The following is a 72,089-nucleotide window of genomic DNA, read 5'->3' as shown; positions in this document are numbered from 1 at the left end:
TTGAAGTGCGCATTTCAAGGGCTATGACGTCACTGGTCACAGATCTACAAGCTCACAATGCGTTGCAACGCAACGCATTGTGAGCTTGTAGATACGCTATTTGGCGCGGCCCAGTGACGTCATAGCCCTTGAAATGCGCACTTTAAAGTGTGAATCCCTCGGATTGGAAAGCGGCTTATGTTCTACACCCTGTCTGTCTGTCTGTCCGTCCGTCCCTTACCAGCTAATCTCTGGCGCCGTTGGCCCGGTCGCGGCCAAACTGTGCACACACACTTCCTGGATGCCATTTCAGAACCTCTGCCCCACAGTTTTCACATGGGGCTGTTCTAGCACCACCATGAGGCCGATTTTTGCTAAACTTATTTTTTGACAGTACTCCTACAGATTTTGTCCAAAAATCACGCAAATTCGGTAGACAGTATCTCTACAGTCGCCATGTGCACAACAGGGATCTGTCTGATTTACCATATTCCATCCTGATTGGCCAAGATTGCTTCCAAAGTTTGCAGGATTGGTCCATTTTGAACAAAATGCCTCAAATCATGAGCAATTTTGGTGACATTGTGCACCCACAGTCCCACTAGGCCAAGGAAGTAATTCCACTTAAAAGTTTACAAATCAGCCTCATGGTGTCGCTATAACAGGCTGATTTGTGTTTTTACCTCCTGTATAACTCCACTGATCAGTGTAAAACTTTGTATGCGCACTCCCTAGAGGCCAATTAAAAACATCTGCCCTGCATTTTACAGCACCATCAGGAGGCCGAATTATGTAAAACACATTTTTGGATATTACTCCTTCAGATTGTATCCAAAAATCACACAAATCAGTACACATTATCTCTATAGTCATGTGACCAATACGGACCTGTTCGATATTTCATTTCCTGAATGGCTAACTAGCATTGGCTTTCAAATTTGGCAGGATTTGTCAGTTTTGAACAAAATGCCTCAAATCATGAACGCAGCTTGCTATTTCCGTGAAACTTTGCACACACATTCCCACTAGGTCAAAGAACAAATGACCAGGCACGCAGAATCAAGAAAATCATAGGGGGGGGACCTGCGCGCGCGCCCGATTTCGTTTCTTTTTTTTGCGTGCCGAGATCGGTTTTCCCCCCTCATTTTCCTTCAGATACGGGCATCTATTCTATGGCTAAAAAGGCAATCAATCCAGGAGCCTACATAAGAAATACCATACTGGTAGCACTTTATAATGAAGTACCTCAATAAAAGCTAATAAGGCACTTATTAACAATTAATTAACTCTTATTCAAATGTTAACTAGTTAATTATAACGAATTAACAACTAATTAAACACTCATAAGATACTTATTAACCTTAATATGTGCTTATACATCTTAATAAAGCAATAATAAGGGGGGTAGTGTATTTATGAGATACTTAATTAACAATCGTTATGTGCTTAAAAGTTTCTTGTTCTATCTTAATTAGTAGTTATAAATTTATTATAATACTATTTAGATTCATAAATGGTTAATAAGACTTAATTAATAATTATTAGTCCCCTTATGGGGAAACTTAAAGGGCCACTTCACCTCTGGGACAACCCGATCTTATTTTATTGTTGTTTGGGACACGATCAACACAATCCTGAGTTATTTTTTGTGTTCAATCTGTTTTTTGAGATATTTTAGTATTTCAGCTTGTATAGTGATGCATTTTGCATCATATGATGCAAAACGCATCACTGATGATGCAAAATGCATCACTAGTAGCTAGTGATGCATTTTGTAGCTTAATGGAAGCTATACATTTCAATCACTAGTTATGCACTATATATTAGTTTCCTTGTTGGTTTGATCATTTTAAATATACATAGAAGGACATGTTTATTCACGGAATAGCTGGGGGAGAGCTGCAGTTCCAGCTTTGGCCACCAGGGGGTGCGGCGCACTAGCGCACCTATTGAGGAGCTGCCGCTGCTATGCACTTATTATGAGATCAATTAACACTAACAAATCCTTAATAAAATCTTTATTATAACAGTATAAACAACAACAAGTCATTAATTAAGACTTTATTAACACTTTATTGGGCAATTTAAAGCCACCTATTCTAAAGTGGTAACACATTAACAGTTTGTTTGCTAAATTTGAACAAATCAAGCATATGGTTCACGAAGGTAAGGTCCATTTTCTAACCTTCTCAGAGACCAAACTTGATGACTCTATCACTGACTCTCAGATCGAAATTGACAACTACTCGGTCATCCGAAATGATAGAAACAGATTTGGTGGTGGTGTATGCATGTATGTTCATAACTGTATTAAGTATATCCCCCGCCCTGACCTACAACACAGCTCTTTAGAAACTGTATGGGTGGAAGTGATTCTTAAGAAAGCTAAAAACATACTAATCGGTGCCATCTATAGACCGCCCGACCAAAATGATTTCTATGAGTTACTGGAGGAGAGCCTTGCACCGGTGGACAATGTTGAAAAATACATTATTGGCGATTGGAACACAGACATGCTTCGTAAAGAAGCTCCTCTATTCAAAAAGTTCAATAAGCTATGTAATCAACAGGGTTTCACTCAGCTCATCACCAAGCCAACTAGGGTTACAGATAACTCTCAAACCACCATAGATCTCATTGTAACCACAGACAAATCTAAAGTCTCCGCGAGTGGGACTATTGAATGTGGTGGTCTAAGCGACCATGATATCATTTACTGCACCCGCAAAATACATAAGTCCAAAGCTGACGGCCACAAAACAGTTGAAGCTAGAAACCTCAAAACCTACTCTAGCGAAGCCTTTAACCACAAACTGGAGAAATCGGACTGGTCCCCAGTACTAGCTAGCACTCAGGTCGATGAAGCCTGGCTAGGCTTTAAATCCATTTTCAACACTACCCTAGACGAAGTGGCTCCTTTGCGTAGGGTCAGGGTTAAAGCCCGCTCACAGCCATGGTGGAATTCGGAAATCTGTGAATCAATGAAACTCAGAGACAAAAAATACTCTGAGAAACGCAAATATAATCACAAACTCAAAAAAGGCCCCAATAAACACCTTAAAGCCAAATTAGAAATAGTCAGTTTAGAGGCTAATAAACTGAGAAATCGGACAACCTCCTTAATCCTTTCTGCCAAAAAAAACTACTTGGATGAGAAAGTTGAGGAAAACATCCACAAACCACGAGACCTATGGAAGCTATTTAAAACCCAGCTAGGCTGTGGTGCTAAACTCAGATCCATAGCCAGCAACATATCCATCCAAACTCCCATAACCCTCCTCACGGATAGTCTTGATGTAGCCAAAAATCTCAACATCTACTTCACCTCCATGGCCAAAAATCTGGTCAATAAACTGCCCGCTCCATCTGGGCTGTTTGGTGTTAGGCACATCTTGAAATTCTACAGGAACCTTGGGGTATGCAAAGACAACTTTAAACTTGCCACGGTGTCAACTGATGAAGTGTTTAAAAAACTGCGCACCCTACCTCAATTCAAGGCCGCTGGCCATGATAAAATTGCCCCCAAATTTCTCATAGACTCAGCTGCCACCATTGCCCCAATCATTACCCATATTATTAATCTATCTATCAAGCAGGGTTATGTCCCCCAGGACTTCAAATTAGCCAAGGTAACCCCCCTGCACAAAAAAGGCAGTAAACTTGACCCTGGCAACTACAGGCCAATCTCAATCCTTAGTTCCATCTCTAAGGTAATGGAAAAAATTGTCTATGAACAGGTGGCTAAATATCTTGAAGAGAATAAACTGATCTACGAGTTCCAGTCTGGCTTCAGAGAGTCCCATTCCACAGATACATGCCTCATCTATTTGAATGATTACATCAAACGTGAAATTCACGATGGCAAATATTGTGGCATGGTCATGCTGGACCTCCAGAAGGCATTTGACACCGTCGATCATTCTATTCTGATCGAAAAACTCAAAGCTATTGGTCTTGATAGCACAGCAGTGAGATGGATGCACTCTTACTTGGTGGGGAGGGAACAGATGGTGGAAGTCAACGGAACCCTGTCCCCCCCCCTCCCAGTAAACTGTGGAGTACCTCAAGGGAGTATACTAGGACCACTGTTGTTCTTAATATACGTAAACGACATGTCATCTGCTTGTGACTGCAATCTGTTTCTGTTCGCGGATGACTCGGCTCTCCTAGTCTCAGGCAGAGACATTTTGCAGGTTGAAAAGGCCCTTAACTGTGAACTTAACAAGATCTGCACCTGGCTCAATGACAACAGACTCTCAATTCACCTAGGCAAAACTGAATGTATCCTCTTTGGATCTAGTCAGAAACTTAGCCTAGTTGAGAACTTCACAATTAAAGTAGGTGACACTGTGATAGAAAGAAAAAACCACATCTGCTACCTGGGTTGCATCCTGGAGGCTAACCTATCCAGTGAAAAAATGACCACCAAGGTAATCAATAAAGTCAATCAACGAATTCGCTTCTTGCAAAGAGTTGCCCCACTGATCAATATTAAATCCCGAAAGACACTAGGAGGTGCTCTTATTGGGCCCCTCATTGATTACGGAGTCCTTGTCTGGTATCGCGACGCCCCAGCTGCCTTAAAGCTAAAGCTCCAAACAGCCCAAAACAAACTAATTAGGGTTGTGCTTGGTCTCCCTCCTCTGACCCACCTTACCGAGCATCACCACGAAAGCGTGGGGTGGCTCAAAGTAGCTGACAGAGTACAGCATCTTGCAATGGGCCTGGTGTACAAGATACACTACACCTCCAAGATTCCCATGTACCTGACAAACTACTTCTTAAAGGTCAAGGATGTTCACGATCATAACACCAGAGGCAGCTCCACTAATCATCATCAGCGTAGATTTAACACTAAACAAGGCGCTAACTCGTTCTCCTGCTATACCATCAACATGTGGAACGCCCTTCCACAAGCCCTAAAGGAGAGCAAATCCCTAGCCTCCTTCAAAATTGGTATAAAAAGTCACCTTCAGACAGCAGCTACCCGTGACTTGTAAATAGACTAAGCCCCCATGCTCCCCCCCCCCCCTTTTTCTTTGTATTCTGCTTTTTGTATTTGATGTTATGCTTTTGAAACTGATATTATCCTAGATAAAGTACTATGTTCTATCCGTCTGTCTTTCAATGTTATATGAGATACTTAAAGTGTGGTTCCTGTGGAAATAAGCCTCGGCTTTCTAGGATCTCCTTTTAGTTGACCTTGTACCAGTGATTTGTACTGTCATGAAACTGTACTTTTTTCTATTGCAAACTTCTAATAAATTCTTCAATCAATCAATCAATCACATCTATCACTTCAAATATAATCTGCCTAACGATTATGTCACTGGTGGATGAGATTCTGAACTGCCTGCAGCTCTCCTAAGAGACACAGACCTAGTTGTAAAACGTATATGGATGCATGTTGATGGATGCATAATAAACGTTTGTTGATATTAATAAGACACAGCTCTATTGTTTAAAAGACTTTATTAAGCATTTATTAACATTTATACGACACGTTCCCACTTTAGAATATGCAATTTGCGACTCCCTATTTTAAAGTGTTAACAAATGCTTTATTAAGGTTTTATTGGTGTTAATAACACACATTGCCATTGTTTATTAGGACCTTATTAAGCATGTGTTAACTGTCCTGGGTGTTCCCAAAAGCTTGATTAGACGATAAAATTACTAAAGGTTTTTTGAAAGTGAAATATCCCTTGAAGTAATAGTTTAAAATTGACAATTCGGCAGCTATTTTGTTATGCAAATTAGAAGGTCAAAAACTAAGAATTTTGCTTGGGAACCATTTTTTTCAGATTCAGCACCCTTGAATTGTGTAAAATAGACTGGTTCCCAACTTTTACCCCAAAATGCCTCTAACAATCACATTTTTCAGAAATTCCACTAGACTACTACGGCATTGTGTCAAAGTCAAGCCAGACAACATATTTCGAGCTTAACAAGGTATATGCTCCTCAATGTAAGGTCCTGCCGAGACTTGAACTCGGATCTCTGGATTCAAAGTCCAAAGTGCTCACCATTGCACCACAGGGCCCCGTTTTGATTACAATATGGGTGTGTTCCCATTTTTGGAAGAAACGTGATGTAATCATGAAGAATAACATTAATTATCAGCAATAAATATGAATAAACCTATTGTATGTCAGTTTAGGTTATAAACTGTGATCACACTCGAAGGGGAAAGCATGTCGCTTATTACAATGTTGTTAATCTACAGCAGTCTTCACTGAACTACTATCTATATATGTGAGAAATAGTAGCTTCTAGGTAGTATTCAAACGTAGGTTCCACCGAGATTTGAACTCGGATCGCAGGATTCAGAGTCCTGAGTGCTAACCGTTACACCATGGAACCCTGTTTTCATCCAGAAGTGTATGTTTTTATATTCTCCACATCATTTTTAAAGTTGACAAAAGTGATAGGAAAAAAAGTAACATGAATAGAATGGACCAAAAGTTGCAAATATTTGTCATGCATTATAAGCACAAAAAAAGAAGAAAAAACCACCAACATGCCAGGCATGTTGGTGTTTTTTTTTGTTTTGTTTTTTGCCAAACAATTGCTCGTAATGGATTCAGCATCATGACAAACCCCTAGTTAGACCCCTCACATCCTACTTAAATACCAAAAAAAGTATTTTTTAGACTGATTAGCGCGAAAAAACCTTAAGGCCTCCGACTACAGGTGAATGGCCTTTAAGTGATTAAATGCCATTCACCTGAAAATCTATATCACTGAGACCATTTACTGAGACCCTGGGACAGCTTTAGCCCCACTGGTGAAGTACTAGCCGTCTAGCCCGTAAGCCCCGTAAGCCCCCCTCCCCATGAAGACAATCGTGATTTTTTTGGAATAAATAAATTAATTATGTGAAAGACAACTGACTGACCATATGGACAGTTTGTTTGCATGTCACTATGCTGGAAAGCGTCTTCAGCCTCACAAAAACCGTATCCGATCACCTACAGTACACAGATTTGGAGCTGGTATCTGCCAATGATCTGGTCTGTTCAGTTATCAATACCCTAAGCGACAGAATCGCTTTTGTCGTATTAGTATTATTCATTATTGTTTGTTGTCAAAATTCATTAGCCCCCGAAAAAAGTCCCCCCTGTCACAATTCTCTGGAGCCGTCACTGAGCAGAACTGCTTATACAAGCGAGGCATTGACCCATGTGTTATTGCACTGTTATTGTACGTATACAGTATGTTTCAACCTTGTGGTTCTTAAATGGCCTCTAAGGCCTGCGGGTAGATGTTAAATAACAACATTGTTTATGTGCATGTGTGCGTGTGTGCGGAGCTGCCTGGCAGATGACATCACTCAGCTTAGGGACAGTCATTTGGGACACAACTGGTGAGTAGAAGATGTGTTAGGCTTCACTCTGGTTTTCTCTCCTGAGTGGTCACTTGAGAATTCTGTGTGTGTGTATATATATATATATATATATATATCCACGAGTTTCCAACGCCCCATAGTGCATTGCACAGACGTCTGCACCGAGCTTCCGCCGCCGATTTACAAGCTCACAACGGGTTGCATCTGCGACGCGACGTGAGCTTGTATGTCTGCTGTTAAACCCGGAAGTTTGGTCCTGATAGTCTCCAGTAAACTCCCGGGGAAACTTGTGGATATATATATATATATATATATATATATATATATATATATATATATATATATTAGGGCTGGGATGCGATTATATTTTTTTAATCTAATTAATTACAGGCTCTGTGATTAATTAATCGCAATTAATCGCATTTTAATCGCACATCGATATTTGACCTGAGAAGCATTTTTTTCAAGTAAAACACATTTTGTTGTACGAGGTAATCAACAAGTGAGTTTTTTAACCCTTCCAGTGCCAGCCCCTAGAGGGCGCCAAAGAATGCCAGGGTATCTCCCATAGGCGAGCGTATTAGCATCCGGGGACTCACGGTGCAGTGACGCGCGTGCTCACGTTCGTGCACGTCATGAAAAGGTCCCGGATGAAAATGGCTACAAAATAGCTATTAGCTTTTTCTCATTTAAAAGATCATTTTTCGGCGATTTCGCCGTAAATAAACCTTGCGCCGCCTCCCTAAGAACACAATCCAGAGAAAATGACCTTCAAAGATGTGGGTTTGCATTGGATTCGGCGGCGATTCGCGGCGGCGTTACTCGTTCCGGGCGGCCGGAACTCGGTCACTGGATGGAAAATTTAGGCCGGGGCTTCAGTAGGCCTCGGATCATTAAAAAAGCCGCATTAATTCGGGATCGGCACACTGGACGTCGTGCCGCCGGCGGCGCCGAACATTTGGTGAACATTGGGGGGCTCAAAAATGTATTTTAAACCATTTTTAATGGAATATATCGTCGGACCATGTAAAATGGCTTGCTGGAAAGCGTAGGACGAGCCAGGACCACCCACGGCTCTACAAGCAGCTCAGGGTAAGTAAAATAATAAAAAAAAAATTGTATTGGATTGAAATAAAGCCGAACTTGTTCGGGATCGGCACAATAAGAGTTAAATCTAAATTTCGCAAGAAAAGCGCTCTGATCGGCTACTTCTCCCTTTGTGTTTGTTGTCTCTTCTTGGTTGGTGCATCACTATGATCAGTATGCCCGAAACTGAAGGTTCTGTGGTGCAAAAACTAAGTGCGATTAAAATGTGTTATTTGTTTTAATTGCGTTAATTTTCTGTAATTAATGAATCGCAATTAATCCGTTAAAATCCCAGTCCTAATATATATATATATAGTCTGTACTTGTCAGTACTCTAACAAGTTTTAAGACTCAACCACTCACCAAGCCAAAAACCTGTACTGTAATTGGATTGAAAGCACAATTAACTGAATAACCAACCATAGTGGGAAGCAAGGGTATGGGAGGGGTGAGCAACAAGGACACTTATAGAGTTGAGCCAGCAGTTGAACACTTGTTAGAGAATATTGAGAATATTGTTTTATAAGTATTTTGACCATTAAAATATCACACAAAGCTTTAACCCATTGAAACCAGAGGCCTCAAAAAGGATGTTGAAATACAGCTAAAGGGGTACATTTGAGCGCTTTGACCCACAAAGAATGAAGTTAAAATTGTTCTTCTTTATACAGATCTAAAATTACTTTTCTTTAAAGGAGTACAGACAACTTTTAACCAACTGGGCTTAGTTTCCAATTACAAACATATTGTAAAAATATAAAATACATTTCTGATTCTATGTCCTGGTGGCACCTCGACCCATGATGGACTTTTTAGTGTTTCTTTCAGGTTTCAAAAGCATTATATAACACTTTGGTCCAAACAGTACCAACAAAAGGCCAAAACTAGATGCTAAAATAGCAAAGACCTCCACCACATCTGCATATTTGCCTGGAGAGCTGATATATGCTGGGATGAAGGCGATCCACACGGCACAGAAGATCAACATGCTGAAAGTGATTAACTTGGCTTCATTGAAGTTGTCTGGAAGATTCCTTGCCATGAATGCTAGGAGGAAGCTAAGGAGTGCCAGTAAACCAATATAACCCAGTAACACTGCAAAACCAACTGTTGATCCCACATCACACTCATAGACTATCTTATCACTGATGTATTGTGTGTTTTTATGAGGAGTCGGTGAGGCAGAGATAAGCCAGACTAAGCAGATCAATGCCTGAATGGAGGTAAGAAGCAGAACTGTTCCTCTCTGCTGCACAGCACCAAACCACTTCATAATGTCTGCTCCTCCAGGCTTGGAGGCCCTGAACACGGCCAACACCACCATAGTCTTTACCAGAATGCAAGAAACAGACAACACAAAACTGATGCCAAACACTGCGTGTCTCAGCTGGCAGGTCCACTTTCTGGGACGTCCAATGAACAGAAGAGAGCAGAAGAAACACAGTTTGAGTGACAGCAAAAGTTGGAAGCTGAGTTCTGAGTTGTTGGCGCGCACCATGGGCGTGTCTCGATGATAGATGAAGATTCCCAGCACAACGGCACAGATAAGTGCGCCCAGCAATGAGATGGTTGTTAAGGCGATACCCAGGGCCTCATGGTAGGAGAGGAACTCCACGCCCTTAGGGACACAGTGGTCACGCTGGGGACTGGACCAGAAGTCCTCTGGACAACTGGTGCACTCTGTAGAGTCTAACAAAGAGTGTTAGATTAGGATATACAGGTATAGCAGCTGGGTTGGGCTGCGATATCTGAATTTCCCCCGCGGGATAATATAGGTAACTATTATTACCCTTATTATTATTATTATAGTATTATTCTAAAGATAAACTAGAAAAGAACATATTAGCTTTAGCATTTGTTAGCATTAGCATGTGTTAGCATTAGCATTACCATTACCATTTTTAACATTAGCTTTTTAGCATTCGCATTTGTTACCATTAGCATTTTTTTAGTATTAGCATTTTTACTATTAGCATTTTTAGCTTTAGCATTAACGGAAGTAGCGGTAAGCATTAGCCGTGGGACCACCCACCAAGTTTGAGACCAGTAACGTGTTGGGAAGTGGAGTTATGGACAAATAAAGCTTTGACCAATCAGAAGAGGGGGCGGGGCTAAGTTAAATCAATTAAGGTGAAGGACTCTGAAACAAGTCAAATGACGCCACCCAAAAGTCTGTACGACAAACGGTTGACAAGATATAGCCAAATAAAGTTTCGGCCAATCAGAAGAGGGGGCGGGGCTAAGTTAAACCAATTAAGCTGAAGGACTATGAAACAAGTCAAATGACACCAGCCACAAGTCTGTACGACAAACAGTTGACGAGATAAAGCCAAATTAAGTTTCGGCCAATCAGAATAGGGGGCGGGGCTAAGTTAAACCAATTAAGGTGAAGAACTTTGAAACAAGTCAAATGACACCACCCACAAGTTTTAACGACAAATGGTTGATAGAGCCAAATAGAGGAACAATCAAGTTTGACCAATCAGACGAGGGGGCGGGGCTACGTCAAACCAATTAAGGACAAGGACTCTGAAACAAGTCAGATGGGGCGAGGCTTAAGTAATAAGTCCCTATTGGCCGTTTAAGTTCAGACACCGAGTTTTGAGAGGTTACCATTCTGAAAACTGGAGTAAAGTCTGTTTAAAGCTCAGCCAATAGGAAGACAGAGGGGGCGGGGCTTCTTCAGCAATTACAGTTCGTCCCTATTGGCCAGAAAGATTCCAAAGTAGTGTGAGAGTCTTAAAGTTGAAATCACGTTGCTAGGCAAAAGTATGCCAGAGTTATGTGGTGCCAAAGTATCTGTTTTGTTCTGCCTACCCCCATTCAAAGTCAATGGTGTTTTTGCACGTAGTTAAGTGTGCCTGCCATGCAATGGCAAAACACTTATTGTAATTCGCCATACTTAAGTAAGTAAGTCAGTCAGTCAGTCATGTCGCCACAAATTTCGGCACGTAATAATTGCCGCACGATTTACGCTACCCCTGCAATATATATGTCACGTTTTTTTTTTTTTTTAGTGTCAGTGAAATCGAGAACCGGAGCGATCGTCGTGCGGCACGGAACGGAACAAGCGGTCGCTTTGATCCACAACAACGACAACGAGACAATGTAGCGTCGGCAGGATAGCGCCTCACCCCACTTAGAATGGGGGACTCCGAAAAAAATAATAATAATGAAACTTTGGCGCCACATAACTCAGGCATACTTTTGCCTAGCAATGTGATTTAAACTTTGAAACACTCACATGACTTTGGACTTTTTTCGGCCAATAGGGACGAGCTGAAATTGACTAAGCAACGCCCCTTCTGTATTCCTATTTGCAGGGTTTTAAACGGCTATAACTCCAGTTCACAGCATAGTACCGTCTTGAAATTTGGTGTCTGGACTGGACCGCCAATAGGGACGAGCTGTAATGATAAGCCCCGCCCCCTCTTTATTCCTATTGGCTGGGCTTTAAACAGCCATAACTCCAGTTCCCAACATGTTACTGTTCTCAAACTCGATGGGTGGTCCGACAGACCTAATGGCTAACCGCTAATGCTAACCGCTACTTCGCTAATGTTAATGCTAAAAATACTAACGCCAAAATGCTAATGCTAATGTTAAAAAATGTTAATGCTAATGCTACAAATGCTAATATCAAAAATGCTAATGCATACACTTAGCGAGCTGCAGGCACACTTAAAATTTCGTAGGAATTTTCTTTTCTAGTTATCATCATTTTTAAGTGTGCCTGCCATGCAATGGCAAAACACCTTTTGTAATCCGCCATACTTAGTTCACAATAATAATAATCATTTTCTTGCAAATTTCGACACGTAATAACTGCCGCACGATTTACACCAACCCCGCAATATATACATCAAAACGTGCGGCTGTGCCGGGAATGGTGTTCTAATGGTGTTTTCTTTCCAATCCCTGTTACCGTGGCGACGTAATTCGCAAAAAACGACGCCCAAAAACCCCATTGACTTTGAATAGGGGACTCTGGAAAAAAAATATTTGGAGCCACATTACTCTGGCATACTTTTGCCTAGAAATGTGATTTAAACTTTAAAACTATCACACGACTTTGGACTTTTTCTGGCCACTAGGGACGAGCTGTAATTGATTAAGCCCCGCCCCCTCTGTATTCCTATTGGCTGGGCTTTAAACATCCATAATTCCAGTTCACAGCATGGTACCGTCTTGAAACTTGGTGTCTGGACTTAAATGGCCAATAGGGACTTATTACTTAAGCCCCATCCCCTCTTAAGCCCCGCCCCTATCTTCCTATTGGCTGAGCTTGAAACAGGTATAACTCAAGTTTGCAGCATGGTAGGGTCTTGGCGTGAGTACTTAGATGGCCAATAGGGACGAGCTGTAATGATAAGCGCCACCCCATCTGTCCTCCTATTCGCTGAGATTTAAACAGCCATAACTCCACTTCCCAACACGTTACTGGTCTCAAACACGGTGGGTGGTCCCACAGTCCCAACGGCTAACTGCTAATGCTAACCGCTACTTCCGCTAATGCTATGCTAAAAATGCTAATGCTAATGCTAACAAATGATAATGCTAACACATGCAGATGCTAACAAATGCTAATGCTAACCAATGCTAACGCCAACATATGCTAATGTTAAAAATGCTAATGCAAAAAATGCTAATGCTAAAATGCTAATGTTAAAGCTAATGCTAGAAATGCAAATGCTAAAAATACTAATGTTAAACATTCTAATGCTAATGCTTATGCCTAGCAACGTGATTTAAACTTTAAAACGCTCACAGGACTTTAGGCTTTAATTGATTAAGCCCGCCCCCTCTGTATTCCTATTGGCTGCTAATGTTAGCTAATGCTAACGTTAATGTAAAAATGCTAATGATAATGCAAAAGAATGCTAAAGCTAATGCTAAATGTTAAAGCTAATGCTAAAAATGCTAATGCTAACAGCAACCACTACACAAGGTTGCACACACTTAGCGAGCTGCAGGCACACTTAAAATTTCGTAGAAATGTTCTTTTCTAGTTTTTTACGAATTACGTTGCCATGGTAACGTGGAAAGAAAAGTAATAGCACACCATTCCTGTCCGAGCCGCACATTTTGATGTATATATTGTGGGGGTGGCGTAAATCGTGCGGCAGTTATTACGTGCCGAAATTTTGCCCATTCAAAGTCTATGGGGTTTTGGGCGTCGTTTTTTGCGAATTACGTTGCCATGGTAAGGTGGATCAGAAAGAAAAGTAATAGCACACCATTCCCGGCCGAGCCGCACGTTTTGATGTACATATTGCGGGGGTGGTGTAAATTGTCCGGCAGTTATTACATGCCGGAATTTGCGGGAAGATGAAGACGAAGATTGTGAAGTATGGCGGATTACAATAAGTGTTTTGCCATTGCATGGCAGGCACACTTAACTACTGTAAAATGCTAAATCCTAATCGTATAGAGGGTGGGCGGGTGGACGTCACAAACGTAACTTGCAGATCTGCGAGGCACACTATTGCTCCGATCCACACCAAACTTGGCACAAACACTCTTCGGTGATCTGCCATCAGAATAGCTACACCAAAGCAGGGGCCCCTGGATGCCACAGGCGCACCATTGCTCCCCCCCCTCTGTGTTCCTATTGGCTCTGGTTTAAACAGCCATAACTCCACTTCCTACCATGCTGAACCATGCAAGACAGCAAACAGCACACCGTGAGAAACTAAGGGTTCAGAGATTTTTCTCAAGGACTCTTCAACACTAACTCTGGGGGAGCCCGGGATTGAAACTCTCCTTCTAAGCGGCAACTCTACCCCTGAGCCACTGCCGCCCCTGACTGTGAACATGGGTCTTATCAGTGCACCATAGGACTAGGTGTGAAGGCCACATCTAGTAATGTAAACCTACCAGTCTCATTGCTGATCTCTCCCTCAGAACAAGCAATGCAGTCAAAGCAGCAGACAGGTTCTCGTTTCCTTCTGGCCATACGGGTTCCAGGAGAACAGCTCTCACTGCACACTGACCGAAGAGGCTGCAGAGGAAAGTAACAACGATGATCAATTTCAATCTAAACTCAATTACATTATGATGGCATTAGCTTGGCACCAGTGTTGATTTCGTTGACTAAAACTATGACGACATTTTTTTGTCGACTGCACATTTTTCACTGACAAAAACTAAATAAAGACTAAATAAAAACTAATCTGTGATGACTAAAACTAAGACTAAATTGACAATTTCGTCAACGAAATAAAAGTTAGACTAAAACGTTAGGGAGGGACTGGTGGAGAAGACAGTCATTCTATGTTTGGTTGCTCTCAGGTGTTGTGTGCTGAAAGTTTTCAGCATACAACCAAGTGTAAAATTGGTCATTACAATGCCATCAAGGCCTGCCAAAATACATTTCAGTTGACTAAATCAACTTTAGATTTAGTCGCCTAAAACGTATGATATTTAGTCGACTAAAATTAGACTGAAACTAAAACTTTTCAGGTGACTAAATTATGTCTAAAACTAAATGACATTTTATTCAAAAGACTATGACTAAAACGTAATCAGAATTTGCTGTCAAAAACAACAGTGCTTGACATGAGCTATTTTAGAAAGCCAAAGTGACCTTATTTGCATATTCAAAGTTCCAGAAGATGATGTCTTCGTCAAGGATGAGGTCTTCATCAAGGATGAGTTCTTCACCTGCGGAGGCTGACTTCTTGACCACACCCACACCATGAACCTTTATGCTTCCATCAGGGAGCCACACATAGTTCATGATATCCCAGATTGGTAAAACATCCCCATTCTCATCAAATGAGACATCTTCACCAAATGACGTGGTGAAGTTGACCTTTTCCAGGTAATACAAAAGCTGTAACGAGTACAATTATGAAGCTGAAGAGACTTTAAAAGATCTACTCAATGCAATGTGCACAATAGTTATATTGAGATGGACTGTTGTTGTATAAACTACACCCTTGCGTTATTTACAACACAATCCCAGCCATCTAAGTCTGAGGGAGGGGGTGGATGTGTACTCAGTATAGATTGAGCTCAAGGATGGTCTTTGTCATGAATCATTCTCTTTTGTTTCCTCAAGATTCAGGAAAGGTCAATCTTTAATCATGTTTTGCTTCAAAAGATTACTTCACTGCAAACTGACTGGCAAAAATAACTGACAAAGGTCCTCTTCCAAGTCTATGAATTGGACATTAAATCATCTGGCCATTAGAAAATCATTATTATATATTTTTTTCCAGCATGAAAATGTAGTGTTCCAGCATGCATCTACTTCTATTTAACTATGTTACTCAGAGATTCCCAAAGTGTGAAAACAAATTCATCCAGAAAACAGCTTAAGGACCCCCAGAGGTCCCCGAACCTCACTTTGGCAACGAGCCATTGACCCCCTGTAAACCCCTCAAGGATCCTCCGGGGTTCCCGGAACCACACTTTGGGAACCAGCAACTGCCAAATGCAAGTGCAGTGGAGTATATTAAGTACGGTAACACAAATGTAAAGTAAATTTTGGTATATGGGACAGAATTGTCTTGCTGATCCAAATGCATATAGGCCTACTGTAGGCTAACAATCCCTGTCCTCTACTGTGACTATAATAGCCAAGGTGTTCTTCTATGTGGCCACTCCAGACTGAGGAGTGGTGCATGGCTTTTATAGTGTTTGGGGAGTGACTCACTGGCACCTGATCAATGGAGCAAAGGAGAGCAATGGCTCCCCCACATCTGCCGGTCGGGGGACTGACTGACTGACTGACTGACTGACTGATAGATAAATAATGAAGATAACATACGTAACTAGAAACATCAATAGACTAAACAGTAAATGCATATCACACCTGCCATGGCTGTATTGTCTGCAAACTGGCACAGCTGTGCCCAGTGAAATGCCCTCTTCCTGGCACACACTGCAACATGTCATGGAGGGCATGGGCCACAGCATACACAGCCTTGTATATATTATACTCTGAACGGAGGTCAGACACATCCAGAAGGATTGTATCTGCTGTTCCCAGCTCCTCTTGTCCACTACACACCTCTCCACCAGCATCCACCCACTCCGATGGAAGGGGTGCAAATTTACACTGAAACGTGTGCTCCCAAAACTGCCTCACCTGAAGAAGCACAATAAGACTTAACGTTAGGGTTATTTGTTTTAACGAATACTGTGGCTTTTTGTCTGTGCAGCCCGGACAGTTGCTTGATTCAATATTTTGTCTGTATGTTTTTCTTTTTCAAATAAATTCATTTTTCAGAAAACAGAAAAAAAAAAAATCCAACCCAAACTATATGATATTTCGTAATATTTTCCCCCAAAAAGTTTATAACATTCCATGACTATTGACACTAAAATAACACTGTCATTTATGTAACATAAGAGGTTTAAATACTAGTAAGACGCCTCAGGACGACATGCGACCTCACGCCAATTCTTGGCCATCTGGTCAGTGATGTATATGGGACCAATTATGTATGGAGACCCCTGCATGATATTCAACAATGTTATGTCAAAACATGCCCATATATGGGCATTACCAAATAGGGGCATTCCCAGATATGTCCTCAATATTGATAACATTGGGACAGGGATCTCCATATATGGGCATAACACGTATGTTAATTAGTAAAGCCAAGCAGGGCCGAGTTAGGGCCTGGGTTTGATGCCTTGGGATTCTCCATATTTGGGCATAAGTGTGTATGTACCCTAACAGGGCATCATCTGGGAATGCCCATACTGTATATGCCCCCTAAACATTTTTCCGTCTATTAGACGTCTAATATACGTCTAGTTTTTTAGACGTCTAAGCTTAGACTAGTCTAATAGGCCTCTATATATAGACAGTCTATATTTTAGACGTCTAATGGACGTATATAAATAGGCCGTGTCTATATAAAGCTGTTGAAATAACGTCAACGTCTAGTCTAAGCTTAGACATCTAAAAAACGTTCAAATCTATACCTCTATTAGACCAATTTTAGACCAACGTCTAATAGATGTCTATTGCTCAGTGGGTGGACATTTTATTTATTTTATCCTTTATTAATATATATCCATATACATATATGGACTTGATATTAACGTGTTTGGCCTGGGATTAAAACAATTGATGACTGATGACATCAGAAATCTCCATATATGGGCATAAAAGGGATTTTGTTTATGGGAATGACCATATGGACTTTTTATTTTGTTTTATCCTTTATTAATAATAATATGTATGCATATACATACAATATATTTTATGCCCATACATGGAGATCCCTATCTGAACCAGCCACACAGATATGGGCCATGCCTTTGCCATTTGGCCAGTGAGATATATCAATGACATCAGGGATCTTCATATATTTATGGCCATAAAAGGGATACCTATAGACCAATTATTTGTTTACAAACATTGAGACTGAATGTACAGCTGACTGTATCATGTAATCAATTCCCAAAAGATCCCCAAACCTGTTGTTTTGGGGAGCGCTGGTTATTCAGCGTCCTCTTGTGTGCTAGTGAGGTGCTCCCATGGGAGCGCCCTATCGAGACATATATACTTCATTGCACAACGGTATTCCGCGTCAAGAGTAGCTGATATACAAACTCACATCGCGTCACCAATGCAACCCTTCTGAGCTTGGAAGTCTGCACGCGACACCGTCGCAAGACGGAGCATAAATTAGGCTTCATGGACTGCAGCTGGGCGAGCAGTAGACACTCTGATGATCATGAGGAGCGCTCCCTCTGTTCTGATGACGGTGAATGGAGGTGGGGTTTGAAGGACAACTGTTTTGAATCGCTATTATTGTTTACAATCAACAGAAACTAAGGATTATATATTTCAAGAGTGAGAATTTACAGTAAAAATCCTAAGCATTCTTCCTCCACACTGGGAGAAAAACGGCATCTGAAAGTTTGATGGAATGCATTTTTAAACACGAGTGCCATCCATTGTATCCTATGAACGGTGGGGTTCATTTGGTGCCGACCCGCGTGCGCATACTGGTTTGGATCAATGTGACGTGGACCATTAAGGCATCTACAGTATATGTGGACTTTTACATAGGTGATAGGTCACCTGTGATATCACCTGTGATGTCACAGTGACAGCATGGATATTTTTTGCCCAAAAAAAAAAAAAAGAAAAAGAAAAAGCGAGAGAAAAAGAAAAAGAAGAATTGCTTATTTTGTCTCAGGGCACATTTGAAGTCAAGTCAAGTTTATTATGTCCCAAACTAGGCAATTCGTAATACAGCAAATGATAAAAAGCTCTAAAAACACTGTGAACAAACACAAACAAGGTCACAATATCCAGATAACAGTAAGTATAAGTGTAAGTGTAACAACAACCATGAGAATAAACAGCTTCCGTTATTGACAGCACGGATGGAGGTAGGAAGGGACAAATGAAAATTTGTACCAATATTTTTTTGTTACAGGGGCCTTTAATCATTGGCCGGAAGAATTTAATAATAAAGAATTAAGGGGATGAGAGCTGTCCGCTTTAATAGATGATGCTTTCTCCAGAACCTGTTCATCATATATAAGACTCAGACATCTGAATTAGCACACCTCACAACCCCATTAAGGGCACTTTTGAGATAGGCCATTATACTAACAGCATAATCCTTTCCAATTAGGATAGCCTATAGGCAGACAGAGGTGGCCAGTGCTGTTTGGCAAAAATATAATTTTCCTACAAAGTGACGTAGGCCATTATTTCAAGAAGGCGACAAAGTATTATCAATGAGTCAGTCTAATTAATCTGAGGTGTGTCACTCAAATGAATGGCAAATATCTAAACATTGAATCAAACTGCTTTAAAACTATTCGGTGTGCAGTGTGCACCAGTGTTGATTTTTAGTCGAATGTTTGTCGACTGCGTTTTTTTCACTGGCGAAAACGAAATAAAAACTAAATAAAGAGTGAGCTATGATGACTAAAACTAGGACTAAATATATTGACAATTTCGTCCAACAAAATAAAAACTAGACTAAAACTTTAGGGAGGGACTAGTGGAGAAGAGAGTCATTTTATGTTTGGTTGCTCTCAGGTGTTGCTTGCTGAAAATAGCAGATCTACAAGCTTACAACGCGTCGCAGCGCGACACGCTGTGAGCTTGTAGATCGGCTATTTTTACGATGTCATCAAGGCCTGCCAAAATACATTTCAGTTGACTAAATCAAATGTAGATTTAGTCGCCTAAAATCCTATGATATTTAGTCGACTAAAATTAGACTAAAACTAATACTTTTCAGGTAACTAAATTATGACTAAAACTAAATCTAAATTTACTGTCAAAAACAACACTGGTGTGCCCATCATCCACTGTAGAAGATAAAATCACCCCATAAATGTCTTTTATGCCATAAATATGAATAAACTGATTTAATTTACAAATTGCAGTTTAAAATACAACATTAAACAAATACTCACTATAGAGTTTTCTGGTATGTTGTCAGGATCATTGTGAGGATGTATTTTTAACAAGAACTCCTTGAATCCTGGTATCTCTCCGCGATGGATGGCGACCCCTAGAGTGCTCAACAGGTATGGCATGTAGCGAGGAGTGTGGAAATGATTATCTTTCATTTTCGTCCACCCTGCGGCCGCTAGCCATTGCAGACCTGTCACATTCTGTCTTACCACCTGTTGATTGTCTCAACGCACACGCACACGCACACGCGCACACGCACACGCACACACACACACACACACACACACACACACACACACACACACACACACACACACACACACACACGCATGAGATATGAAGGGATGCATTTCCTTCAATTTAACTTATTTCAGATTCCTTATAACCAGGGCAGGAATTTCATGAAGGCCATCACAGTCGTTGCCCCTCAGTTTGGCCTTGTGCCCCTCAAACCAATGGCATGCCCTGAGGCCACAGTGGCCTTAATGGCCCAGCTGACTGGACAACTTCCTGCTCTGTCTCTGTCTTCTTGCCAAAATGTTGACACCAGTGTATCTTACTTGTCATGTAGACCAGAGTCTTTTGTTGAGTCCCCATTTTTAAACCAATCCAGTGATTTTGATTGGTGCAGGGCTGATCATGGATCAGATTGTAAATACCAATTTATTTATTGCACAGCAGATAGTCTACATACAACACTTTAAATCTTAAATTCAATTAATCCTTTCAATGGACCAAAATGTTGTTTTATTTGTTGGCCTTCCTGCCCTGGCATTTGGCCTTTGTGCCCTCAAACAATGGACAACACCAAAGGCCAAGTGCCTTGCCCCTAAAATGACGAAATTCCAGGCCTGCTTATAACTATTTCATATACGATAATTATTTACAAAAGAGTTTTCATATCTCAACCTGACTCTCCTGGTTGAATAAAGGATACTGTACATTTCAAAGGCCTAACAATAAAACAAACCTCATCCATGATATTAATGATATACATTCTATATGCAAATGCAATGACCACACGAGCAGTGGATTCCTTCATGACAGTGACAATCCTGTGGAGTTTGTCCAGGTCATTGTCCCAGGGCAGAGCCTCTGAATAAGCCACACAACCCAGACCAGAGCGGGACAGGTCCCTGTGGAAGGTTCGGCCAGCGTTGCGGCCATAAGCATCATCACTAAACAGCAGTCCAACCCAGGTCCATCCAAAGCGCATCATAAGCTGCAGCATAGCTCGCACCTAAAGATCACAATCTGATCAGAACATAATCTTACTCTATCTCTATAATCTCCATCTCCCAAAAAAAGAAAGAAATCACTAATTTCTTTACATGTAAACCCCTGATGAGAAAATAAAAGTGCTTCCAATTCAGATTATTTTTTTCCTTTTTCCCCCTCCTCATACAGTGGCTGAAAGTAACTAAATACATATTTGCTCAAGCACTAAATACATATTAATCTACTCAAGTAAAGGTACTGTTGCCCTTTTTTCTGTTACTGTTCAGATTCATATTAGTATTACAAACCACACATTAACCCTGTTCTATACTTCAGATATTCTATAGAGCTGCTATTCTATGTTTGACACAAAAAAGTGAGACATTCATGATGATTGTGGAACATGTACTGTAGGCTACTACTGTTTGTTTACCTGAAAGTCATTGTTTGGGATTGTTCTAAAGAAGGAGGGGAACTGGTTCAGGTCACTGAGAGTAGAGGAAGCAGCATAGTGACTTATCTGAAAGAAAGATATAAAACATCTGTTCTGGGATTTATAATTATTATTTTATATAATTTCCCCTGCAAGCAGCACATGTGAGCAGAGGGGGGGGGGGGGAGCAAAAAAAGGAGAAAGAAAAGTAAAGAATAATGATAGAAAAAGCTGCATTGCCATTTTGAATCACATTTCAGAAACCAAGTGGATCACAATGTGCTTTTAACACAATCCCTACTCCATCATCACAATAGAATCCTATTCATCCAACGCATTGAGATCACTTCTAACACAGATGCATTGTGATCCGACCTTTTGAAAACCTGTTTCACACTGCATTCTAAATCTGCCCTCGCTGCACACATGCTTTGCCTGCAAGCAAGTATGTTCTGTGTCTTTCAAGCTGTAGAAAGAATACATTATTTATCACATTTTACATTTGTGAATACCCAAATAAACAAAATTAAACAATTACATAAAATAGGTCATGATGATAGGGGATTTCAATGTGTAAACTTACCATGGGTACTCTGTATAAACCTAACATTCTAGAGAGAGCAATAGAACTGGATGAGGTAGCAGGACCCACAATTCCCAGCACTGGAGGAGACCCAACGCAGCTCTCATCCAATAGAAAGTGCTCCTCTCTCCCACTGACCAGTGACATGGCTCCACGGAATACAGTCACATGACAGCCACATGACAGGTTATATCCCAGAGTCACATTGGGCAGTAAGCTGGGGTTTCTGTTGATTTCACTGATGGCATAAGCCATGGTCTGGGCCTGCTTGAACCCTTTAATGTACATACTAACACACAAATCACACTGTAGCCTCACATTTATCTTTGTAGAATTATACAACATTAACTAATCCTTTGTTATTATCTATCAATGCAAGCTATCCATTTAAAAAAATGCTAATATAATAACAATCATATTTTATACTTTTCGAAAATTGACCATATACAACTTGTAAATCGGCTAATTAAACAAATTGTGAAAGGCATGGCATGATTTTGAAAAACACCACATTTTCTCTTAAGGTGGACTTTTCAGATGGGATTCCACGGCCAAGCACAATTCAACACATTCTCATACCTGGTCCAGGACAAATGAAATGTTTGAGAATCCCTGTGACTTGTACAGTATGTGTGCTACTCACCTATGGCACATGAACTCATGTGGCTTGGAGGTGAAAGACAGCTCAGGCAAGACAGAGGATAAATAGATCTCAAACAAGCCTCCCAGAACGACGTCCCCAGGCTTGTACATTCTGTTCAGCTCAAACTGTTCCTGTATCTGACATGAAGAGGAGGCTGAGGAAGGCAAGGGAGAGAAAGAAGAGAACAACATCAAGTACAAGTACAGGTATGAAAGCAGTTGTGTGTCTACAAAAGCCAACATGACTGTCCTCCCCCGCCTAACCCCCCTCTCCCAACTCCTCTGCCCAGTTGTTACATTTTATACACAGTGCTAGGCTATCCCTTGTGCCACCCTATGCCATTACGTAATGTGCCACCAAAGGTAATGCCTCTCTTTGCCCCTTCTGTGCAGAGAGATGCACAAGTAGTCTAGGCTGGATTTCAGAAAAGGTGCTTATTTAAAGTGCTAATTCATGACATACATGTTTTCTAGGGGTATTAAGGGCTGCTGAATCCAAATCTGCTGTATGTCAAGCTCAAAAATGGCAGCTAAGCCCTCAAAACGGGCCATCACTATGATGAAACATAATAAAACACATATATGTTTGACTAAACAATGTAGAAAATTGACTGAAATGTCATTTTTTATATTTTCATACATGGGGAATACAATGAAATATTCTGATTTAAGATCAATTGTAAAGGACCCACTTCTAGGCTATATCATTTATATTGTGAAAAATAACCATAGTCCACGCCCTTAGGGATATTTCACGCCAATCAGTCTAAAAACACCAAATATTGCCCAGATGTAGTCCAGGGCATGATCTAATGATTTAGCTATGGTACCCAAGCCAGTGTCCTTTGGGGTCACATAGTTGCCAAGTCCAATATGGCCGCCACCTGAAAAATATTTTTTGTTATAAACTTTGAACCAGATGATCTACAAATGCAGACTTGGTGTCTATTTCAGGTTGTTTGACTATTAGCAATCTGAGTTCCCAGAGGTAATTTTTTCCGCCACTAGGTGGCGAAAACTGAAAATTAACCTCTGGGCCAAGATGGGAGGATCCCTGGGCTTCCGCGTCATCCCAGCACAGATTCTGTGTATGGTCGCGTCACATCCCGGCCGTACCGGATGTGTTACTTGTGAAATGTTCCGAGCCGAGTACAACAATGCGAGGCACACACACACACACACACTACACAGTGAACGAAACGTTTTGTTAAAAAAAAGAAAGGTAAAAGGGGCATTTGTTGACTTAGTGTACTGATGACTTTGTTTTAGCATCAACACGGTCGCTACTTATGTTGGAATGGACAAGAAAACGGACCTAAATCCCTGAGGGCTATACTGGAACATTTGTTTTTATTTCACCGGATTCACTAGCATCCAGCTACATCGAAGCTAAAGGCATGTTGTCGATTGGTAAGCTATATTATTTACTGTCTTACAGGGTATATGCATGTCTGGCAGTGTTGGAAAATGTACCTTTTTACTTAGGTAAAAGTATCAATACAGTACTGCAATGCATAACAGTACTGTCTAAAGTAAAAGTCCGGAATTAAATTGACTTTATTACAGCAACACGACGCTTGCAGATCTGCTATTTTCAAACAGCCTACACAGTTTTTGTTGGCGTGATATGGCCAAGTAACTACAGTACATTTAAAAGTATTGTACTTTAGTATTTCCAGTAGGCCTACACACCCTACATCTCGGATCCAAATATTGTATTTTTACTCCACTATCCTACACTTATTTGACAACTTGAGTTATTAGTTACTTAGCATATACATTATATTATAAAACATACATAGAACACTTTAGCCTTATTTTATACCTAGGCTATTTAAAAAATAGCCCATCTAAAGCTCGTTTTAAAAGGGGCCATCCACCAGCCATCACTTTGCAATACAATAGAATCGGCCAATATGATTGCTGATAATCACATTGAGCCTTAGATTATAAGGTGCTAAGTAGACTAGGTGTGTTCCTGGCATTCCGAGTACTTTAGACAATAGATGTTTTGTCCTTATGTAAAATTAACGGTATCATAGCCTACTAATGATCGCCATTGATATTTTGATAGCAATACAAAGATTGCTGTACAAAACAGTACGTCAGACACTCACACATTGTTGGCTACTTGACCATTTTATTATTTAAATAAAGAGACGTTTATAAATATTGGCTCATTTCTAATTGTAAATATGTAGAAGTCAAAACCAGCTCAATCATTATTGTTGTTTCAGTGTTGTGATGTGTTGTTTTTCTACTTCATTCACACAGCCTGCAGCAGCCAGAGACAGAAGTTCCTTTTGACATGGACTGGTTGAAGAGAAGAGCTGTGACTTCCATCGTGTTGGCATCTTAGGGAGTGTTGGACACACTTGACTTCTCAAATACAACCTCTGGGTGTACAAATAAAGCCTGTTATTATACTTGCCTGGACTTTTTTGTTGTTGTTGATATGCATTATGTAGAATGTTTTACTATTTTCAACCTGGCTTAATTACCTGTGCTGTGGGAAAGTGCTGTATTACTATAAATCTACAATATCTCTGCCATTGGATATTACATTTGATTTAGATTTGATTTTAATTCATTGATTTAGATTTCATGTTATTTATAGCATTACTTAACAATCTGCAAGTTATACATTGACATTGGTGTGCCACTTTAGACCTATTTAATGTTCCCAGGCATGGTGTTTTTGTTCAAATGCAATCCCATCTACATGGAATGGCGTCTATAGAATTATGTTTAATGATTGAGAGAATGTGTAAATGGGCTCTAGGCACACATTAAGCTGTTTGGGATTTTCATTTACATTTCTAAAACGACATAGAATTTGCAAGGATGCTGTTTGGAAGTAGTCTGGTATTTCTGTGAAAAATAGTGGAGGGCTTTATGTTAGAGATGTAAGCCTACTGATTTGGTTAATTTAGGTAATGGAATATTAGATAGATAGATAGATAGATACCTTTATTATCCCACTGGGGAAATTCAGTTGCCCAGTCCCAGAGGCAGCACAGCAGTTAAACGTCACAAGTTACAAAGAAGTAAGAAAAAAAGGGGGGGGGGTAAATAATAAATAAGTATTATTGTTGGTGCCATAGCCTACTATGGGATTTCATGGGTTTCGTGTTTAATATTACATGTTAGTAGGCTACTACCACAGAGCTGTAAAAACAACTCAAGCCACTTTGGTGGTGTTTTGATGTAGGCTAGCTATTTTCACGGTATCTTTCCATTGTTGCTTATTCTGGGAACTCAGATTCTGCTACTTGACAATCAGACTGGTGAGACGGCAGTGTATTATTATGCTAAATGTCGGGACTAATGCGTTAACGACTGTCGGTACTCGGCATTGCTTGCTGACAATAAGGTGAGCTTTAGCCTATTTATATGCCATTTTTGTAACATACATGCACGCTGCACTAGACTTAAAACAATACAATGATTAATGCAACATGATAGTGTAATCTATGGTGGTGATTTGCAGTCAAATGCACAAGATTCAGCTAGACCACGACACAAACAACATTATTTGAAATCGTTGAGCCCTTATTATAATATCCATATGTCTAAACATGTTAATGGATTGGGTTATTTGAATGGTCAACGTAGATTCGGTTTATTTATATTGCAGCGACCCTGTTAGGAGCCAGGAACGTTCCCACTTCCCGGTAGAGGTTTCCTACCGTAACATTTTACATGGTGCAACAACTACTCTGGACGCCCCCTACTGGGCAGCCCACGTTTCAATGCAAATAGCTCCAGACTAGACTATTAGAAACATTAGGAATACATATCTTTACGAATGGGCGTGTCTGGACACCTAATTTGCATATGTCTATGATGGCAGATATGTGAAAATGCCACAAGATCATGGCTTCGACCCAGGGCATCTCTAAATATATGATATATATATGATATAGTACTTTATTGTCAGTTCACACTGAAATTTGTCTTGCGACACAGCACGTCATGTATGCGACACATAACATATAAACAAACATTTTAACACATGTAACAAAGAAAAACAAGACAGGTTTACATACATAAGGACAATATAGACAAGAGCAGTGTCCACCGCCAAGCCTACCTATGGCCAAGCTCCTGATTAAGCCTTAAAGTCGACTGATGGACAAAGGACCTTTTTAGTCTGACCTTATTGTATTCTGGAACACCATATCTCCTTCCTGAAGGCAGCAACCTATATTCTCTACGCAACACATGGCTACTATTAGAGGTAATATTTCTTGCCAACCTTAGAATGCTGTTATCATACGTAGTCGTATATAGCCTCTGAAGTGGTTGTCCAACTATCTTTGAACAAATGTTCAGTTGTTGCAGCAGTTGTGACTTTAGGGCTGCAGACAAGCATCCATACCAGGTGGTACTACAGTATTGAAGAACACTCATAATGACAGACGTGAAAAACATAAGAAGAATCTGTCTACTAGCACCAAATGATCTTAAACGGCGAAGGAAGTAGATTTTTTGCTTTGTTTTCTTACACACAGATTCAATCTGATCTTTCCATGACAAAAGATGGTCTATTACTACTCCGAGGTACGTATACGAAAATACCTGGTTGATCTGTTCACCATGAATAGTAATGGAAGTTCTGTGTGTATCTGGTGGTGCACCAAAAACAATCTCTTCTGTCTTTTTTGTGTTAATGATGAGAGCGTTGTTATCACTCCATTCAACGACCTTATTCACTCTGAGTTGGTGCAGTCCAGGATCACTGGAACTATCTAAGAGTGAAATTAAAACTGTATCATCAGAGTACTTTAGAATGTGTTGGTCTGGATCCTTAGTACGACCTTCAGACAGACATTCCTCAGTACGACAGCTGTCAGTATAAAGGGTGAAAAGTATAGCTGAGCTTACACAACCTTGGGGGGCCCCAACATTAGTTGTTACTGCTGAGGAGAGGGTTCCGTTCACTTTCACCCTCTGTACCCTGTTGGTGAGAAAGGCAGCATACCAGTGTATTAAGTATGGATTCAGTTCCAACTGCACCATCTTTGACATATCAGACTGTATTGTGTTGAAAGCTGAAGAAAAGTCTAAGAACAGCACCCTTGCATGATTCATGTTAGACTTATCTAGCTTATCTAGGTGTTTTGTAATTAAGTGGACCAGTGTGACAACCGCATCCTCTGTACCGCAACCTTTCTTGTATGCAAACTGGCAGGGGTCGAATTTGTCTTTGGTCATACTAACAAGATGGTGCAAGAGTATTCTTTCAAGTGATTTCATAATCACTGAAGTGAGAGCTATGGGTCTATAATCCTTATGTTCTTTTGGACATTGGATTTTGGGCAGTGGTTTTATGTATGATGTTTTCCAAGGCAGAGGAATTGTGTGTGTGTCTACAGAGGTTTGAAATATTGGTTGCCACACTGGAGCCAATTCAGATGCAAAATTTTTGAGGAGAAAAGCACTGCACTCGTCCGGCCCATTAGCTTTCCTCGTGTTAGTACACTGAAACACTTTCCTTACATCCTCTTCCGTGATAGTAATTCGGTCAGAGGGGGCAGGTGTTACAGCCTTCAGTATCTCAGTGCACTTTGAGGAGTTGTCCAATGATTCGTATCTAGCAAAGAATGTGTTTAGGTCATTGGCAAAGCTAAGTTCATTATCTGCCACAATAGGTTTTGTGGGGGATGACATCCCTGTCATGGATTTCATGGTGTCCCACACCTTTTTGTGATTATTGGCATTAAAAGCATCCTCCAAACGCTGTCTATGTGCCAATTTTGCTTGCCTCATTTTGATCTTAATTTTTTTATCAGCTAATTTCAATGCCACAAAATCTTTGTTTGTGAAGGCTGTTTTCCTTTCATTTATCAATCCTTTAATGTCTTTGGTCACATAAGCTTTATCATTCGGGTAGATTTTTATCTCCCTTGTGGGGACAACCAACTGGACACAAAAATTAATATAATCATTTGTAACAGTGGTGGTTTCATCTAATGAACCGTTCTTAAAAGTGTCCCAATCTGTGCAGTCCAGGCATGCTTTGAGTTCTTCCTTGCTTTCATGAGTCCATGTCCTAACTACTTTCTTCTCAGGCTTTCTTCTCTTTAGCTTTGACTTATAGACTGGACACATACACACAACATTGTGATCAGAGGTCGTTATAGGTGGCCCAACCTTGGCTACATAAGCATTAGGAATGTTTACATAACACCTATCCAAAATATTATTTTTCCTCGTCGCGTCCTTGACATATTGTTCAAACCCCGGCAGCACAGTGTCTAAATAACACTGGTTTAGGTCTCCCAGCACGATTGCTGGTGCATCTGGGTACTGCAGCTGGAGTTCGTGCACACAGTCAGCAATGGTCTTCGCTGCTTGTGCAGCTCTTCCTGGTCCTTTTGGGGGCACATAGACAGTAAACAGCAGAATGCAGCCGAATTCACGGGGCAGGTAAAAAGGTCTTAAAGTCATAGCCAGGATTTCAACGTTGGGATCGTCGCATATCCTGGTTTTTATTGTTATGGCTCGACACCAGAGATCATTCACGTACACACACACGCCACCGTATCCGCCCCCTCCACCTCTGTCTAGCCGGACCAGAGTGAAACCGGGGACTTCATACAGTGAGTCTGGTTGTGATGGCTTTAACCAGGTTTCAGTGAAACAAAACAGCGATGCCGCACGAAAGTCATGACTGTACCTTGCATAGGTCCGTATCGTGCCGATCTTGTTGTGAATGGCTCGTACGTTGGCCAGAACGATAAAGGGAAGTGGGGGGCGAGTCGACCTTCTTCTGAGGCGACTCTCTTTGCCTCCCTTCTTCCCTCTTTTCCTCCTCCGCTTTCGGATCAGCTCCGCAGGGATGTTATTCAACACCGGTAGGTGGACGTAGTTCGCGGTCGTTGTTCTTGGCTCTGGTCGTAGTGCCAGCAGCTCCTCTCGGCTGTAGCTGTAGCCGAGCCTGGGCGCCCCTCCACGCCAGCTGTTTTTGTCGCTGTTGCGTGGATTCTGAAGCTCCACAGTCAGGCATAATCCACAGAAGTGTATCCACAGGATCAGCAGAGCGATTTCCACGGCCCTCATCTTAAACATCCTTACATATAAAGACTCACAACATAACTTAGGCACACGGACAACAAAAAACAAACAAACAAGGCATACACGACACACTGTGCGGCGGAGCAGCCCCTGTACCAGCGCTCCGGAAGCAACGTCACCACGTCACAACGTCACCACGATGTTGCAATCAGTCAGTGTATGAATAGCATGACTTCGGTCTGGCAAGCTGTGTGGTAATATAAGTACTGGTAGCTGATAGTAGGTGTTGCACTCCAACTCAGCAATTCATCTCCCAGGGGACTAGCACATTAGAATGGGTATAAACTCCTGGCTGGTACTGATAAGTAGCCACTCTGTCGTAGTTACTTACATACTAATTACTGTTGTGGAGTCCCCCATATACTGAAGTCAGGAATAAGACAACCATTAAGACATGATAGCAGACTAGCCAGTCACTGCAACCACATGGATGTGCTAAAGAAGATGCTGATGTGGAAAGCACAAATGAGCTGGCTAGATGTATGAGGAATTGAGATGACTGAAGATGCAGATAAAGGGCTTGTCTGAGAGAGATAAGCTCTATATAATCATCAGAGTTGATCTGCCCAGGCTCCAATGTGAGGGCATTTCATGGCCAAGGAAGGCTGACGTAGTATCATATCATATTAGCACATGGAAGAGAGGCAAAGCCAGTGACTTCTGTGGACCAGGAGCATTGGAGATCTCATGAACAGTCCCACAAGTTCTATCCGCAGCCAAAGCCAATCCAGAGCTCGGTGATGCTTAATGTCTCAAATAAGTGGATTGCAACTACACCATTGTTGTCGACCGTACAGACACATTTATTTGTGGCCATTGGGCCCATCATGGGCCAGGTCCAGAACCATTCTTGTCTTTTTCAGGACGGTTTCAAGGCTGAAGTGCAGATAAGTCAAATTCAGATAAGTTGGAGAGTAGCCTATATTATCTTTATTGGTAGAAAGCAGCAGTTTACCCTGCATGTCATCATTCGTGAGCTCATATAAGTCCAAATAGTCGCTATTCCAGACACTTGAAGAAGAAACTATTAGGTGTACATGTTGTCATCAATCTGTTGTTATCAGTGATTGCTGGTCCCATTCGTATATAAAAATATTGTACAAATTCTGAACACTGATGATCTATGTTGTAGTTCTCGCAATCCACTTATTTGAGATACTGTATTAAGCATCACAGAGCTCTGCTTTGGCTGCGGAAAGTACTAAGTGGGACATTCCTGTTCAGGAGTTCTGCAATGCTCCACAGAAGTCACTGGCTTTGCCTCTTCCATGTGCTAACTGGATGTGATGCTACGTCAGCCTTGCTTGGCCATGGGGACATGTTCATGGGCTGCTTTGGAGGCAACACAAGATCTCACAGGCACCCTGGCTGCCCTCACATTGGAGCCTGGGCAAATCAACTCTGATGACTATAGATTGTATCTCTCAGACGAATCCTTTATCTGCGTCTTCAGTCATCTCGATTCACCATACATCTAGCCAGCTCATTTGTGCTTTCCACATCAGCATCTTCTTTAGCACATCCATGCGGTGACTGGCTAGTCTCATCCTCCTGCTATCATGTCTGCATGGTTGTTGTCATATTCCTGATTTCAGTATGGGGGTCTGCAAAACAGTATGTACCGGTAGTATGTAAGTAAGTAGGCCAGAGTGGCTTGTTATCAGTACCAGCCAGGAGACTATACCCATGTGCTAGTCCCCTGGGAGATGAATTGCTGAGTTGGAGTGCAACACCTACTATTAGCTACCAGTACTTATATTACCACACAGCTTGCCAGACCCAAGTCATGCGACTCATACACCGAGTTAGATGCCCAGGATCGAAGCCATGATCTTGTGGCATTTTCACATAGCCGCCATCTTGGACATTTGCAAATTAGGTGTCCAGACACGCCCAATCATAAAGATAAGTATTCCAAAATGTTTCTAATTGTCAAACAACCTGATATAGACATCAAGTCTGCATTTTTAGATCATCTGGTTCAAAGGTTATAACCAAAACCGTGTTCAGGTGGCAGCCATATTGGATTTGGCCACTGTGGTGACCCTGAAGGACACAGGCTTGGGTACCATAGCTAAATCATTAGATCATGCGCTGGGCTACATCTGGGCAATATTTGGTGTTTTTAGACTGATTGGCGTGAAATATATGAAATAAGGGTGTGGACTTTGTCTATTTTTGAAGCGGTGAAAACCGCTTCCTATGAGTGGCTTTGTGTGTCCCACGCCCATATATGGTCATTTTAGTCCAGAATGAACAGGCTTTTTTCAAAAACAGAATGTCCGTTTAATTACCATATATGGTGATCTCAGTCCAGAAGGGTTTTTCAAAAACACAATGTATGTCACCTCATGTCCACATATGGTCACTCCAGGCCAGAATGAACAGGTTTTTTCTGTCCCGTACGTGCAGAATATCAGTCCAGAATGAATAGGCTTTTTCAAAAAGCAAAATGTGTGTCCCATGTCCATATATGGTCATTTCAGTTCAGAATGAATAGGCTTTATCTGTCCTGTACGTCCAGAATATGTGTGCGGTGTCCCTCCCGGTCAGATGAATGGATACTTTGAGGATTGGTCAAGCTTCACATGATAATTTGGCCTTCAGGTTTTATCTGTCTTGTACATGCAATAGGTCTCACCTATTGCAGCAATGACAAATAGCCGCATAAGAGCAAAAGCAAAGGCACAATAAGAATATACAGATGCTAACAGAATGGTAAAAAGGAGCATTAAGGCAGACAAGAGTAAATACATTGAAAATCTAGCAGAAGTTGAAAAATGTAGTAGGCCACAAAGATAACAGAAACTGAAATAATTATAGAGGGATGCAGTTGACAAACAACTAAGAGACCAGCAAGCAGGATTCTTTATATTTAAAACCTATTATACCGGCTGTCATACCGGCTCTCCAGACAATTCTATACTAAGATTCACCGCTTCACTTCGAACCGAGGTTTGATTTTTCACAATATAAATGATATAAAAGTTGGTCCTTCACTATTGATTTTAAATCAGAATATTTCATTGTATTCCCCATGTATGAAAACATAAAAAAGGACATTTCAGTAAATTCTTTACATTGTTTAGTTAAATATATGTGTTTTATTATGTTTCAGCATAGTGGTGGCCGCCATCTTAAAATGGCCCGTTTTGAGGGCTTAGCGGTCATTTTTTAGCTTGACATACAGCAGATTTGGATTCAGCAGCCCTTAATACCCCTAGAAAACATGTATGTCATAAATTAACACGATTTGCCTTCGGGGTTAAGATTTTGGGAAATCTGACCTAGTCTAAAGTAGGGGCAGGGCTTTTGAGCCTTTAGAATTCCATGGACCTCCATTAGTTTGATATACATTAGGCCACAGACCCCCATTTATAGGCCTACCATATTTCATCAGGGAACCCCAATCTACCATTTAACTCAGAGAGTCTACGAATGGAACCAAATGTTTTTTTTTTTTTTTTTTTTTTTAACATCTTCCGAAAAAGTATCCCCCACCCTCCACCAAGACATTTTTTTAAGAATAGTGACTAGTAAGACGCCTCTGGGTGACATGTGTCCTAGGTCGCTCCAATTCTCGCCCTAAAGGACAAGGTCACGTCATGTCTTGGCCATTTGGCCAGTGATGTATATCGGACCAGCCATCACAGATATGGGCTTAATATTGATGACATCATATATCTCCAAATATGGGCATAGAAGGGATTAGGTTCCCCTGGTATCACGGGGACTGCCCATAAGTCCGGAGGTTCATTAGTCCGAAGGTTCATTAGTCCGAATTTAGTTAGGGACCAGGGTTGATTTTTTAAGATTGTCGCAACTGTCGCCACTACTCTGGGTCCCTTGGTCTCTCTCTCTCTCTCTCCTTGGCCTTAAAAGGTTTTTTGCTGATTTCCAAACGCAAAGAAAAAACGCAGCAGTGTGCAACCAGCTTTAGACCCCAATCTATAATGTAAAATCCTCTGTCGATCTAACTCAGTGTCTGTAACACAGACTGTTACAGACTGTAAGGGTCCCTTCAGACCCCTGCTTGTCCCCAGACCTGGAGTTGAGAAACAGTGAGGTATGGGCTACCCAGTAAAGTATAGCGTTACATCTGCTAATTATAAAAGACTAGCCCTTACCCGTTCAAAGATATGAGCTCCGAAATGATGTGCAGTGTGTGGGTTATGGGATGTGCACTGTGCACACAGTATATGAGGGATGGAAAGTAACTTTAACTGGTGTTTGCATGATAATATGTAGGCGCATCAATGTAAGAAATACCCGTTTCGTTTAATGGCTACAGAGATACTGTGTTCCACCCCCCCCCCCCCCCCCCCCCCCACACACACCCCCCACACACCCCCCGCCCGCCCACCCGCCTGCACACACACACACACACACACACACACACACACACACACACACACACACACACACACACAGAGCTGGTTAAACATGTTGCCTCATGCTAGATGCAGAATAGATTAGCCTCAAGCTAGATGCAGAATAGATAGTAGATACACCATAAAAATGCTAATATACAGCATACGATTTGTGAAAGTGACAAACGGGCTTCACAGTTATGTTAGGTGTGTTCATATGCTAATTGTGATGCGATTTCAGATCAATTGCTCCAGCCATTGAGGAGAAACGCTGTGACAGACAGACACTCAGACAGACAGACACTCACTCAGACATTCCGAAAATTATATGTTAGATATATGTGGAGCTACCCAGATCAGCCAAATAGGAAGTGCAATGGCCAAATCAAAGTCACGGTGAGAAACAATTACACGCCAGGCCGTCTGAGTGATTGATTGAATATTGTATTGCCTTTAAAAAAAATGTTCAGCAGTAAAGAGTTAAAAAGACACGGTAGCACTTTATAATGACAAGTAGGTCGGGAGTGGCTTATTGTCGGTATCAGCCGGTAACACGCGGGAGTCTGTCCCCGTTACAATGCGCTAGACCCCTGGGAGATGGACTGCTGAGGTGGAGCGCCACACCTACCATCAGCTCCCAGTACTTGCCGCACGACTTGCCAAGCCGTGCTACTCATACGCTGAGTTGGCGGTGCCCAGAATCGAACCCATGACCTTGCGGTACAAAGGCGAGAGCTCTACCGACTGAGCTACCCAGGCACAAATAATTTATAATGAAGTACCTCAATAAAGGCGAATTAACAGCTAATAAGGCACTTATTAACACTAATACTAATTAACTCTTATTCAAACGTTATTAAACCATAAGTAACTAGTTCATTATAATGAATTAACAACTAATTAAACACTTATAAGATACTTATTAACCTTAATATGTGCTTATACATCTTAATAAAGCAATCATAAGGGGGTAGTGTATTTATGAGATACTTAATTAACAATCGTTATGTGCTTAAAAGTTTCTTGTTCTATCTTAATTAGTAGTTATACATGTATTATAATACTATTTAGATTTATAAATGGTTAATAAGACTTGTATAGTGATGCATTTTGCATCATATGATGCAAAACGCATCACTGATGATGCAAAATGCATCACTAGTACATGCTGAAATACCAAAATATCTAAAAACACAGATTGAACACAAAAAATAACTCAGGATTGTGTTGATCGTGTCCCAAACAACAATAAAATAAGATCGGGTTGTCCCAGAGGTGAAGTGGCCCTTTAATATCCGTTGAGTCCTAATAGTGCTGTCATGGCAGCCTGGGGGTCCTGTCTGTTCTAACGTTTCTGTTTCTATGTCCATTAGGTTGGAGCTGGATTTCCACCTGTGGGGAGGTGTGTCCTGGCAATCACCTGGCTGGTCTCCATCTGGCAATCACCTGGCTGGCTATATATACCTGGAAGAAACGGCACGCCGTGCTCTGTGATAGGCGTTTTTACAGCCAGTGCACACGTCTGTGCTTTATGCATTAGCCAGCCGGACTAACTCCCCACACAGCTCCAACCTTTGAACAGGACTAGGCCTGAGGACAGACCCCCCCCCCCCCCCAAGAGGACCTTGGTATTTTTGTTCTGCTTGTTGAAGCCTGAGACTAGTTTTTGTTTGGACTTGTTTATTCCTTAAAGGCTCACTTCGCTAATTTTTGAAAAGCCTGTTTCTCAGTTTTGGATTAAAACCACTTTAAGTTTTGGCATTAATACGTTTCCTTGTCTGATTCTTGTCTGCATTTGGGTTCTCTGACTGCCTTGACAGTATCACAGAGCCATTATGAACCCAGCAGACTCAGACAGTATTCATCATACTTTGGCTGGTCAGGCCGCTTTGCTTGGTTCTCATGATCAGGCTTTGAGAGAAATTATGGATGGCATGCGGGACCTCTCCACTAATATGACCAGCTTACGCAGAGAGCTGCTTAACAATACTGCCCAGGGCCGACCCCTGCCCCCCGATGATGATGATGATGATGTGGCTGCGCACTCGCCTGCTACTTCCCGGGAGCCTCATGTTCCAGCACCGGAGCGCTACGGTGGGGACCTCGGTACCTGCGGGGATTTCCTTCTTCAGTGCTCAATCGTTTTTGATCTTCAGCCACAGGCCTATTCCACTGAGCGTTCTCGTATCGCCTATCTTCTTGGCTGCTTAAAGGGAGAGGCGTTGGCGTGGGCAAGGCCTGTGTGGGAGAGCAGGTCTCCTGTTTGTCATTCTTTTGAAGCTTTCACCCAGGCTATGAGAGCCGTGTTCGATCATCCTGTGAAGGGGAGAGAGGCTTCCAAACGGCTGTTGACTCTAAGACAAGGCTCCAGAAGTGTTGCTAAGTACGCCGTTGAGTTCCGCTCTCTTGCCGCTGAAAGCATGTGGGATGACATTGCTCTACAAGAAGTGTTTCAACATGGCTTGTCGGAGGCTATCAAGGATGAACTGGCAATGCGTGAGGAGGCTGAAGATCTTGATACTCTCATTTCCATTGCCATTCGCCTCGATAACCGGCTCCGTGAACGACAAAGGGAGAGAGGTGGGCGTTTTCGTGTGAATACTCCCCAACGCTCTCCACCACGTGAGTCTTCACTCTACTCCGGAGACACCCGAGGACTTCCGACTATGAGCGAACCAGAGCCGATGCAGGTCGGTCGAGCTCGAGCCCCTTTGACAACGGAGGAGCGCCGTCGCCGTCAGCAGAGCAACAGCTGTTTCTACTGTGGCAAGCCTGGCCACTTCCTCTGTGACTGTTCTCAGCTATCGGGAAACGACAGAGGCTCTCAGTCAGGAGGGGACTGATGGGCCAGACTACATGTCACACCTCCGCTACAAGAACTCCTCTACTAGCCCAGCTAGTCATTAAAGGTACAGTCCACCCATTTTCTGCCCTATTAGATTCTGGTGCGGATGAAAATTTCATTGATTCCTCTGTTTGTGAGAGACTTAATATTCCCCTTGTTGACCTAGAAGTGCCGCTTAAGACCAATACCTTGAGTGGGGAACTGTTAGCCCTTGTCACCAGGAAGACTGAGCCCCTAAGACTGCATCTGTCTGGTAACCACCAGGAGTTAATCAGTTTCTTTGTACTGCACTCACCTGAAGTACCTCTGGTACTTGGAATACCTTGGCTTATGTTACACAATCCTCATGTTGAATGGAAGTCAGGCACTATTCGCAGTTGGAGTGTTTTTTGTCATTCTTGCTGTCTCAAGTCTGCCCTGGGCCCTAACTCCCTCACTTCTTCCCCTTCAGAAACACCTCCAGACCTGACGTCTGTGCCTCCTGAGTACCATGATTTAGGAGAGGTTTTTAGTAAGCAGCGGGCTCTCTCTCTCCCTCCACACCGGCCCTATGACTGCGCCATTGAGCTGTTGCCAGATGCACTGCTGCCAGGAAGCCGCCTGTTTAACCTCTCTCGTCCAGAACGTGAGGCTATGGAGAATTACATTCAGACGTCCCTGACGGCTGGCCTTATCCGCCCTTCCTCGTCCTCTGTGGGAGCAGGTTTATTCTTTGTTGGAAAGAAGGATGGCAGTCTGAGACCCTGCATCGACTATAGAGGGCTTAATAACATCACAGTCAGGAACAGATATCCTCTACCACTCATTAATTCTGCATTCGAACCCCTGGAAGGTGCCACCATGTTTTCTAAATTAGATCTACGCAACGCCTACCACCTGGTGCAGATCCGAAAGGGAGATGAATGGAAGACGGCCTTCAACACACCTCTAGGGCACTTTGAGTACTGTGTAATGCCTTTTGGACTCACAAATGCCCCTGCAGTTGTCCAGGCCATGGTCAACGATGTTTTGAGGGACATGCTCAACCTTTTTGTTTTTGTCTACCTCGATGATATCCTTGTTTTTTCCAAGTCTTTGGAAGAACACATCCAGCATGTCCGCCTGGTCTTGCAGAGGCTCCTTGAAAACCAGCTTTTCGTGAAGGCCGAGAAGTGTGAGTTTCATGTGCCAACCACCTCCTATCTTGGCTTCATCATCTCCGAGGGACGTATGAGCATGGATCCTTCCAAGGTGCGGGCTGTCTCTGAGTGGCCTGAGCCTTCTACCCGGAAGCAGCTGCAGCGGTTTTTGGGTTTCAGAAATTTTTATCGTCGCTTCATCAGAAATTACAGCCGTGTCGCTGCCCCCCTAACGGCACTTACCTCCACCACAACCAAGTTCAAGTGGACCCTCTTGGCGGCTGAGGCTTTCCAGGAATTAAAGTCTCTGTTCACTACAGCCCCCATCCTGGTTCAGCCTGACCCCTCCCGGCAGTTCATTGTGGAGGTGGATGCCTCCGATGTCGGGATCGGGGCTGTTCTTTCTCAGCGGTCCGCTACAGACCAAAAGGTCCACCCTTGTCCTTCCTCTCCCACAAGCGGAACTCTGCAGAGAGGAATTATGATGTGGGGAACCGTGAATTACTTGCTGTGGTCCTTGCCCTGGAGGAGTGGAGGCACTGGCTTGAAGGCGCTGAACATCCATTTGTGGTTTGGACAGACCATAAGAACCTGGAGTACCTCAAGTCAGCAAAACGTCTCAATTCTCGTCAGGCCAGGTGGGCGCTCTTTCTGGGCCGTTTTCAGTTCACCTTGACCTACCGGCCTGGCTCCAAGAACACCAAGGCTGATGCCCTATCACGTCAATACGATGCTGAGGAGGATTCATCGCCTCCTGAGACGATCCTGCCCTCTTCCTGTGTTGTTGCTGCTCTTACCTGGGATTTCGAGTCAGCCGTTCTGGTGGCCCAACGCACCCAGCCAGACCCCGGTACGGGCCCCCCGGGTCGCTTATTCATTCCTGACTCTGTGCGCTCCAAAGTTCTCCAGTGGGCTCATGCCTCCCGGGTAAATTGTCACCCTGGTAGGAACCGCACACTTGATGTTCTCCACCGTCATTTCTGGTGGCCTTCCATGGAGGCAGATGCTCGAGCCTTTGTGGCGGCGTGTACTGTATGTGCCCAGAACAAGACCTCCAACCGGCCGAGTACTGGACTCCTTTGTCCTCTGCCTATTCCACAACGGCCCTGGTCCCACATTGCTGTGGATTTTGTTACTGGTCTGCCACCATCGATGGTAACTCAGTTATTCTAACCATAATTGATCGCTTCTCTAAGGCTGCCCACTGTGTTGCTCTCCCTAAGCTCCCATCTGCTACTGAGACGGGACCTTTTGGTCCAACACGTCTTCTGTATTCATGGCATTCCTATTGACATTGTTTCGGATCGTGGTCCTCAGTTTACCTCTAAAGTATGGAAAGCTTTTTGCACTGCACTGGGTGCTACAGTTAGCCTGTCCTCAGGCTTTCATCTCCAGACTAATGGCCAGGTTGAGAGGTGGAACCAAGAACTGGAGAACACGCTGCGTTGCCTGGCCTCCTCTCAGCAATCTTCCTGGTCATCTCAGCTTGTGTGGGCGGAATATGCGCACAACTCGGCTACCAGCACTGCAACTGGAATGTCCCCCTTTCAGTGTTCCCTGGGCTATCAACCACCACTGTTCCCAGTTGAGGAAGAGGACATTGCTGTCCCTTCAGTGCAGGCCCACCTCCGTCGCTGTCGCCGGGCCTGGAAGACTGCTCGCACCGCCTTGTTGCGGGCAACCAGGCGGAATGAGAAGCATGCTAATAGAAGACGGATTCCTGCCCCTGTTTACCGACCTGGACAGAGAGTGTGGCTGTCAACCGCCGATCTACCCCTACGTACCGAGTCCCGTAAACTGTCTCCTAGGTTCATTGGACCATTTCCTATAGTTAAGGTCATCAATCCGACCGCTGTTCGTTTGGAGCTGCCACGGACCCTTCGGATCCATCCGGTATTCCATGTGTCTCGTGTCAAGCCGGTGGTCACTAGTGCTCTGTCCCCCCCTGTCCCTCCCCCTCCTCCTCCCAGGATGCTGGATGGTGGTCCTGTCTATACGGTCCGACGGCCACTCGATGTTAGAAGGAGGAAGGGAAGCTCACCAGTTCGAATGAACAGCAGCAGCCAGTGCAGTATGTTCTATGTTCTATGATCTCATTGCTCTGTGCGGCATCAGGCAGCGCACACGGAAGCTCCGTAGACTTGCCATTGAAGAGTGAACCGTACATGCGCGTTAACATTGAGTAACATTGTGAGTGAATGAATGAATGGCGCGACTGATTTCTGCGCACACAGCATTACGTTTAGACAGCTGAGCTAAACGTAATGCTGAGTGGTTTTATCAACATTTAATGGATTGATTGAAGACTTAATGGAAGCTATACATTTCAGTCACTAGTTATGAACTATGTACTAGTTTCCTTGTTGGTTTGATCATTTTAAATATACATAGAAGGACATGTTTATTCACGGAATAGCTGGGGGAGAGCTGCAGTTCCAGCTTTGGCCACCAGGGGGTGCGGCGCACTAGCGCACCTATTGAGGAACTGCCGCTGCTATGCGCTTATTATGAGATCAATTAACACAAACAAATCCTTAATAAAATCTTTATTATAACAGTATACACAACAACAAGTCATTAATTAAGACTTTATTAACACTTTATTGGGCAATTTAAAGCCACTTATTCTAAAGTGGTAACACATCTATCACTTCAAATATAATCTGCCTAACGATTATGTCACTGGTGGATGAGATTCTGAACTGCCTGCAGCTCTCCTAAGAGACACAGACCTAGTTGTAAAACATATATGGATGCATGTTGATGGATGCATAATAAACGTTTGTTGATATTAATAAGACACAGCTCTATTGTTTAAAAGACTTTATTAAGCATTTATTAACATTTATACGACACGTTCCCACTTTAGAATATGCAATTTGCGACTCCCTATTGTAAAGTGTTAACAAATGCTTTATTAAGGTTTTATTGGTGTTAATAACACACATTGCCATTGTTTATTAGCATTTGTTAATGTTTATACAAAGTGTTCCCACTTTAGAATAGGTGGCTGCAGAATGCTTTATTAAAGTGTTAATAAATGCTTTATTAAGGAGTTGTAATGTTAATAACACACTGCTACATTGTTTATTAAGACCTTGTTAAGCATTTGTTAACATTTATAAGACGTGTTCCCACTTTAGAATAGGAGGCTGCAAAATGTTTAATTAGAGTGTTATTAAATGCTTTATTAAGGTTTCATTGATGTTAATAACACATAACTTGATTGTTAGATTCATTAAAAACACCCATTATTTTTTTCTGGTGACTCATATTACCCTCCTAATACGTGAGCAGGCCGATAACTTTTTTCATTTATTTTTTATAATTATTTTTTGCATTTCTTTTTTTTTTTCAAATAATTATTAAAAATAAATTTAAAAAGTTATTGAAAAAACAAGGCCTGCTCACATATTGAGAGGGTAATATGAGTCACCAGAAAAAAGTAATGGGTGTTTATAATGAATCTATCATGGTTAAAATGGAGTTTGAAGTTACAATGGATGTGTGTGGAGAGAAAAGCCCATAAGGTGTTTCCCTGTTGAAAGTGGAATATCCCTTTAATAATACACTGTTAAATTGTGAATAAAGACTTTATGAAGGATTTGTTAACACATCGGGTGCCCAGAATTATTCAACATTTAATTTGCAGTCAGGACCGTTTTTTATCAATTCTAAGCCACAGTGTTTGTGTTACGGCCGGTAGAAGAGGCCGCCGTTTTGAGAAAAAAAGAAAAAAGGAAAAGAATCCGGAGAAAACTGCATTTTTGTGCAGCCGCTAAACAGGAAGTCAACGAGACAGACAGCACGTCCTGGTGACGTGATTTCGCGCTGCATGTTGGGAAATGGAGTTTGTTTCATCACCGCGGTAGCCAAGGACAGTACAGTACAGTATAGTTTACTGTACAACACGTCAACGCGTCGTTGGGCACTCGTAAACATCAAAGAGATTGGCGCGTGGACACCACGTGGCTGTTTAATGTGTTAACGTTTATCCGATGTATTCCCACTTTAGAATAGGTGGCTGCAAATTGCCTAATAAAGTGTTAATAAAGGCTTAATTAACGACTTGTTGTTGTTTATACTGTTATAATAAAGATGTTATTAAGGATTTGTTAGTGTTAATTAATCTCATAATAAGTGCATAGTAAAGGGTTTATAAATGCACTAGGACTCAACGGATATTAATTTTCCCATAAGGGGATTACACTGGGTGAAAAGAGAGATTATCTGACATATACTGGTAGAGTATATGACAGTTTATTTACAGATATACTGGGCATATACCGACATTATTGGGTATATACCTTTTTAGGGATATTCTGGCATATTCCTCTGTATTCAGTGATAATCAGTGATATACTGCCCCCAGCTAGACAAAGGCACACCAGGGGGTCTGGTTCATTCCTTTGACCTACAAATTGACTATTTGTTTAAAGAAAGGGGAGGAGGGCAAACAGCCCCCCTCCCAAAAAGACAAATTTTAGTTTGCCTTGTATAAAGCGCTTAATTTGCCTTAACTCACATTTTCAAGTAATTACAATGTTGTAAAAAGTAGAAACTTGCAATCTCATGTACTATAATGACATTCAATGATGACTAATTAGAAACAGTTGTATGATACAATACGTCTTTATTTTTGAACATCATAAGAGATACAGTATAGTATTGTACAGTATTGTATAGTACAGGAATGGCATGCAAATTGACTGGAACCTCATTTGGTCTAAGTCAGGGGTCTTCAACGTTCTTCGCGCCTATAAATGCCTTCGAAGCGTCCCTGTTGCGTTATTTAACCACTTGAACCGTCAATACTTAATAAATTTGACCTTATACTCTGTACTTAGTTTGTTCTTTTTCTCCTCTACAGCACACCTCTTTGCTGAAAATAGCTTTCTACAAGCTCACAATGTGTTGCATCATGACGCATTGTGAGCTTGTAGATCGGCTATTTATTTCAAAGTCTACTGTACATAAAACAGAAGCTGTTTCTGATCTGGGTTCAGACAACACCATGACCAACACCAAGTACAGTAGCTCAGACCAGGCAGTTCCTTTATTCTGTCTTAACCAATCACGTTCCTTATCAGTGTGAAAATGTGACCAATCAGGTTTCTTGCTTCAACCTTTTGAATTCAAACTGCCTTGCAGTCTGGCTCTCGGGCAGACAGTAGTAGCCTAACTGCTTGCTGAAGAAGACAGAGAGGAGAAGTGTTACCTAAATTAATGGATCATTTTCAAACTGTTTGGTAAGTTGCAACAAATATAGTTCTATGTAAGTAGTCTATTATATGTTAGAGACAGGTAATGGTAGAGACATGTAACCATTTCTCAAAGCATAGCAGCTAACTAAAAAAGGGGTTTGTTTTGTTTAAGGGGGACAAACATTGTTGATTAGATTAGATTAAATTAGGTTGTATTGCTTGTTGTTCTCAACATCATATTGTCTGTATTTATCTAGTGACCATTTCTTTCAAACCGTGGACTGGCCTTTTTAACAACTTGTATGGGTTTTAACCACTTAAACATTGCATTGCATGTGGGTCAATTTTTTATTGTGTCTCTGCACCAAGTTAAGAAGAAAGTTAAGAACTTAGGCCCATTGAGAGTAAGTTAAAAGGAACTGTTTGTAAGACCTTTGTGTTCCTGTAATAATTCTAATTTAACAAATTGTTTAACTCACTTATAAGCTCTTTTAGACAGTTAGCAGATAGTGACCGTCCCCTTTGTCACTGTAAATGTAATGGCCACTGCTAGGTGGGGGTGGGGTGACTTTACTGGGCCAGTCAACTAACATGGTTCTCATTAACAGTGTCTGTCTGTTCTCCATATGACCTGTATGTGTCCACCAAATGCGAGGAGGCCTTTATGCTTAACTAACTTTGTGAATCATTCTCTTTGTTAAAGGAATCTGTAAGACGTTTGCACAACTCGGAAAACAACAAACACAAACTATCCCCACAAGAAAGGTAACAATTTGTTCTATGTTGTTCTTTGCTGTATCACATATTGTAGTAAAAAGACACATTAGCTAGGTGCATAGGATATTTGAATTGGGTGATAACACCTTTGAACTTTAAATAGATTGTGTTTGTAGATAAACAACAAAATAAATCCTAATTGCATTTTCCTTGTATTTTAAGCTGCCTGCAGGACCCATTTTGAGTCTTTGAAAAGCAGCCATCGACTGGACCAGCCAGAAAATGCTCTCCGCAAAAAGAAATTGACTATGTCAATGAATCACCGACAGAGAAAGACCAGGGTAAGTTTGGAACCGTTTGTTTTTTGCTGTTGTTATTATGTTTTACATGTTGTATCAATGTAATAATGGTAATTAAATACATACAATTAATTGCTATTCTATGTTTTACAGTTGCTGACCACCAGGATTGCATATCTGGAGACAGATGAAGAAAGAGCTGTGTGGTCGCATGCATGCTGGGAGCTGATGTCAGTCAGACGAGGAGGATGCTGAAGTTGACTGGCGCGCGGTGTGGATCGTCTCACCTCCTCCGGAAAGAGATGCTCAACTCTCCGCTCTCTGCAACGTGCTCCAGGAGAGGAAAAAGAGTGACCCGCGATGGCTTCATCAACACCACCGCATGCACCGAGACGCACTGGGAGAGCACCGCCCATTCATGGCTCTCTTAAACAGTACCATGACTTAAATGGTTATGTTGTCCAGTTTGGACGGAGAGGAAATGGGGAGCGATATCAGCCAGCGATACATTGCACAGAACTGCTCATTTTTGTAATTATTGTCCCCTTTGTGGGAGCAGAACTGTTGTCAGTTCCCTTTTTTTTTACAATTTGTTGTTTCTTCTACAAATGTTTTCTGAATGCTGCATACTGTGAAGTTGAATATTAATCTGTTGCATATAGAACACATTGTGAAGATGTTTACAAAAGTTAAGTACAGTAGCCTACAGTACAGTAGCAACTACTGGAAAAATATGCTGTTGGCGTATAGAATATGTCAAACTGTTTGCACATATACATCTGAGGATGCTCTTTTCTTTTCCTGTTGCTCTTTTGCCTTTTGCACTCCTTTATTTTTTACGTCTTACTACTATTTACTATTTACACCTTTTTAGATTATTATTATTTTTAGATGTGGTTTGCTGTTATTATTTTGTTTTTTGATATACATGCGTTTTCATGTCAAGGATCCCCACAATTGTAATTGAAAACTGACACCATGTATGCACCATTTAAATATTTTGTAACGTTATGCTTTTCTGTTGTGTTTCTCTCAATAAAAACAATTTACCTGACTGATGCCTATTCGTTCATAAATTAATTCTATGTGACACAGTGCAACACATTTTGAGCTTGTAGATCTGCTATTTTGCTATTTATTTTTAATTGGAATACTGAATAATGATTAACTAGAATATCACTTTGAGCTTGTAGATCTGCTATTTTGCTATTTTAAAAATAAATTGGAATACTGAATAATGATTAACTAGAATATAAATATACAATAATATACAATATATATAATATATAAAGGACCCAATGTGGACAACAGGTGGACAACAGGAAGTCAACGAGACAGACAGCACGTCCTGGTGACGTGATTTCGCGCTGCATGTTGGGAAATGGAGTTTGTTTCATCACCGCGGTAGCCAAGGACAGTACAGTACAGTATAGTTTACTGTACAACACGTCAACGCGTCGTTGGGCACTCATAAACATCAAAGAGATTGGCGCGTGGACACCACGTGGCTGTTTAATGTGTTAACATTTATCCGATGTATTCCCACTTTAGAATAGGTGGCTGCAAATTGCCTAATAAAGTGTTAATAAAGGCTTAATTAACGACTTGTTGTTGTTTATACTGTTATAATAAAGATGTTATTAAGGATTTGTTAGTGTTAATTAATCTCATAATAAGTGCATAGTAAAGGGTTTATAAATGCACTAGGACTCAACGGATATTAAGGGAAAAGAGAGATTATCTGACATATACTGGTAGAGTATATGACAGTTTATTTACAGATATACTGGGCATATACCGACATTATTGGGTATATACCTTTTTAGGGATATTCTGGCATATTCCTCTGTATTCAGTGATAATCAGTGATATACTGCCCCCAGCTAGACAAAGGCACACCAGGGGGTCTGGTTCATTCCTTTGACCTACAAATTGACTATTTGTTTAAAGAAAGGGGAGGAGGGCAAACAGCCCCCCTCCCAAAAAGACAAATTTTAGTTTGCCTTATATAAAGCGCTTAATTTGCCTTAACTCACATTTTCAAGTAATTACAATGTTGTAAAAAGTAGAAACTTGCAATCTCATGTACTATAATGACATTCAATGATGACTAATTAGAAACAGTTGTATGATACAATACGTCTTTATTTTTGAACATCATAAGAGATACAGTATAGTATTGTACAGTATTGTATAGTACAGGAATGGCATGCAAATTGACTGGAACCTCATTTGGTCTAAGTCAGGGGTCTTCAACGTTCTTCGCGCCTATAAATGCCTTCGAAGCGTCCCTGTTGCGTTATTTAACCACTTGAACCGTCAATACTTAATAAATTTGACCTTATACTCTGTACTTAGTTTGTTCTTTTTTTCCTCTACAACACACCTCTTTGCTGAAAATAGCTTTCTACAAGCTCACAATGTGTTGCATCATGACGCATTGTGAGCTTGTAGATCGGCTATTTATTTCAAAGTCTACTGTACATAAAACAGAAGCTGTTTCTGATCTGGGTTCAGACAACACCATGACCAACACCAAGTACAGTAGCTCAGACCAGGCAGTTCCTTTATTCTGTCTTAACCAATCACGTTCCTTATCAGTGTGAAAATGTGACCAATCAGGTTTCTTGCTTCAACCTTTTGAATTCAAACTGCCTTGCAGTCTGGCTCTCGGGCAGACAGTAGTAGCCTAACTGCTTGCTGAAGAAGACAGAGAGGAGAAGTGTTGCCTAAATTAATGGATCATTTTCAAACTGTTTGGTAAGTTGCAACAAATATAGTTCTATGTAAGTAGTCTATTATATGTTAGAGACAGGTAATGGTAGAGACATGTAACCATTTCTCAAAGCATAGCAGCTAACTAAAAAAGGGGTTTGTTTTGTTTAAGGGGGACAAACATTGTTGATTAGATTAGATTAAATTAGGTTGTATTGCTTGTTGTTCTCAACATCATATTGTCTGTATTTATCTAGTGACCATTTCTTTCAAACCGTGGACTGGCCTTTTTAACAACTTGTATGGGTTTTAACCACTTAAACATTGCATTGCATGTGGGTAAATTTTTTATTGTGTCTCTGCACCAAGTTAAGAAGAAAGTTAAGAACTTAGGCCCATTGAGAGTAAGTTAAAAGGAACTGTTTGTAAGACCTTTGTGTTCCTGTAATAATTCTAATTTAACAAATTGTTTAACTCACTTAAGCTCTTTTAGACAGTTAGCAGATAGTGACCGTCCCCTTTGTCACTGTAAATGTAATGGCCACTGCTAGGTGGGGGTGGGGTGACTTTACTGGGCCAGTCAACTAACATGGTTCTCATTAACAGTGTCTGTCTGTTCTCCATATGACCTGTATGTGTCCACCAAATGCGAGGAGGCCTTTATGCTTAACTAACTTTGTGAATCATTCTCTTTGTTAAAGGAATCTGTAAGACGTTTGCACAACTCGGAAAACAACAAACACAAACTATCCCCACAAGAAAGGTAACAATTTGTTCTATGTTGTTCTTTGCTGTATCACATATTGTAGTAAAAAGACACATTAGCTAGGTGCATAGGATATTTGAATTGGGTGATAACACCTTTGAACTTTAAATAGATTGTGTTTGTAGATAAACAACAAAATAAATCCTAATTGCATTTTCCTTGTATTTTAAGCTGCCTGCAGGACCCATTTTGAGTCTTTGAAAAGCAGCCATCGACTGGACCAGCCAGAAAATGCTCTCCGCAAAAAGAAATTGACTATGTCAATGAATCACCGACAGAGAAAGACCAGGGTAAGTTTGGAACCGTTTGTTTTTTGCTGTTGTTATTATGTTTTACATGTTGTATCAATGTAATAATGGTAATTAAATACATACAATTAATTGCTATTCTATGTTTTACAGTTGCTGACCACCAGGATTGCATATCTGGAGACAGATGAAGAAAGAGCTGTGTGGTCGCATGCATGCTGGGAGCTGATGTCAGTCAGACGAGGAGGATGCTGAAGTTGACTGGCGCGCGGTGTGGATCGTCTCACCTCCTCCGGAAAGAGATGCTCAACTCTCCGCTCTCTGCAACGTGCTCCAGGAGAGGAAAAAGAGTGACCCGCGATGGCTTCATCAACACCACCGCATGCACCGAGACGCACTGGGAGAGCACCGCCCATTCATGGCTCTCTTAAACAGTACCATGACTTAAATGGTTATGTTGTCCAGTTTGGACGGAGAGGAAATGGGGAGCGATATCAGCCAGCGATACATTGCACAGAACTGCTCATTTTTGTAATTATTGTCCCCTTTGTGGGAGCAGAACTGTTGTCAGTTCCCTTTTTTTTTACAATTTGTTGTTTCTTCTACAAATGTTTTCTGAATGCTGCATACTGTGAAGTTGAATATTAATCTGTTGCATATAGAACACATTGTGAAGATGTTTACAAAAGTTAAGTACAGTAGCCTACAGTACAGTAGCAACTACTGGAAAAAATATGCTGTTGGCGTATAGAATATGTCAAACTGTTTGCACATATACATCTGAGGATGCTCTTTTCTTTTCCTGTTGCTCTTTTGCCTTTTGCACTCCTTTATTTTTTACGTCTTACTACTATTTACTATTTACACCTTTTTAGATTATTATTATTTTTAGATGTGGTTTGCTGTTATTATTTTGTTTTTTGATATACATGCGTTTTCATGTCAAGGATCCCCACAATTGTAATTGAAAACTGACACCATGTATGCACCATTTAAATATTTTGTAACGTTATGCTTTTCTGTTGTGTTTCTCTCAATAAAAACAATTTACCTGACTGATGCCTATTCGTTCATAAATTAATTCTATGTGACACAGTGCAACACATTTTGAGCTTGTAGATCTGCTATTTTGCTATTTATTTTTAATTGGAATACTGAATAATGATTAACTAGAATATCACTTTGAGCTTGTAGATCTGCTATTTTGCTATTTTAAAAATAAATTGGAATACTGAATAATGATTAACTAGAATATAAATATACAATAATATACAATATATATAATATATAAAGTACCCAATGTGGAAGGGGGGTCCACGAATACCCCCCCCCCCCCCCCAGTGTGGAGAGGTCACAGATCACAGCTGGCTCAGTGCACATGCTCAGTGAAAATGCAGGTACAGGGAGGGGGAAAAAATCCCTCCCACCAGTGAGAAATCCTGGGACTAGAGAGGTGTGATTTCTGACAGCAGCCACAGCAGGGGTTCACGCATACTTAAGTAGTGGTACAAAACGGCTATATACCGAACTGAATACTCCTGAATATCTGGCTGATTACCTCTGATTATGCCGGTTTATTTACTGAATATACTGTCATAGAATGTAGTATACTGGCCCGATAATCTATCTTTTCACCCAGTGTTAATAATTATTAATTAAGTCTTATTAGCCATTTATAAATCTAAATAGTATTATAATACATTAAATGCACTATAGGACTCAACGGATATTAAGTTTCCCATAAGGAGACTAATAATTATTAATTAAGTCTTATTAGCCATTTATAAATCTAAATAGTATTATAATACATTTATAACTATTAATTAAGATAGAACAAGAAACTTATAAGCACATAACGATTGTTAATTAAAGGGATATTCCACACTCAATATTTAGATATTTGATGTGAATGTTACCAGGCCCTCCAGGCCCAGGGCCTCTCCACATACACACCCATTGTAACTTCAAACTCCATTTTAACCATGATAGATTAATTAAAAACACCCAAAATTTTTTCTGGTGACTCAAAACCCTCGCCTAATACGTGAGCAGGCCGTGTTTTTTCGATAACTCTTTTCATTCATTTTTAATAATTCATTTTTGTATTTAATGTTTTCAATTTTCCCAAAGAATTATTAAAAAGATATTAAAAAAAACGTATCGAAAAAACACGGCCTGCTCACGTATTAGAATGGTATTATGAGTCACTAAAAAAATAATGTATGTTTTTAATGAATCTATCATAGTTAAAATGGAGTTTGAAGTTACAATGGGTGTGTGTGGGGAGAGGCCCAGGAGGAGGAGGGCCTGGTAACATTTACATCAAATATCTAAATACTGAATCAAACTACTTAAAAACTGTTCAGGGTGTTCATAAAAGCCTGATTAGACGATAAAATGACCAAAAGTTTTTCTGATAGTGGAATATCCCTTTAAGTATCTCATAAATACGCTACCCCCTTTATTATTGCTTTAATAAGATGTATAAGCAGTGAGCACATATTAAGGTTAATAAGTATCTTATAGGTGTTTAATTAGTTGTTAATTAATTATAATTAACTAGTTAATTACGGTTTAATAACGTTTGAATAAGAGGTTATTAATGTTAATGTGCCTTATTAGCTGTTAATTAGCCTTTATTGAGGTTCTTCATTATAAAGTGCTACCGAAATACTTAGTCATTTTAGATCCAAATGGTTTAGTATTTGTTTTCATAGCTCCATCAGCTGCTGTGTTTCTATAATATTCATGCGAAGACCCGATTGCCCGCCCGCCTGCCCTACAGACACTAGGAAAAAATAAGGTCTTTGGCGCCGACCGGTGGTTGTTTTGGTTAATGATTCTTACAGTTTATGCATAAAAGGCATTATTTAGCAGATGCTTTTAATCCAAAGTGACTTACAATAAGCAGGTTAATTATATCACTATAATAAGCAAGATAATATGTCAGTACATCAACAATTCTTGAGGTGGGTCAGTATAATGAGCACAAAGACAAGTCAAACCAAAATATTAGGCTACTCGAACACATTTATTGAGGCTCCAAAGCCTTTTACAGTCTAGAGATTGAGGTCAGGTTGTTCAGTGTAATAAGACTGCACTGAGACCAGCAGCACACCATGTAATTTTACACAATGAAAACAAATACAGGCAGAGGCAGCAATTACTTTTCAGGACAGAGTCAGCAAATATCCATGAATAGTACATTTGATAAGCGGAATGTGATTTACACTCTAGCAGCTACTGCAACAATCCTTTGATAGTCAAAACACTGGAAAAAAAGTGCATTTGAAAACAAAATGCATTTATTGTCATAACTTTACTTTTGTTTACTCTTACATAATGCATTATAAAACTATGTACAACTTAGGCAAATCCACTGATTAAAGTACTTCTTAACCAGCTAAAACAAATTTAGTGTTCACATTCTTCAAGTATGTAAAATGTAAATTGTCCTCGTAGTATAGCAGCAAACGCACTTGCAAATGCCTTAAAAAATGAGCGTTTCACACTCCCAAGTAAAGTCTAGTATTGGCACCTACCTAGCAGCAAATGCACTTGCAAATGCCCTAAAAAATTCGCGGTTCACACTCGAATAGCTGAAAATGAGCCAAAGGTGTGTTTACGGGTATCGTTGTTTGCAATAAATTGTTGGGCGATATCTTTTGTTTGCAGCTTATCAAGTTTGTCTTTATGCACATGACACACAACACATTGTTCAGTCTGTCCTGATTCATGGTGGATCTCAGCCAAGTTTTGAGTCTTCTCAAGGCACTAAAACTCCTCTCTGCCTCACAGGTGGAGGCTAGCGCTGGGGCCTTGTGGACAGCGCTCACTGTGACTGTGGAGACCCCTTACAGACTGTTGACCACATCCTGATCAGTTGCCCCAAACACCGGCCACCGAATGGCGACCTAGGCCTAAACCTGGACAACGAGACACTGGAATGGCTTGCTACAACTGAGCTGAGGATCTAAAGACATACGCAAGAAGAAGAAGGTGGAGGCTGGCACCACCAGTTATAAATATTGTCCTCTATTGAGTTTTTCCAGCAGCACTACTTTAAAATGTCATCATACATTTATTTCTAAAAAAAATATATATATATATATATATATATATATATATATATATATATATATATATATATATATACGCAAATGACACCCTTTTTTGGCCTGACCGACCTCTCTCTCTCTCTCTCTCTTTCTCTGGTCACCCTATTGTGAAGGTTTGCCTGGTCTTCTCATGGACCTTTTCACAGGAATGGAGGATGGAGTCAGGCTAGCCTGCAGAGCTTGCTGTACGTTTGGAAGTTACATTAAATATTAAGGTTTAAGGTCATATAACCATGAAAAGGTTTTATAATGTCGACGTCATCCATGATATAGATGTTGTAAATAGATTTATATTTTCTATATTTTTGTATTGTTGTTTATATGTTTGTTTGCGCTGTTGTTTTGTCCAGATGTCTGAGTGTTGAATGTTTAAAGGACCACAATTGAAACAATCCTCTGGCTGTTTGTGTAATCTATTTGGTATGTTTTTGAAGCGGTGAAAACCGCTTCCAATGAATGGCTTTGTGTGTATCACGCCCATATATGGTCATTTCAGTCCAGAATGAACAGGCTTTTTCAAAAACAGAATGTCCGTTTAATTACCATATATGGTGATCTCAGTCCAGAATGAACAGGGTTTTTCAAAAACACAAAGTATGTTACCTTATGTCCTTATATGGTCACTCCAGGCCAGAATGAACAGGTTTTTCCTGTCCCGTACGTGTAAAATATCAGTCCAGAATGAATAGGCTTTTTCAAAAAGCAAAATGTCGATGTCCCTCCCGGTTAGATGAATGGATACTTTGAGGATTGGTCAAGCTTCACATGATGATTTGGCCTTCAGGGTTTAAAATATGTAGTAAGCCACAAATACATTCAGAATAGAGGTTTTATCTGTCCACCGCTTCACTTCGAACCAAGGTTTGATTTTTAAATACCTGTACAAATTGTCAATAGTTAAAAACACGTTAATTATAATAGCAGTCTAATAATCTCATCATAGGTACAGCTACAGAGCCCTCTCTGTTGTATTCAACTTCAAAGCGAGTTACTTAGTTTATTTATTTTCATAATGACCTTTGAAGCAAGCAGTTTGACACATTGACACATTACATACCAGCTACAAACTATCTACCTCCCATCCCATCCCATCCCATCCCATACCATACCATACCATAACATACCATACCATACCATACCATACCATACCATACCATACCATACCATATCTTCGGTTGACATGACAAGGGACATGCTTTCTAGCAGATATACAGTATAATCCAAAGGAAATCAGAGTGGTCAGACATAGAGTTTTAGCACCAACTGCAGTGACGTCACCCTGACGTCCGCTCCAAATGATTCTATCTCTGCAGAAAACCAAATAAGAACACAGCCCATACTTTCCTTCCACAGACACGGGAGGCAATACTTAACTTAACAACTTGAAGCTGCTGCTCTCTGTCAGCTGAGTGGCCCACTAAGCACGCCGTCTAAAAATGGTCTAATAGACGTATAGATTTGGAAGTTTTTTAGTGGTCTAAACTTAGACTAGACGACTAATAGACTTCTAATAGTCGTCTAAATATAGACCGTCTACATTTAGACGACTATTAGAAGTCTATTAGTCGTCTAGTCTAAGTTTAGACCACTAAAAAACTTCCAAATCTATACGTCTATTAGACCACTTTTAGACGGCGTGCTTAGTGGGGGGCCTAAATAAGGAGGGAGTTTTCCTTTGAGAGAGAACGACAGCTAGACTTAATGGATTTCCAGTCACCTTTTTCAGAAGAGGACTTTTCCTGTCCTGTGTGTCGTGACATATTTAAACATCCTGTTATCCTGCTATGCAGCCACAGCTTCTGCAAAGCCTGTCTGCAGGAATGGTGGACGCATAAGGTAATAAAAGTATGTCCAGTTTGTAAGAAAACATCTTCAATGGATGATCCTCCCTGTAACCTGGCCCTGAAGAACCTGTGTGAGACCCTCTTACAGGAGAAACATCAGAAAATGGATCCCAAGGAGGAGGTCCGGGAATCGCTGAAACTCTTACAGGAGAGGCTGGAGCTCTTTAATAGAGTTAAGACTAACTGTGAGCAAGCAGCAGAACACATTAAGGTCCAGACCCAGAACACAGAGAGGAGCATTAAGGAACAGTTTAAGAAGCTTCATCAGTTTCTACAAGAGGACGAGGAGGCTAGGATCACTGCACTGAGGAAGGAAGAGGAGCAGAAGGGTCAGATGATTAATGAGAAAATTGAGGGTCTGAACAGAGACATATCAACACTGTCACACACAGTCAGGGCCATAGAAGAGGTGCTGCGAGCGGAACACAATAAGCAGGTTAATTATATCACTATAGCAAGATAATATGTCAGTACATCAACAATTCTTGAGGTGGGTCAGTATAATGAGCACAAAGACAAGTCAAACCAAAATATTAGGCTACTCGAACACATTTATTGAGGCTCCAAAGCCTTTTACAGTCTAGAGATTGAGGTCAGGTTGTTCAGTGTAATAAGACTGCACTGAGACCAGCAGCACACCATGTAATTTTACACAATGAAAACAAATACAGGCAGAGGCAGCAATTACTTTTCAGGACAGAGTCAGCAAATATCCATGAATAGTACATTTGATAAGCAGAATGTGATTTACACTCTAGCAGCTACTGCAACAATCCTTTGATAGTCAAAACACTGGGAAAAAAAGTGCATTTGAAAACAAAATGCATTTATAGTCATAACTTTACTTTTGTTTACTCTTACATAATGCATTATAAAACTATGTACAACTTAGGCAAATCCACTGATTAAAGTACTTCTTAACCAGCTAAAACAAATTTAGTGTTCACATTCTTCAAGTATGTAAAATGTAAATTGTCCTCGTAGTATAGCAGCAAACGCACTTGCAAATGCCTTAAAAAATGAGCGTTTCACACTCCCAAGTAAAGTCTAGTATTGGCACCTACCAAGCAGCAAATGCACTTGCAAATGCCCTAAAAAATTTGCGGTTCACACTCGAATAGCTAAAAATGAGCCAAAGGTGTGTTTACGGGGATCGTTGTTTGCAATAAATTGTTGGGCGATATCTTTTGTTTGCAGCTTATCAAGTTTGTCTTTATGCACATGACACACAACACATTGTTCAGTCTGTCCTGATTCATGGTGGATCTCAGCCAAGTTTTGAGTCTTCTCAAGGCACTAAAACTCCTCTCTGCCTCACAGGTGGAGGCTAGCGCTGGGGCCTTGTGGACAGCGCTCACTGTGACTGTGGAGACCCCTTACAGACTGTTGACCACATCCTGATCAGTTGCCCCAAACACCGGCCACCGAATGGCGACCTAGGCCTAAAGAACCTGGACAACGAGACACTGGAATGGCTTGCTACAACTGAGCTGAGGATCTAAAGACATACGCAAGAAGAAGAAGGTGGAGGCTGGCACCACCAGTTATAAATATTGTCCTCTATTGAGTTTTTCCAGCAGCACTACTTTAAAATGTCATCATACATTTATTTCTAAAAAAATATATATATATATATATATATATATATATATATATATATATATATATATATATATACATACGCAAATGACACCCTTTTTTGGCCTGACCGACCTCGACCTTCCTGACCTGTGCGCCCGCTCTCTCTCTCTCTCTCTCTCTCTCTCTCTCTCTCTCTCTCTCTCTCTCTCTCTCTCTCTCTGTCACAGTCTGCCTCTCCACAGACCATGTCCCCACTTCGACCACTCCCACATTCCATTCCATCTCACAGCCCCAGTTACTCACCTGACTTCACTCCCTCATCAGCCCAGTGCCATGCCCATTCCACACCTGTGAACACTTGTGCAATCACCCTGCTCACTATATAACTGGACTCAATGCAAACACACATTGTCAGTTCATAACTCTACCTGTCACAATGATGTTCATGTGCAACCTGCTGTCATGATGTTCCTGTGCTATCCTTGCTCCTGTAATGCCATGGTCTACTTCATGTAAGGTTTGCTTATTGCTTCATTAAATACTTTAAAAGTCTACTTTGTTTGTTGTGGCTCTGCTTCCGGGTTCTTCTGCTCTTCATCCGTGACAGTATGAACTGACCACTAATATGAACCCAGCAGAGTTACAACTTTTTAAGAGGAAGGTGGTGGACTTTGAGAATGCTGTTGATTGTCTCTTGGCCTCTCCACCTAACCTGCGTGCTGTACATCTAAAGGAGATTTCTATCCAGCAACAGTGGTTTAAAGAGCGGCCATGGGTTAGTCATTTTGTTCCCCATTTGAATGTGGTCTGTGAGAGACTTAAGAACTTTGAGACTAGCTCACAACATGTTTTCCAGCCAGCTTCTCAAACTATTAGGCTAGGAGTGATGGGCCTGCAACCCACTAGCCCTGTTGCTAACCAGCAGAAATTCCAGTATGTTGACCTTCTTTCGTATATTCAAAGTCGTGTTCAAATTCCTGTGTATCCTGACCCAGTCAAAGAATCGAAATTGGGCACGAGTCTGGCTCGGGGAGGTCCCCATAATTCCAACAAACGGGGCAATATCTCCCAGGGTCTTTTAGCCACCAAGCCCACTCAGCCAGCAGCTATCCAGCCAGCTAGCTTTCAGCTTGCTAGCTTTCAATTGACTAGCAACCAGCATGATAGCAACCAGCATGCTAGCAACCAGCCCCCACCTACAGATCCATTAGAGGGGTCTCGTTTGGCCATTCGTGTGGGGAACCACGGGCCTGCCAGGAAAAGGCGTGGTCGCCATTGTTCCCCACGGCACCAGGAACACGTGCTGCCCAGTATCTACAAACCTCCACTGCCAGAGCTCGTACTGCCCAGCGTGTCGGAGCCAGAGCTCGTCCTGTCCAACACCTCGGAGCCAGAGTCCGTCCTGGAGCCCAGTCTGCCTGCGCCCTCTGCATCCTCATCGGCTGTATCTGCTGCTGACCTGCCAGAGCCCTTGCCAGCCATCTTCCTAGATGAGCTGCCTGCGCCCTCTGCCCCCACAGCATCCCTGTCGGCCGATGACCTACCAGAGCCCTTGTCAGTCAGCTCCACTGGGGACCTGTGTATGTCCGAGGTCATGGAAGGCCTGGTCCTTGGCTTTCTGTTCAGCTGCTTCCTGCTCTATCCGTCCTCTGGGGTCCAGTCTCCAGAGTCTCCAGCGCCGTCTGGGGTCACGTCTACAGAGTCTGCTCCAGAGTCTGCAGCGTCGTCTGGGGTCCTGTCTACAGAGTCTGCAGCGTTGTCTGGGGTCCCGTCTTCAACGGCATCTGGGGTCCTGTCTCCAGAGTCTGCCGAGTTGCCAGCGGCCCAGTCTACAATGCCACCGCCTCCAGCACCTGCTCCGCTTCCAGCACCTGCGGCATCCCTGTTGCCGCCTCCAGCACCTGCTCCGCTTCTAGCACCTGCGGCGTCCCTGGTGCAGCCTCCAGCACCTGTGTCGCTGCCTCATGCACCTGCGTCACTGCCTCCACAGCTTGCAGCATCACTGGCGTCGCTTGCAGCATCCCTGGCATCGGTTGCAGCATCCCTGCCATCGCCTCCACAGCCTGCAGCATCCCTGGCGTCGCTTCCAGAGCCTGCTGCATCACCTCCAGAGCCTGCTGTGTCGCCTCCAGAGCATGCAGCATCTGTGTCGCCTCCAGAACCTGCTGCGTCGCCTCCAGAGCCTGCTGCGTCGCCTCCAGAGCCTGCTGCGTCACCTCCAGAGCCTGCTGCATCGCCTCCAGAGCCTGCAGCATCCCTGGCACCGCTTCCAGAGCCTGCAGGATCCCTGGTGTCACCTACAGCATCTGCAGCATCGCCTTCAGAGTACTCATCTCCTGATGTCTCCTGCTTCACTACCTCGTCTCAACCTCCAGGTCGACCACCAGATGACAGCTCATCCCAGCATCCTGGCCGTCCACCAGATGACATCTTTGCTGCCTCATCCCAGCATCCCGGCCGTCCACCAGACGACATCTTTGCTGACCTGGTCTATCATCCTGGTCATCCACCCGACATCAACGGCTCAGCTCCAGTTCAGCATCCAGGCCGCCCGCCTGACGTGTCCTGCCTGGCCCCGGTCCATGGTCGTCCACCTGACGTCTCCTGTCTGGCCCCGGTCCATGGTCGTCCACCTGACGTCTCCTGCTTGGCCCTGGTCCCTCTCCTCCAGACCCCCTCCACCCACCCTGCTCTGTGTTCCGGGCCAGCCTGGTGGGACGTCTGGAATCCGTCCCTTGAGAGGGGGGTACTGTCACGGTCTGCCTCTCCACAGACCATGTCCCCACTTCGACCACTCCCACATTCCATTCCATCTCACAGCCCCAGTTACTCACCTGACTTCACTCCCTCATCAGCCCAGTGCCATGCCCATTCCACACCTGTGAACACTTGTGCAATCACCCTGCTCACTATATAACTGGACTCAATGCAAACACACATTGTCAGTTCATAACTCTACCTGTCACAATGATGTTCATGTGCAACCTGCTGTCATGATGTTCCTGTGCTATCCTTGCTCCTGTAATGCCATGGTCTACTTCATGTAAGGTTTGCTTATTGCTTCATTAAATACTTTAAAAGTCTACTTTGTTTGTTGTGGCTCTGCTTCCGGGTTCTTCTGCTCTTCATCCGTGACACTCTCTCTCTCTCTCTCCTCTCTCTCTCTCTCTGGTCACCTTATTGTGAAGGTTTGCCTGGTCTTCTCATGGACCTTTTCACAGGAATGGAGGATGGAGTCAGGCTAGCCTGCAGAGCTTGCTGTACGTTTGGAAGTTACATTAAATATTAAGGTTTAAGGTCATATAACCATGAAAAGGTTTTATAATGTCGACGTCATCCATGATATAGATGTTGTAAATAGATTTATATTTTCTATATTTTTGTATTGTTGTTTATATGTTTGTTTGCGCTGTTGTTTTGTCCAGATGTCTGAGTGTTGAATGTTTAAAGGACCACAATTGAAACAATCCTCTGGCTGTTTGTGTAATCTATTTGGTATGTTTTTGAAGCGGTGAAAACCGCTTCCAATGAATGGCTTTGTGTGTATCACGCCCATATATGGTCATTTCAGTCCAGAATGAACAGGCTTTTTCAAAAACAGAATGTCCGTTTAATTACCATATATGGTGATCTCAGTCCAGAATGAACAGGGTTTTTCAAAAACACAAAGTATGTTACCTTATGTCCTTATATGGTCACTCCAGGCCAGAATGAACAGGTTTTTCCTGTCCCGTACGTGTAAAATATCAGTCCAGAATGAATAGGCTTTTTCAAAAAGCAAAATGTCGATGTCCCTCCCGGTTAGATGAATGGATACTTTGAGGATTGGTCAAGCTTCACATGATGATTTGGCCTTCAGGGTTTAAAATATGTAGTAAGCCACTACAGGTTCTTCCTTCAGGTTTGATTTTTAAACACCTGTACAAATTGTCAATAGTTAAAAACATGTTAATTATAATAGCAGTCTAATAATCTCATCATAGGTACAGCTACAGAGCCCTCTCTGTTGTATTCAACTTCAAAGCGAGTTACTTAGTTTATTTATTATCATAATGACCTTTGAAGCAAGCAGTTTGACACATTGACACATTGACACATTACATACCAGCTACAAACTATCTACCTCCCATCCCATCCCATCCCATCCCATACCATACCATACCATACCATACCATACCATACCATACCATACCATACCATATCTTCGGTTGACATGACAAGGGACATGCTTTCTAGCAGATATACAGTATAATCCAAAGGAAATCAGAGTGGTCAGACATGGAGTTTTAGCACCAACTGCAGTGACGTCACCCTGACGTCCGCTCCAAATGATTCTATCTCTGCAGAAAACCAAATAAGAACACAGCCCATACTTTCCTTCCACAGACACGGGAGGCAATACTTAACTTAACAACTTGAAGCTGCTGCTCTCTGTCAGCTGAGTGGGCCTAAATAAGGAGGGAGTTTTCCTTTGAGAGAGAACGACAGCTAGACTTAATGGATTTCCAGTCACCTTTTTCAGAAGAGGACTTTTCCTGTCCTGTGTGTCGTGACATATTTAAACATCCTGTTATCCTGCCATGCAGCCACAGCTTCTGCAAAGCCTGTCTGCAGGAATGGTGGACGCATAAGGTAATAAAAGTATGTCCAGTTTGTAAGAAAACATCTTCAATGGATGATCCTCCCTGTAACCTGGCCCTGAAGAACCTGTGTGAGACCCTCTTACAGGAGAAACATCAGAAAATGGATCCCAAGGAGGAGGTCCGGGAATCGCTGAAACTCTTACAGGAGAGGCTGGAGCTCTTTAATAGAGTTAAGACTAACTGTGAGCAAGCAGCAGAACACATTAAGGTCCAGACCCAGAACACAGAGAGGAGCATTAAGGAACAGTTTAAGAAGCTTCATCAGTTTCTACAAGAGGACGAGGAGGCTAGGATCACTGCACTGAGGAAGGAAGAGGAGCAGAAGGGTCAGATGATTAATGAGAAAATTGAGGGTCTGAACAGAGACATATCAACACTGTCACACACAGTCAGGGCCATAGAAGAGGTGCTGCGAGCGGAACACATCTCATTCCTGCAGAACTACAAGGCCACAGTGGAAAGAGTTCAGCTCACACTGCAGGACTCGCAGCTGGTCTCAGGAGCGTTGATAGATGAGGCCAAGCACCTGGGCAACCTGACCTTCAAAGTCTGGCATAAGATGAAGGACATTGTCTCCTACAATCCCGTGATTCTGGACACCAACACCGCCTGTCCAGTGCTGATCCTGTCTGACGATCTGACCAGTGTGAGACGTGGAGAGGAACAGAGGCTTCCTGACAACCCAGAGAGGTTTGACTGCTGGTGCCATGTGCTGGGTTCTGAGGGCTTTGACTCTGGGATTCACAGCTGGGACGTAGAGGTTGGACACAGTAGACTATGGTCAGTAGGTGTGCTAGCAGGGTCTTTTGAGAGGAAGGGAGACAGGGGGGGTCAATTCTGGGATATAATGTTAGCTGACGGTTTATACATAGCAGAATCCTCGCCATGGTCAATAACTGATCTCCCAGTGGAGCAGAAACCCCAGAGGATCAGAATCCAGCTGGACTGGAACAGAGGAAAGGTGTCCTTCTCTGATCCCGATACCAACACACTCTTACACACCTTCACGCACACTTTCACTGACAAACTCTTTCCATACGTTTTTAACGGTGACGAAACTCTCCCTCTCAAGATGTTACCAAGGAGGATCAATGTAATTAAAGAAGAGGACGACTTGGATGATCTGGTTCTTGATGTGGACTACTACATTTTAGAATCCATGTGATGTTGTGGTCTAGCACAGTCAACCTGAACTATAGTGTCTCCCATCAACTAAAATCTGCATGTACCAAAGAGTCCCAGCGGAGGACACAAATGACATTTAGTTATCATATCATTTAGAATCAAGAATCAAGTGTAGTTGTCACTTCTCAGGTACAAGCAGCGAAATGCAAGTGTGTGAATTCACCAAAATAGTGTCTAACATAAACATAACAATACTAAAAAAAAGCGTAGCATAATAAAATGAAAAGTATATTGAAATAAATGTGAAAATAACAGCTGTGTATATGTACAACAGCAATAGCAACAGATACCTTGTAATATATACAGCAGTAGCAACATCAACACAACATTAAACATTATATACAAATAAGACACATTAAGGGAAGACCACACATTATGAAGTGGATGAGTGCTATAAGGAGAATGCAGCTCTGTGCTCAGCTTTTACGGTTATATAGTTGATAACTATAGTGAGTCAAATGTATAATCTGACATTAAAATGTAGATAAAAACTGATTTAGGTTGTCTAAAGTTGACTAAAGCAAATCTTTAACATGTTCTGTCGTAAATGCACAGTTCACTCCTCGATGCAAGTGAATGGAGCTTCCTCGGAAAGAGTGGAAATTCAACATTCAGTTTAATGAATGTTGATGATGATAATGTTTAGATGATGCGTGTCTGCTAGATTTTTGGTATAGTTTTGCTCGGTTATGCCAAGTTAACTGTTTATTTTTTCGCTCCTACATCTGACTTTGTCTGTTTAGGCCAAGCTTTGCAGGATGTTTGATGATTTTGTATTTATTTTTTCAATAAAATGTTTGTATTAACTTCATTGTCGCCTTGTGGAAAACTGGCCTCCGCATTTGATACATCCTACCTACTTAGGATTAGTAAGATATTATTCTATTAGCGTGGTTGGTCCGAGATTATTTTGTCAGCAAAGCGAACGTGCTTTGTGTAAACCTTGGTGCAACAGAAAAGTGAAGCTTTGGGTCATGCTTCACACACTGTTGTACGGAATTCATTTCCCACTGGATTCCTCCTGACACAGTGGCGTCAGTTCAGAAAAGGCTAAGGTATGGCAACATGACTGGTGTATTGCACGTGCACGAAGGCGTGCGTGCAAGACACCAGTCATGTTGCCATACCTTAGCAACAGGCATGATACATTTATTTTAAGTACATTCAATTTTTTCCCCATTTCTATGGTTTCTTGGGCTGGATATGGCAGCCTGGAACGGTTGTTCAAATGCAGCTAAACTTGGCATGTTTAGTAAACGTGCCACAATTAACAATAATGCATTGCACCTGTGCAGCTGACCTGCGGAACCTGGGAATATACCATTCTGTCAAGATGGGGAGAATATAATTATAATACCTTGTTAAAGTGACCATTTTGTTACATTTTGCATTTGTAGTTATTTATTTTACTGTAATTTAACAACATAATAACCAGCACAGATAGACAAAGAGACAATGATGGATTTATATTTAAAAGGAACTTTTATTTTCCCCCCTGGACCCAGGGTAGCTGCATACCCCTGCCATACCCAATTGACGCCCCTGGACTCGCATCAGTGCAACCACACTTTCACACTTTTCTGTTTTTTTATTATTTTTTTTAGATTTTTCTATTCATTGAGTTCTCATATCGATGTGTCATTTACGTAGTAAATAGATGGTGTATAAAATGAAAGCCCAACAGGTACAAAGCGTTAATAAGGCGACATCATGCATGGCGTTCATTGACATGAACATTTCGAGGCACTTAAGTCACTTCTGGATAAAAATGAGCCATTTCACATTCACTTATTTTACGTCTTTTTTTTTAAGTAGGCCTACTACTTAGTTTGAGATGGCCATGGTTAACCAGTTTAACCGTTAACCGTTTAACTGCTAACCATTAAAATTACCCCTGGCTGATAAGCCAGGGATGCCTTAAAACATTGTCCTCTATAACTAAAATTCAAACATTTTATTTATTTTAGAAATAGTTCATCTTTCAACCCCACCATAATAGTGGGGCGGTTAACCAAACCAATTGTGCATTTTATGACAGAAGCATGAAACTTTCTACAGTGTTTCTATACTATGAAGTTTGTTTTCAGACGTGGAAGCATTTCTGAATTGACCTCTGTGGCCCCCGAAATCCAAGATGTCCGTCCAAAAAAGTGTTTTTTCCTTTATAACTCCAAATGCATTGATTTTAAGACCCATACATGTATTAAAGTTGAATATAAAATCAGGCATTGCGGACATTTTGGTACCAGGTACGTGTCTGTATCCATTTCAGTTCTTGAGATACAGCATATAGGTACACCTGAGTCTGTAAAAGTACCTATATGTTGTATCTCAAAAACTGTAATAGATACAGACACGTACTTGGTACCAAAATATCTGCAATGCCCAACTTTATATTCAACTATAATATGTTTATGGGTCTTAAAACCAATGCTTTTGGAGTTATAAAGGAAAAAACACTTTTTTGGACGGACATCTTGGATTTCGGGGGCCGCCATCTTTGATTTTCACGTGGCTCGGCTTCTTAAATCAAAGAGTGGCCTCCAAAGATGATTTGTACCAATTTCCACGCTTGTATCACCGAGTGAACGATTGCTCTTATTATTTCCTGTACTATGAGGCAAGACTCCTGATCAAGATCTAATTCTTCATTGTAAGTTGCTTCATTGTCAAATTAGTTTTTGTACCAAGCTGCACACAGGCTCCACTTCAGTAAAGCCCTCTTTTATGACAGAGACAATGCCCTATACTGCACTGGTTTACACTTGCCTGTAAGTGGAAACCAGTGCACAAACTGTTCCAAGCATCTGGCCTGAAGAGGTTCTTAAGTTTAAAGCTGGGGGACCAACCTGCCTTCTACCATGTGCCAGCCACAATTCATTGGTGAGGGCTTTGGATACCCTTGTTGATAGTGGGGCCTCATGATGTGCAGAGTCAGGGCATCACTTGTTGGCGGCATTGTATCAATATTGGCTTTCAGTTTTCAAAACAGGCCACAGAAACTGCATGAATTGATTTTCTGTTGAGTTGGGGTCATAGAGTGTGCATACAAACTGCCAATGAGATAGTAGCTGTACTTGGTACTTCATCCTCACCAAAGTTATGGAGACGTTGAGGGCCTTCAACAATTTCCAGGCTCTCTTTTTTCCTATAGTGAACTGGCAGTGAGAGCACTCTGCACTGTAGAGGCTTGAGGATGTTTTTGGAGAGGCTGTCGTGGAAGTCTTTATTCTTTGTGACCAGTTGGTTCCCAGCATTTCCAAGGTCCTTCAGTGTATCTTCTGAATCAACATCACCAGTAGTCAGATACACTAGATCATAAACATTATCCTATTGGAAGATGTGATATCTTTTGATTCTTGGTGTCTTCATCATCATGTGTCAGTCCAAAACATGATCTGGTATCCTCTGCCAATGTTGCACAAACACCTTCATTGTAGGTGATGGACCAACGGTTTATAACTGTCTCATGTCTGTGATCAGAAATAATATTCACCATTACTCTTGCCAGCATCAACTGATATTAGCTTTGCTACCTGCATTTTCATTACATTACCACATTAGCAGTACATTTACATATGCAACTTTGCTCAACATTATTGCAGCAGTACTGATTTGTGAGAATACAACCAGAAGGTGTTATCTTAGGTCAAGTCAATATCAGCTTTGGCCCCCTGACAACCAGGTATGACTGCACACACAGAATCAGCCATATCCTCCATCACACCCAAAGACAATTATATTCATTATCACTTTTGCCAGCATCAACTTATATTTTCTTTGCTACTTGCATTTTCATTTCACTACCACATTAGCAGTAATACGTTTGGAAATTCACTCAACATTATAGCAGCAAAATCTGATTTTACCACTTTTAAGTATACAGTGAGGACCCACTATCAACAAGCGTATCCAAAGCCCTCACCAATGAATTGTGGCTGGCACATGGTAGAAGGCAGGTTGGTCCCCCAGCTTTAAACTTAAGAACCTCTTCAGAACAGATGCTTGGAACAGTTTGTGCACTGGTTTCCACTTACAGGCAAGTGTAAACCAGTGCAGTATAGGGCATTGTCTCTGTCATAAAAGATGGCTTTACTGAAGTGGAGCATATGGATGTGCCTGTGCAGCTTGGTACAAAAACTAATTTGACAATGAAGAAACTGACAATGAAGAATTAGATCTTGATCAGGAGTCTTGCCTCATAGTACAGGAAATAATAAGAGCAATCGTTCACTCGGTGATACAAGCTTGAAAATTGGTATACATCATCTTTGGAGGCCACTCTTTGATTTAAGAAGCCAAGCCACGTGAAAATCAAAGATGGCGGCCCCCGAAATCCAAGATGTCCGTCCAAAAAAGTGTTTTTTCCTTTATAACTCCAAAAGCATTGGTTTTAAGACCCATAAAACATATTATAGTTGAATATAAAGTTGGGCATTGCGGATATTTTGGTACCAAGTACGTGTCTGTATCTATTACAGTTTTTGAGATACAACATATAGGTACGTTTACAGACTCAGGTGTACCTATATGCTGTATCTCAAGAACTGAAATGGATACAGACACGTACCTGGTACCAAAATGTCCGCGATGCCTGATTTTATATTCAACTTCAATACATTTATGGGTCTTAAAATCAATGCAGTTGGAGTTATAAAGGAAAAAACACTTTTTTGGACGGACATCTTGGATTTCGGGGGCCGCAGAGGTCAATTCAGAAGTGCTTCCACGTCTGAAAACAAACTTCATAGTATATAGAAACACTGTAGAAAGTTTCATGCTTCTGTCATAAAATGCACAATACCTTCCATATAATGAGCTTAACAGCCCCACTATAAGTTGTTGATGCCATTTGGCCAGGGGTTTTAGTTATAAGGGCAATTATAATGTATTTAGGCATAAGCCTTATTAGCCAGGGATCCTTTTAAGAAATGATTCTACCGGATTGGTCCTCATTATTTACTCACCATGACCAAAGACAACATTTACCCACATCTGGCTAGTAGGGTAATCTCTTCAAAGAATCCTTCACATCACAGAGTGCTTGTTTTCATCAAAGATATTTAATTAATGAAGATAGCTCATCCTCATTGGATCCACTAGAGTGCGACATGGTACACAAATCCTACAAATAGACTCCTAAGTGGGCGCTGGCTCTGACGGCAAATCTCGCGCACGTCCTGTTTACTGGTGCTATAGATCCCGTGAGAGTGTGTTGCTGGGACACTGTGGGACAGCTAAAGAGCAATAATAAAGCTGATTTTCTCAGTTGTGTCGCTGAAAAAAAAAACACTTTAGTATGACAATTTTGTTAATATTATGTGGCTTGTGATGATCTGGTCCAATATTTAGTTCAGTGACTATAGATTCTGAACTATTATTTTGCTCTGTGTTCACGTTAGCTCTCCCATTGTAAATGAATACTCCAAACATGCTTCCGCCTCCTAAAAAGGTATCTACCTACGTCACACAGAAACGGGAAGTACAGGTCTTTTGCACCCTCTTGCTATCGCCCTCTTGGTTTTCATTCAAGAAGTTCCCAGAACTTTCTGTGCAACCCTTGACCCCAACAAAAGAGAAACTCTTAAAGTGACACAGAGGGCTTACAAAGAACTGCAGGCATATTTGCTCCTAGCCTAGAATGACAGTGCCACATAGTGGAGTTTATGTAAAACTGCAGGCATACTTGCCACTGGGCTACAATGAAGAACAGGTTCTATTGAAACTAGGGAATTTGGAGCCATCATATAATAGTCTATGCATATCGGTAGTTTCAATGGGGTTCATATTCTCAATGGCTCTAGACTAGTTGTTTTAATGCAAATTCAGAAATGCAATTATCATCCGATTAGATTAGTAATGACATTCATGAATGATCACTGCAACCATTTCCCTTGTCAGCCTTACCTATAGCAACTCACAAATGATTACATTGTTGTCACATTGATTATCACCCTTTCATACTTTAAACTGAAGTTTAAAGGTAATGTCCCTCTCATGTGGAATGCGATTTGCTGTAAAATACAGTATCGATCAATATGTATAGTGGTTAACAAGATGGGAAGTTATGTAATAAAGGCATGTGACAATTTGGAAGGAATTAAGAGATAGCTGTAGGTACCAACATGAACATAAAACTAAGATGAACATGGTACAGTGTAACTTACCGGTAGACAGGCTGTAATGCACCACTGTTAACTATCCCCTAGTCCTACTGTGTTAGTGACATACTAACTGGTCTGTGATTTAAAACAGACAACATTGCTTACACTAAAAGGGGGATTTAAAATGTTTTACATCACAGCCTGCACACATGTAACTAGTCATCATCACCCCATATGAAACTAAGCTATGACCCATTGCATTAATGGAATGCATCTGATATCAATCTGAATAGTCTGGCCACTTTATTAAAGGGCAAAACAAAATGAGAACCAAATGAGAGACAATCACACTAAATTATAATTATACAAGGTTAATATTGAAGTTGTCTTGAGTGTCAAATCAGCTAATTATTTCCCAAGAATAGCTGTTTTGAGTATTGTTGTGTGCTTGTCCTTTCCCCAAATAAAAATCCCTTTCCGAAACAGATTTTTAAGCAGATACTCTTCTCCAGTGTGGAAAATGACAGGGTAAATACTAAATAGTCATGTTCCTCTTAGGTCAACTGATTAAGAAAACATGTTTAATGAAGAAAATAAGTAGGCCTACTGTGATTAGGATCCAGGGAGGATTTATCCCAATCAATTTAAGGTGCTACAGCACGGTAACACAACATGTATTACACTTTGACCCATGTTGGGCATGTGATGAAATAAACATTGTTTTTTAATACAGCCACTGATACAACCATTCCAACCATCTTGTGTTCTGATTTTATTGTCCTCGTTGTTTTGGAGAGTGAGACTTCACAAGCTACTATAGCTCGTATAGTCTGCATTGGACTGCAAACATGTTATCACAGGGAGACATATTAGTTTGGTCAGTTTTCATGAATAGTCTAAAGGCCCTATGGTGAATATTTTAGTTTGATAGAAATGTGTGGCAATGAGTGGCATACTTTACTTGGATAACTGAGGATAATGGGTAAATAAATACAGACTTTGGGAATGAGAAACTGTGCTTACAGAAAGTAATCTCAAATTAACACATTTTCTTTGATAATTATTTGACTATGGAGTGGTTTCTTTGGACTTGCAGTGGTGTCAAGGGTTAAGTGTGGGGGGTGGGGGATCTGTTAACCAACAGTTGTCCAGTAGGCTGCAGTTTCTGTCTATTGTTGGTGGTCAGGTGTGTCCCACCCCCCACTCTGATTGGACCCTCAGACCCCCTCTGCGAGTATTTAGCAGGGCTCTGTTTTGTCTAGTGTCACTTGATTAAGTGGTGTTGTTGTTAAGAGGCTGAACTGAACTAATCTACTCTGAACTTGCAGAAGTAATAAGGTATGTACTTTGTTGATTTCACAATGCTTGTCTTAATTTGACTTTTGATTAATTGAAATGCTATGGTTTTTTGGTATACAAAAAATAAGGTTTCCATCTACTGCTAGCAGACGTTCACACCAAACTTTTCCTGATTCGATCTTTTTGCAATGGTTTTGAATAGGAACGAAATGTGGCAAAACACCTAATTCCATTCAAATCCATAGCAACAAGATGGCCACATTGGCAAAGTCAATGTTACGTGTGACCGTACCATTAGACTAATTGTGCTTGTACATTGCAAGAAACACACTCTCCAGATAACTTGAAGCAATTCAATAATGTACAATCATGATTTTCAGACAGTGTACACTATGCAACCCAAGTGCAACTTGTTTAAAACTTACAACTAACTGAATTGTAAACGTCTCACAGTATTAAGCCAGATTAATGGTAATTAATGATGATAATTAAACTAGTATTAACACTACATGTACCTCAACTCATAATGCTAACACTGTTGTTTCCTCTACTAGAACTCAACACAACACTGACCATGTCAACCTCAGGGGACATTCCAGAGGAGGAAGTAGCCGACACCTTGGATTCCTATTTGACTCGGCAGGAAGAGGAACTCACCTGTCCTGTGTGCCGTGACATCTTTAAACACCCTGTTATCCTGTCGTGCAGCCACACCTTCTGCAAATCCTGTATGCAGCAGTGGTGGACAGGAAAACCAACAGAGGACAAGGACTGTCCTGTTTGCAAAACAAACACCTCCCAAGATCGACCTCCTATCAACTTGGCGTTGAAGAACCTTTGTGAGAACTTCTTAGAGGAGAGAAGTCACAGGTGCATGTCTGAGGTTCTCTGCACTCTGCACGACGAGAAACTCAGGCTGTTCTGTCTTGATGATGAACATCTGGCATGCCTTGTGTGCAGAGATTCTGAAATACACGCAGGGCATAAGTTCAGGCCCATTTACGAATCTGCTAAACACCTCAAAGAGGACCTCCAGGAACCACTGAAGGCCTTACAGGAGAGACTAGAGGACTTTAAAGATATTAAAGCAGGATATCGTCAAACAGCAGAATACATTAAGCTGCAGGCCCAACACACGGAGATGCAGATTAAGAGACAGTTCAAGAATATTCGGGAGTATCTACGTCGAGAAGAGAAGGCCAGAATCGCTGCGCTGTGGGACGAAGAGAAGCAGAAAAGTCAGATGTTGATGGAGAAGATCGAAGGTCTGCGCAGAGAGATGGCGTCTCTTTCCAGAATCATCAGAGACGTCGAGGCAGATGACGTCTCATTCCTGCAGAACTATAAAACCACAGTGGAGAGAGTCCAGCGCACACGGCCAGACCCACAGCCAGTTTCAAAGGTAGTGATGGACGTGGCCAAACACCTGGGCAACCTGACCTTCAGAGCCTGGGTCAAGATGAAGGAGATTGTCTCCTACACCCCTGTGATCCTGGATCCCAACACAGTCTTCACTGGATTCATCCTGTCCGACGATCTGACCAGTGTGTTGTACAACGAAGACGCACGTGACGAGCTCTACACCAACCCAGAGAGGTTGGACTACCTGCACATCGTCCTGGGTTCAGAGGGACTCGACTCGGGGACTCACAGCTGGGACATTGAAGTTGGAAACAACAACTTCTGGGAACTGGGGGTGTTGGAAGAGTCGTTCCAGATTAAGGGCAACAGTGGGGATCGGGGTATGTTCTGGTGTTTAGGGTTTTGGAACGGTAGATACACAGCCAGCTCCAAGGCAGGGTCGGGGACGGCTCTCTCTGTGGAGCAGAAGCCCTGGAGGATCAGAGTCCAGCTGGACTGGAGCAGAGGAGAGCTGTCCTTCTCCGATCCTGATACCAACACACACTTGCACACCTTCACACACACCTTCACTGAGAAACTGTTCCCGTGCATTTCTACCATTCACCATCTCCCTCTGAGGGTGTTACCTGGCACGGTGAACGTCACCCTGGAACACCACAGCTAGACGTTAAGACAATTTAGCACGTTTTAGATAGGAGCAACTCTACACCAAACATATCCACAGTATTTATTCATGTTACTCATTTTGGGAGATGTGTGATGTGCAGCAACAACAAGAAGTTGTTGCTGAGATGTTGAACACTGAATTGTAAATACAGAAGGCTGTTTTGACTTGTCTTTGCACACCGCATAGTGGGGTTTCATTTGAATTACTTTTATATAACCCGCTTTTATATATTTATATACATTTTTTTATACTGTTGATTTAGTCCAGTATAGGCAGTTTGGTTATAATAATTTCAGAGGGTGGTATCATGGACCACAGCAACTACCCTCTACGGCTAGACTTTGTTTCATTGTATTTTTACTTTTGAATTGCAATAAACATTCAGATAAAAGGTGAATTGTGTCTGTGTGTTTTATTGGAGTACTGTGTGGTCATGGTCGATGTCAGTCAGCCACATGAAATTCCCTTTGGAAGGCATGGCTACAAACATTTGACTACACTTAAACTCAACTAAATAAAATCATACATTTTTCTTGTAAATGTCAACATGCCCAGCATTGCCCAAGAGTGGTTCTCAGCAATGTTGAGCTGTGCACCCCCATTTAAAAATATTTGGTGACTGGGACATTTTACAATTTAGGAAACACTCTTAATCCATAGCGATTTACAGTATACTCAAGAACAGCACAAGGTAATTATCAAATGCATAGAAGTAGTCTTCTTAAAAACCTAGTTATCAAGGATATATTGAATGAAATCAAAAACACAAATACTCTTTATATCAAAGCTATACACACACTCACTATATGCATTAATTGTTTGCCTTCTATGGTCTAAGGTGGAGCCAGAAGAGGTGAATCCTCAGACTGTGGTGGGACCTAAAGAAGATTTTTGGTGTTTTCAAAATGATTCCAAACCTTTGTAAATGTTCTTCTAAAGTGTTACCTGGGAAGGCTTGTGTCACTCTGGAAAATAATTTTACACAACATTTCAAGCATATTCATTCAGTTTTATTATTTTTACTGATTCCCAAACTGTGGGTCTCTGATCCATTTTTGTGGAGTCTTTTGCCTTTGTTTTTTGTTTCCTATTTTTTGTTTCATTATAGTTGAAAACAAATTTTATGAATAGAAAAAATAAACAACAAATAATCAAAGACATTCCCTAAATTAGAAAAACAAATGTTTAAGAAGTTGTGAAAATAGCATTTCTGCAAGCTCGTGGTGCT

General features: G+C 41.5%; 2 protein-coding genes across 2 annotated transcripts; both read left to right on the top strand.

Annotated features, from left to right (window-relative positions):
• Nucleotides 1–60,272: 60,272 nt before the first annotated feature.
• Nucleotides 60,273–61,409, top strand: LOC308286870 (E3 ubiquitin-protein ligase TRIM35-like; the record flags this gene model as incomplete). The annotated part of the gene is made up of 1 exon (XM_080727993.1): nucleotides 60,273–61,409. The coding sequence occupies one exon, from the start codon at nucleotides 60,273–60,275 to the stop codon at nucleotides 61,407–61,409; it is 1,137 nt and encodes a 378-aa protein (XP_080584119.1).
• A 7,997-nt stretch (nucleotides 61,410–69,406) lies between these two features.
• LOC308286869 (zinc-binding protein A33-like) lies at nucleotides 69,407–70,858 on the top strand (the record flags this gene model as incomplete). The annotated part of the gene is made up of 1 exon (XM_080727992.1): nucleotides 69,407–70,858. One exon carries the CDS (start codon nucleotides 69,407–69,409, stop codon nucleotides 70,856–70,858), a length of 1,452 nt encoding a protein of 483 aa, XP_080584118.1.
• Between the last annotated feature and the right edge of the window lie 1,231 nt (nucleotides 70,859–72,089).

The sequence above is a fragment of the Nannobrachium achirus genome, assembly GCF_963921795.1.
Source record: "Nannobrachium achirus genome assembly, chromosome: 6".
Lineage (NCBI taxonomy): Eukaryota > Metazoa > Chordata > Actinopteri > Myctophiformes > Myctophidae > Nannobrachium > Nannobrachium achirus.
This window is presented reverse-complemented; position numbering and strand designations above follow the sequence as displayed.